Below are 64129 nucleotides of genomic sequence, written 5' to 3'. Positions count from 1 at the left end.
CCTAGGGGTGAGCATCTGGACCGGACTGAGCCGGACCAGACCGACTCTTTGATCGGACTGGTTTTAGAGAATATTATGAACCATGGACCGGATCGAATGAGACTTACTGGGTCCAGGTCTATGTCCGCGTTTTCCAGTTCTTGGACTCATTTGGACTGATACAATTTTACATGCATACAGTACAACTTGTTAAAACGCGTTTTTGTGTTTGATACAACTTACTAAACGAATATTTTGTTGGGTTTGATACATTACAACTCGTTAAAATGAATAATTGTTGGGATTGATATGGTACAACTCGTAAAAATGAATATGTTTCTGTTTGTTGTGCCATTTGGACCGGTCAAACTTTGATTGTTTATACTTTATACCATTTGTTTGAAGGATTGTAACTCATTGGATATAACACCAAAAATAACAAAATTATAACCTAAACTCATCTACAAACTCTAAATTACACGTTGAAAAAAACCACATGTCAATTCGACTTAAAGTAAACAAGATATGCTTGTTTAAAGAATTTCACAAATATACAAAAGTTTAAATTTGTTGCTGAAAAGCTGAAATATTTCAGCTTTGATATCTCATCTTTGAAGGATTGTAACTCATCAAATATAACACCAAAAACAACAAAATTATAGTCTAAAATCATGTACAAACTTTAAATTACACGTTGGAAAAAACCGCATGTCAATTCGACTTAAAACAAATGAGATATGTTTGTTTAAAGAATTTCACAAAACGGGGTTTTTCAAGGTCAGGGACCCCATTGTTAGTTGACGCTGGGTGGTGGATATCGAGAATGCCCAGCGTATGAGTTCTTGCCCGGATGCAGCAAAGGTGGGATTTGCTTCTTCCATGCTAAGAGATAGGGCCCGAAAATGGTAGGGCGAGATTACTAGCCAGGTGGGAGCATTTGGTGTGGCTGAGATGACATGGGTCGATTTCGTTCGATGATTTGACATAGTGTTTGCACCAACCATTGAGGTGCAACGGCTTATGAGAGAGTTTCATGACCTTCAGCAGACCACCGAGACTATGGCGGAGATCACCACCAAGTTTTGGGATCGAGCTTTTTTAATCCCACAGTACGCTACCGATAAGGACATGCGGAGGACGAGATATCATTCCATGCTTCAGGATGATATCCAGGAGTTTGTGAACTTTACAGGGTGCAAACCCTGAATGAGATGGTGGAGAAGTCCTAGGAACAAGAGATGGAGTTAGATTTCCACACCAAGCGAAAGCCGGAGCAGGCACATGAAATGGTGGGTTGGGCTAAGAAGCCTAAGACCTCAGACACTTCCAGCAGGAGCCAGCAGGGTCGGGGCCAGTGGTCCAGGTGCGGTAAATCGCACAGTAGGGCTTGTCGGAGAACAGGGATATCGGGATGTTACTCTTGTGGTCAGCAGGGCCATTTAAGCAGGGATTTCCCCAAGAAAGGCTTGATATGCTTCTACTGTAACCAGACTGGCCATAAAAAGGTCAACTGTCCGAGGTTGCAGAGAGGGGGAGGAGCAGTGGTAGTGCCTGCACCCGCCATATCGAGGATCACCGATGACCGCACTACATAGGCGGACGCCTCGGCGGTGAAGAGCCACGCATTTCAGCTGACTACCGAGGAGGCTCGGGCAGCGCCAAACATCGTCGCTGGGACCTTTTAGGTCAATGGTATGTCTGATCATGTTTTGTTTGATTCGGGTGCTACCAAATCGTTCGTGTCTCTTGCGCTTAGCAAGAAGTTCCAGGACGCGCCGGGAACTTTGGATTCCCCGCTCGAGGTAGATATTGCAGATGACCGCACTGTGAGTGTTGCGAGGGTGTATCGGGACTGTGTCATGAATGTGATTAGCGAGAGGTTCCGCGTTGATCTAGTCCTGATACCGTTGCGAGGGTTGAAGATGATTGTCGGGATGGACTGGTTGGGGACCAATGGGGCCATGATTGATTGCGAGCACCAATTGGTGAGGGTGCGAACCCCAAGTGGGCGAGAGCTGGTTATACATAGTGAGAGGGCCTCGCAGGTGCCTACTCTCTGTTAGGCTGCGAAGGCTAGGAGATTTCTGCAGAAGGGATGTACATGATTTCTGGCTTATATCTCAGATACGAGGGTTGAGACCGCGACGGATGTGGTCAGTGTGCCAGTTGTATAGGAATTTCGGGATGTCTTTCCCGAAGAGCTACCAGGGGTGCCTCCGGAGAGGCAGGTGGAGTTTCTCATAAATTTGGTGCCGAGTGCCGCTCCGATAGCGAAGGCACCATACCGGTTGGCACCGCTCGAGATGCAGGAGTTATCTACGCAGCTTCAGGAGCTGCTAGACCGAGGGTTCATCCGTCCGAGCAGTTCGCCGTAGGGAGCACTAATCATGTTCGTGAAAAAGAAGGATGGATCATACAGAATGTGCATTGATTACCGAGAGCTGAACAAACTAACGATGAAGAACCGTTATCCATTGTCGAGGATCGATGATTTGTTCGATCAGCTGCAGGGTGCGTCTTGGTTTTCCAAGATTAATCTTCGGTCGGGGTACCATCAGATGAGAATTCAGGATAAGGACATACCTACGACAACTTTCAGGACTCGGTATGTGCATTAAGAGTTTGTGGTGATACTGTTTGGGCTCACTAATGCCCCAGCAACGTTCATGGATCTCATGAACAGGGTGCGTAGACCGATGCTAGATCGGTCGGTGATCATTTTTATTGATGATATCCTGGTCTATTCTAAGACCAGGGAGCAGCATGAGTAGCATCTGAGGGAGGTATTGGAGACCCTGAGGGCACAGAGGCTATATGCCAAGTTCTCCAAGTGTGATTTTTGGCTGCGAGAGGTACAGTTTTTGGGGCACATCATCAACTAGGAGGGTATTTCGGTTGATCTAGCCAAGGTTGAGGCAGTGATGCGGTGAGAAGTACCGAAGAATGCATCTGAGGTTCGTAGTTTCTTAGGTTTAGCGGGCTATTATCAGAGATTTATCCAGGATTTCTCCAAGATTGTTGTGTCATTGACCCGCTTAACCAAGAATAATGTGACATTTCGGTGGGGCATGGATCAATAGTTGGCTTTTGAGACCCTGAGACGGAGGTTATGCGAGGCTTCGATTTTAGTACTACCCCAAGGGGTTACATGATTTGGTGGTATACTATGATGCGTCGATTTCATGGTTAGGTGTGCTACTAATGCAGAGGGGGCACGTGATAGCTTATGTCTTGAGGCAGTTGAAGCCTTATGAGGCAATTACCCCACTTACGACCTGGAACCGGGGGCAATGGTGTTTGTCCTCAAGATTCGGAGGCATTACTTGTATGGAGTGTGGTTCACCATCTATACTGATCACAAGAGTTTGAAGTATTTGATGGATCAACAGAACCTCAACATGCGACAGCGGAGGTGGTTAGATGTGTTGAAGGATTATGATTGTGAGATTCTATACCATCCAGAGAAGGCCAACGTAATGGCCAATGCTTTGAGCCGCAAGACGGTAGGGCCCCCGATTGGGAACATTTGTATGAGGATGACGATGATCTCTCCATTGTTGGATATGATCAAGGAGGCCCAGGTCGAGGGAGTAAAGAAAGATAATTGGAAGATAAAGTAGATTTGGGGACAATATCCTTTGTTTGTTAAGGATAGTCGTGGCCTTTTGACACAGTGTGGCCGAGTATGGGTACCGATGAATGGAGGAGCGAGACAGAGGATATTAGAGGAGGCACACAAGTTGTAACATCCCGAGTTTAGGAGTCCAAGTTCAGGGTTCAAAGTGTAAATGTAAAAGGGCAACTCGGCGAGTCCATGGGTGGACTCGGCGAGTAGGGTCGCGATTCTGGTCGCATGTTAAGTGGCCAACTCAGCGAGTCGGCGGCTGGACTCAACGAGTTGGTGTTGTGTGCAGAAAACCCTAATTTCGGGGGATGAGCCCTATATAAAGGACATTATACTCTCTCCCCAGCCTCTTTACCCCCTCTTGAAGTCCAGAAAACCCTAATGCGCGTTTGTGAGTGATTTGAGAGCATTTGAACCTTAGAGAAGAGATCTTGGAGAGTTAAGAGGCTTGGAGCAAGGGGCTTTGCAAGGATTTGGATTTCTCTTCTGTTGGAGCTTTCTTTTGAGGTATTATTTCGTTGCTTGGGCTATTATTCATCTAGATTCATCATTTTGGAGTTTTTGGAGAGCATAGCTTGTGATATTTTGAGTTTGGAGGTTAGATCTGAGGTTGCTACCTCAGATCTGGAATGGAGAAGGTCTAGAGTGCATTAAAGTCCCTATTCTTGAGTGTTTGGTGAAGCCATCTTGTCCCAAACCCTAACCCTAGAGTGTTATATGCCTAGATCTCTTTGGATTCACGTAAAGTTTGCCACTTTACGTGATGGATGGGTTGTAGAAGGGTAGTCTGGTCGTGAGGTACTAACCTTCTTCTGGTTGAGCTGTGAATCGGTGACTCAAGGGAGGACTCGGTGAGTTGAGTGTGAGGGGACTCAGAGCTGTGGGACTCGGCGAGTCTCGGGGTGACTCGGCAAGTTGAGTCGCAGATTAGGGAAGTTCTGAGCATGGGGACTCGACGAGTCATCGGGTTGACTCGGCGAGTAGAGTCAGTCAGGAGGTTGACTTTGACTTTTACTTTGACCAAGGGTTGACTAGTTGACTTCCTGGAGCATTTTGGTAATTATTGGCATTTGTTTTGAGTTCAGTGTGTTTGGTGTTGGCTAGTGGTGGAGATCGTGTCAGTGGTCGGAGCAGCTTGGTCTTATCTTTTCAGTTAGCAGTTGCAGGTGAGTTATCCTCACTATATCGACAGGGTCTACGGCACCAAGGCCGGCCCTTTATCGGATTGTGATCCGGGTATCGTTGTTATGTTATTGCTTTGCTATGTTTGCATCCTAATAGTTAGGATGGTATATGTTAGAGACCTAGTTAAGGTCGGTATCCTGGTATATAGGATGATGCTATGCTAGTGACCGGTTAGGTCGGTATCCTGGTTAGGATGATGTTATGCTATGTGATCTGCTAGATCGGTTTGATTGGATGTGAATTGTTATATGATTGAATGTTTATGTGCACATGGTTGTTGGGCTGGGGTTGGGTAGAGGCGGGTCCTGCTTTATGCTGTAGGCCAGCATTCCTAGGGCAGACTGGTTATCCCGAAGGCCCAGCGAGCGGTCCGGATAGGCTGTAGGCCCCATGAGAGCGGACCAGACGTGCCGCGGCTCGAAGAGTGGACCAGGCCGACTGAAGGCCCAGTGCGGGCGAACCAGTCATACTGTAGACTCAGAGAGTGGACCAGGTGGATTGAAGGCCCGGTGCGGGCGGACCAATCACACTGTAGACTCGATGTATATGGCTAGACTCGGAGGGTGGACCAGGTGGACTGAAGGCCCGGTACGGTGGACCAGTCACACAGTAGACCCGAAGTGCATGGTTGTTCCGTGTTCTGTTATGTTATGGCATGTTGTGCGTGTATGGTATATGTGGTTGGTATTTTGGGGGTATCTCACTAAGCTTTCAGGCTTACAGTTGTGGTTTAATGTTTTTCAGGTTCTTCAGGAGACCGTGGCAAGGCAAAGGCGTGATCGTACCGCTCCTCATGATTATGTTTTATGATGTGGTTCTGGGAAGACTCTGATAATAATTGTATTGAAAACCTTTTTGTAATAACTTAATGAAACTGGGTTGTTTTTGAAAAGTTTAAATTGGCTGAAATTTTTAGAGCGTTACAAGTTGGTATCAAAGCCTTGGTTTGAGTGAATTGGAGGAACATTCTTGTGAATCCAGTCTCAAATCAAGGAGAGTTTTCAAAAGAGAATTTAAAATGATTTTCAAAATGAGTACAGAAGGACGCGGAGGTACGATCAGCCGAAGCCAGTAAGTAACCCCAAAATACCATACATGATATTTGTTTTTGAGCTATGATAGAACATAATGCTAGTACTAGGCTAGGGATCTTCAGGGTTTCATGATAATGTTGCCTGATTTATGATGCCTGCTAGCCTAGGTTTTCTTCGGTGGGAGATTTCCAGTGTTCCTCTAGGAGTGAGGGTTGAGTGCTTGTTATGTATGTTCTTCACTAGGGTGTTGTAGTGATAATTGATATAAATATGGGTAGGTGTGGAAGGTAGTATGGGCCCGTACTACTGAAAGCATAGGATCCATACGTGTATCAAAGAAGCCACAACCTCTATGGTTGGGTTGGGGGTTAGTTCCCGGGATAGTGGGAAGTATCTGAGATTTTGCGATGTTTTTCAGTATGGTGGTTACGAGGCATGCTGGGAGTGGATCCGGGTCAGGATTGGGAGCAGGAGAGGACGGTCATGGTGGGTCAGTACCGCCCGAGGTTATTGGTCAGATGAGCACAGACAAGTTGGATGCTAGGATTCGTGAGATCTTGCATGAGGAGGTTGCTGCGTTGTTCCAGGCCGAGTTGTCGGAACTGTTTGGGTCGATCAAGACCACCATGGTTGAGTATTTTGATGAGCGTTATGCAGCTCTTACAGAGACGGCTGCCATGGCGGCTACAGCAGCTGTAGCAACGGCAGGGGGAGGAGCCAGTCGATGTTTTCAGTATCGAGACTTCGATAATACGAAGCCCCTACCTTCGATGGAGTTTAGGACCTGATTGTTGCTATGAGATGGTTGTCAGACATGGAGGGGTGTTTCTTCACGTGTTCATGCCCTGCTAATCAGAGGGTGAGGTGTGTTCTGAACCTGTTGAGGCTCGGGGCGAAGGATTGGTGGAGATTGACCACGGGGTCATATTCGGATACGCAGAGGGCTGCGGTTTCTTGGGATCAGTTCTGCGAGATGTTTAGCACTCGTTATGTTCCGAGGGTTGAGAGAGAGAGAGGTTGGCTCAGGAGTTCCTGGAGCTGAAGCAAGGTTCGGAGTCGGTGACGGAGATCACTAGGATGTTCACTGAGAGGGCGATGTTTTTCCCTGAGTTCGCTTCGGAGCAGGCTCAGATGTCCAATATCTGAGTATGCTCAAGAGGGATATCAGGTAGTTTGTGTCTACGCAGCGGTGCGAGACCTTGTTAGAGTTTCAGGAGGCCGCCATGCGGTGTGAGTTGGAGATTGAGTTGCAGTTGAGAGAGCAGAGGCAGGCCCCGACACAGCCGCAGTCGACGCCGAAACGGTCCAAGACCGTTGATTCTAGATTGGGAGGTCAGAGCAGCCGCACTTGTGGGAAGTGTGTGATGGTTTTTAGACATAAGAACAATCCTATGTGCTCATACAAACCCTAATGCTTGGATCTAGGTTTCTCTATTGTACATGTAATGTATCCAAGACTTACAATCTTAGATCTAACATATTATAAACTGAAATTAGGGTTTAAAGAATTACCTTTGATTGTTATGTAGCAATAACAATCTCAATTCCTCCTTGTAATGACTTTAGAAAGCTTAGAGTCACAATTGTCACTCCTCTAATGGCTCACAAACACCAAGAGCAAGATGATGAAGAATAAGGAGAGAGGAGGCTGCCCAAAACCGTCCATAACCCTAAGGATTTACTTCCACACGTTTTTGGTGCTCTAGGGATCTTTAAATAGTGAGGCTATTAGGGTTATCTAACAAGGAAACCCTAATTTGGATGCTTAGGCCCTAAGCAACCCATGGACTCCTTCCTTAAAGGCCTGGGACAATTTCTAATGGGTTTCCCCATAGAATTCGTCCACCCTTCTAATTTGGAGTCCATTAGCTCAATATTCAACTATCATACAATTGAAAGTTCTAGTCCCTTAAGTTTAATTAATGTCTTTTAGCCACAAAATTAATTCCTAATTAATTATTGACTAATATTAATTAAACAATATGATTTCTACTTTAATATATTATTCGCATAATATATTAATAAATCATAATTAATCCTTTCTCTCCATAATTCATCATATCAAGTTGCTTTGGTGAAGGCAACCCAAAAGGACCATGCACCATCGGGTCAAGTACATACCAAAATAGTTATGGACTTTGACACTAATCCAACAGTGTGGGAAGGGTCACACCGGAGTATGTAGGTCCGGTGGTGCATTCCGCAAGTGCGGAAAGGAATGGCATTATGCGAGGGATTGTCGGCAGACAGCCCCGGTTCAGGATTTGAGAATTTGTTATCACTGCCATCAGGTTGGACACTTGAGGGTCAACTGTCCACAACTTGTTGCAGGACCGGTGCAGGCTCCAGCACCGGCCACTTTGAGGATTATGGGTGGAGGTCAGGGTGGAGTGGAGCCCCCAAGGGCTCAGGGTCGTGCTTTTCAGCTTACAGCAGAGGAGGTCAGGGCAGTGCCGGATGCAGCTGCGGGTATGTTTCTTTCTTGATGTCTTGTTATCGTGAGATTATTATGGAGTATTGCTAGGCTCGTTGTGTGATATTTTTTTGGTATTGTATTCGTTGTTCCTTGAGGATTATGGTATGGTTATGGGTTTGGTGTTGGGAATTTCGTTGGTTATCATTCATGAGGATCATTAATGGGAAATCAAGCTTTTGGTCTGAACGTCGGGTAGCATCTGCAGTCTGAGGAGTGGTTAGCTGAAGGTCGGGTTTCTTTCGAGCCCGAGTTGATCAATGTTTTTATGTAATTTTGTGAAGGTTGCTCGTTCTAGTAGGAATCAGTTCGCGTGTAAGGGATTGTGTTGTGTAGGGTTGTTGAGGGAGGTCGGTGATGGCGACCGGTAGTTGATAGTCAGTGCTCTAAGTGGGGAGAATTGGAAAATTCTTTGGAAGATCGATAAGCATGAGACGTTGTTTAGCTGTTGGGAGTCAATAGTGGTTCTGTCAGTCGAGCGTAGGCTGGTATGAGCAAGTGTCAGGCAGACGGGACGGGATGCAGACCAAGGGTTTTGTGAGAAAGGGTTATTGATTGTGGAAGGCCTGGGATCGGGCCGGGATTGAGTATGTAGGATGGAGATAGAGTTCGAAACCCCTAGAGGGCTAGAACAGTATGCATGAGAGAGTTTTCCTGGGGGGATAACTCGGGATGATGAATATTGGTTGAGCGGTCCGGACAGACTGAAGGCCGATGGGCGTACCAGTCAGGCCGAAGGCTCGGAGGACGGTCTAAACAGGCTGAAGGCCCTGGAGGGTGGTCCAGACCTGTTGGAGGTTTTGAGAGTGGTCCAGATTGGTTGAAGGCCTGGTAAGGCGGTCCAGTCATGCTGAAGACTCTGCATGTGTTGATAGGTCTGTAGGAGGATTTGGAATGAGTATGTCACGATGTGATAGCATCAAAAGGTCTGGCCCCGGGTATTGATCATGATTAGTGGAAGGTAGTGCATGGACTCGAGAGTCCTTGCGAGCGGATTCAGAGCATGTGTGGTGCATGGGATAGCGGTTATGCTATAAGGAAATGGTGTAGTATTGGGTGAGCACCGTGGCACTTGTTGTAGTGACAAGGCGGCCAAGTAGATTTCCTTGGAGAAGGAAAGAGAAAGAAATACAGCTCCGAGAGGGAGTGTAAGTTCGCGGAAGTGAAATCAGTAGTGCGGAGTTATGATTGGGGTGTTCCAATTATGGTTATTGAGCAGTGTGTTGCGGAGGTGGTATGGAATCACATCCGGGTTGGATGTCTGCTGAGGTCACGAAAGGGATTCCGAGGGTGTAGAGCCAAGAGGCTCGAAAGGGATGCAGGGATGGAGTCTTGGTTTCCCAGTTTGATTTGGCCAAGGAATTATGTATGTAGTAGTAATTCATCCCGAGGTATGTTTGGAGGTGTCGTCAGTGTATCGGGTTTTCCCAACCCGAGGATGCTAGAGCCAGTTCAGCATGGGTATGAGATTGCGGTGGAGAACTCATGGGAGTTGCTCTGAGGCTGAAGGATGTGTCATCCTGTCAGCATGGAGTGGATAAAGTTGGACTCAGATCGGGATTCCTGTGGTTCAGGCTCGTATGAGTCAAATGATTGTTGTGATTTGGAGCGAGTGAAGTATCATGGAGTGGTACTCGGTTGATAAGTGTGGTTATCAGAGGATGAGGCTGGTGGCCGGCTTGAAGCGGTGGTTAGGACACCGCAAAGGGAAAGTTGGGTTTTGGGTTTCGGTGGTTGTATTTTGAGGGACCTGGTCTGGTTAATGCCAGGTGGTGCATTGCAATAGTAGTTCTGGAGTTGTGTTGCTGCAGGCTTCGAGGATGAAGCCTAATTTAAGTGGGGGAGAATTGTAACATCCCGAGTTCAGGACTGCAAGTTCAGGGTTCAAAGTGTAAATGTAAAAGGGCAACTCGGCGAGTCCATGGGTGGACTCGACGAGTAGGGTCGCGATTCTGGTCGCGTGTTAAGTGGCCAACTCGGCGAGTCGGCGGCTGGACTCGGCAAGTTGGTGCTATGTGGAGAAAACCCTAATTTCGGGGGATTAGCCCTATATAAAGGACATTATCCTCTCTCCCCAACCTCTTTACCCTCTCTTGAAGTCCAGAAAACCCTAATGCACGTTTGTGAGTGATTTGAGAGCATTTGAACCTTGGAGAAGAGATTTTGGAAGAGATCTTGGACAGTTAAGAGGCTTGGAGCAAGGGGATTTGCAAGGATTTGGATTTCTCTTCTGTTGGAGCTTTCTTTTGAGGTATTATTTCGTTGCTTGGGCTATTATTCATCTAGATTCATCATTTTGGAGTTTTTGGAGAGCATAGCTTGTGATATTTTGAGTTTGGACGTTAGATCTGAGGTTGCTACCTCAGATCTAGAATGGAGAAGGTCTAGAGTGCATTAAAGTCCCTGTTCTTGAGTGTTTGGTGAAACCATCTTGTCCCAAACCCTAACCCTAGAGTGTTATATGCCTAGATCTCTTTGGATTCACGTAAAGTTTGCCACTTTACGTGATGGATGGGTTGTAGAAGGGTAGATCTATGGTTTGGATCATCTACATGGCTTGGAAAGCTTCTGTATGGATTAAGATCAAGGGGTATTCGGTGAGTCACAAAGGTGTACTCGGCAAGTTGCTTGAAGATGGGCAGGAACTCGACGAGTTGGAAGAACAACTCGACGAGTTGGTTGAAGATAGCCTTGGACTCGGCGATTCTAGTCGTGAGGTCCTAACCTTCTTCTGGTTGAGCCGTGAATCGGTAAGTCAAGGGAGGACTCGGTGAGTTGAGTGCGAGGGGACTCATAGCTATGGGACTCGGCGAGTCTCGGGGTGACTCGGCGAGTTGAGTCGCAGATTTGGGAAGTTCTGAGCATGGGGACTCGACGAGTCATCGGGTTGACTCGGCGAGTAAAGTCAATCAGGAGGTTGACTTTGACTTTGACTTTGACCAAGGGTTGACCAGTTGACTTCCTAGGGCATTTTGGTAATTGTTGGCATTTGTTTTGAGTTCAGTGTTTTGGTGTTGGCTAGTGGTGGAGATCGTGTCAGTGGTCGGAGCAGCTTGGTCTTATCTTTTCAGTCAGCAGTTGTAGGTGAGTTATCCTCACTATAACGACAGGGTCTACGGCACCAAGGTCGGCCCTTTATCGGATTGTGATTCGGGTATCGTTGTTATGTTATTGCTTTGCTATGTTTGCATCCTAATAGTTAGGATGGTATATGTTAGAGACGTGGTTAAGGTCGATATCCTGGTATATAGGATGATGCTATGCTAGTGACCGGTTAGGTCGGTATCCTGGTTAGGATGATGTTATGCTATGTGATCTGCTAGATCGGTTTGATTGGATGTGAATTGTTATATGATTGAATGTTTATGCGCACATGGTTGTTGGGCTGGGGTTGGGTAGAGGCGGGTCCTGCTTTATGCTGTAGGCCAGCATTCCTAGGGCAGACTGGTTATCCCGAAGGCCCAGCGAGCGGTCCGGATAGGCTGTAGGCCCCATGAGAGCGGACCAGACGTGCCGCGGCTCGAAGAGTGGACCAGGCCGACTGAAGGCCCAGTGCGGGCGAACCAGTCATACTGTAGACTCAGAGAGTGGACCAGGTGGATTGAAGGCCCGGTGCGGGCGGACCAATCACACTGTAGACTCGATGTATATGGCTAGACTCGGAGGGTGGACCAGGTGGACTGAAGGCCCGGTACGGTGGACCAGTCACACAGTAGACCCGAAGTGCATGGTTGTTCCGTGTTCTGTTATGTTATGGCATGTTGTGCGTGTATGGTATATGTGGTTGGTATTTTGGGGGTATCTCACTAAGCTTTCAGGCTTACAGTTGTGGTTTAATGTTTTTCAGGTTCTTCAGGAGACCGTGGCAAGGCAAAGGCGTGATCGTATCGCTCCTCATGATTATGTTTTATGATGTGGTTCTAGGAAGACTCTGATAATAATCGTATTGAAAACCTTTTTGTAATAACTTAATGAAACTGGGTTGTTTTTGAAAAGTTTAAATTGGTTGAATTTTTTAGAGCGTTACACAAGTCAAGGTTCTCTATACATCCAAGGGCTACAAAAATGTATAGAGACTTGAGATTGAGTTATTGGTGGCCCTGCATGAAGCGGGAGATCGCCTGGTTTGTGAGCGGTGCTTGACCTGCACGAAGGTCAAGGCCGAGCATCAGTGACCTCATGGCAAGGTACAGCTGCTACCCATTCCCATGTGGAAATGGGAAAAGATCACTATTGACTTCATCACGAAGTTACCGAGTACGGCGAGGGGTGTGGACGCCATATGGGTGATCGTGGACAGACTAACGAAGAGTGTCCACTTCATTCCGATTTCTAAGAGTATATCTGCAGAGAAGTTGGCGGACATTTATGTACGAGAGCTGGTGGCTAGACACGGGGTGCCAATGTCGGTAGTCTCTGATAGAGATGTTCGGTTTACATCCAGGTTCTAGAAGAAGTTCCACGAGGAATTGGGCTCTCAACTACATTTTAGCACGGCGTACAACCCCCAGACTGATGGCTAAAGCGAGAGGATGATCCAGACACTGGACGACATGCTTTCGGCATGCAAGTTGGATTTTGGATGGAGTTGGGACACATACCTCCCACTGGCAGAGTTTTCGTACAATAATAGTTATCATGCTAGTATCGACCGAGCTCCGTTCGAGATGTTATATGGTCGGAGGTGCAGGACTCTAGTTTGTTGGGACGAGTTTGGGCACCGGGTCATGGGGAGCACTGAGGTAGTGCTCAAGACTACCGGGCTGATTCAGCAGGTGCACGACCGACTGCGGGTCGCGCAGAGTCGTTAGAAAAGTTATGCTGACCGGCGGCGATCAAATCTTGTGTTCCAGGTAGGGGATTTTGTGTTACTTAAGGTGTTGCCCTGGAAGGGGATCATCAGGTTTTAGAAGAGGGGCAAGCTGGGGCCTCGGTACATAGGCCCGTTCAGGATCATGGCCCGGGTGGACAAGGTGGCATATCGGTTGGATCTGCCGGAGGAGCTTAGCTAGATTCACAACACCTTCCACTTGTCTCAACTTCGGAAGTGTGTCACTGACGAGTCCGCAGTCATTTCACTGGACGATATTCAGGAAGATGGGAGCTTGAACTACATCGAGAGGCTGGTTGCCATCTTAGACAGGAAGACAAAGGGTCTTCAAAACAAGGAGGTGAAGCTTGTAAAGGTGCAATGGCAGCACCGTAGGGGCTCCGAATAGACATGGGAGCCGGAGGAGGAGATGGGGGATCATTATCCCGATTTATTCACAACTATGGACTTCGAGGACGAAATCTAGTTCAAGTGGGGGAGAGTCGTAACACTCCAAATCAGGTATTACCTTGAAGCCCTTGAAGAATTTTAAATATATCATAATAAGTCCCTTAAGTACGTTGGGTGTACTTATGGGTACGCTTAGCGTACTTTGCAAGGAGGATAGCGGAGGGGCAGCATGTACGTTGGGCATACCAGGAGTACGCTGGGCATACGTGACGAAAATCTAAAACCCTAATTTTCGGACTTGAGGCCTCTTTCAATGTCCTTAAGCCTCTTGGACCTAACCCTAGATAGCCTCCACAACCATATTTCGCCCTTCTACTCTATAGAGAGTTTGTGAGCCCATTTTTGAGCTTAGAGAGTGCATTTGGGGCCATTTTAGTGTCCATTCAAGAAGGAGAAATTGTCAAGCAAGCTTGGAGTGACATTGGGCTTCAAGAATCTGCACCTAGTTCACTTTGAGGATCTTTTGGAGGTATAAAGCTTTGATCTTTCCATCTTATTCATTAGATCTACTTAGGGTTTTCTAGTTTGGTCCCTTTTGTTGGTTTTGGATCTCCTCTTGTGAGTTGAGCAACTCCAGAGGTTGGAAATGTTAGATCTGAGGTCCTTTGGTCCATTTATAACATAAAAATGAAGTCTTGATGGGTGGTGTGACCTTATACATGGATTAGAAACCTTAAAAGGTCTTAATGGGGTTGTTGGGAACATATTAGACATGCAAAGGCATAAAGTTGCCAACTTTATGCCCTAGGTCATCTTAATAAGCTTAGATCTGACTATTGGACATGAGAAAATCGAGTATTAAGCACTTAATGGAGAAAGTGCTTAACATGCTGGTACGTTGGTCGTAACCTAGCGTACGCAACGCGTAAGGCCCAAGGACTCAGTATGCTGCACATACCAGGGTGGTACGCTAAGCGTACACACATCAGATGGGCTTGGATTTGTTTTGGGCCTCAATTAGTCATTAGGCCTAGTCCTGTTTTCGGGTTAGGGGCAGTTTATTTGTTTTGGACCATGTATGTTATGATTGGGCTTTATTGCGCCATGAGGCCCATTAATGACTTTGGATATGGACTTTGGGCCCATTAGCTAAGAAAGACCTTTTGGGCCTTTGTGAAAGGACTTAGGGATTTGGGTTCCCCACTTAGACGGTGTTTAATCCTAACATTGGGTAATATTATTATTGTTCTACACGAGTGTCTACGGATTGTTAGGAGAGCAGCCTTCAGATTCTACAAACAGAGGTGAGTCTTCTCACCATACCAATGGGTCCAAGGCACCAAGGCCGGCCCATTTTATGTTATGTGGTATACTAGCGTTTGTAGAGATATGTGGTATGCTAGTGAATGTATGTTAATGCATGAAAGATCCCGGGGGGATCCCGTGGCAATTGGATATAAGACTATGTGGGGTAGCCCATGACATTCCCAAGTAAAGACCATTGGGGTAGCCCATGACACGATGGTGTAAGACCCTAGGGGGGGGGGGGAGCCAACGGCATCCTTACAGGTTTATGTATACGTATGTAGTATGTTAGATGCTTCAGTGATATGATATTCTAGGTTGATTATGTATGTTATTGCATGAAAGACGCCGGGGGAAGCCCGTGGCAGTTGGATATAAGACCATGTGGGGTAGCCCATGGCATTCCCAAGTAAAGACCATGTGGGGTAGCCCATGACACGAAGGTATAAGACCCTGGAGGGAGCCCACGACATCCTTACAGGTTTATGTATGCATGACTTATGTGGTATGTGTAGCTTTATAGCTAATATGATATGTGTTATGTGGATTGTGTGCGCGATATGCTCTAAGGAACTCACTAAGCATTAACTTACAGGTTGTGGATTTGTTTCAGGTACACCGGATCCCAAGGGTAAGGGCAAGGCGTGATGGAACGACGTGCACTGTCACACAAGCATTTTGCGAGATACTCTGATGTTTTAAAATAAAGTTGTAATGAATGTGGATTTGAAAACAATTGTTTTGAGATTTCATGGTTTATTGAAATGTGTTTGATTAATAAAAAAAAATTGAAAATTTTCTTTTGAAAATTGAGTCGTTACACCTGTCCACTCGGGTAATAACCCTAAAAGGACTGATGTATCTGGGACCCCGCTTGCCCCGCTTCCTGAACCGGATGACACATTTCCAAGGTGACACCTTCAGGAGTACCATATCCCTAACCTGGAACTCCAAATCCGACCGACATCTATCAGCATAACTCTTATGTCGGATGTGTGTAGTCTGCAATCTCCTGCGCATATGTCGGATCAACTCGATGGTCTAGAGCACCACCTCCATGTTACCCATAACTTGTTGACCGACCTCATCGCAACAAAACGGGGTTCGACACTCCCTCCCGTAGAGCATCTCAAAAGGAGGTCGATCAATACTGGCATGATGGTTGTTGTTGTAAGAAAACTCAGCCAATGGGAAATACGAATCCCAGTTGTCGCCAAAATTCAATACACATGCCCACAACATATCCCCAAAGGTTTGGATAGTCCACTCACTCTATCCATCATATAGTTTCATTTTATTTACTTCTTTTCTTAGTTTATTTTAGCATATTTCATCTCATTTTAGTTAGACTTCATGCATTTTTTTTCTCTTTTTGTTATCTTTCATCTTTATCGGGTGCTTTCTAGTCTTTTGAGCATAATTGCAGGATTTTTCAAAGACTTTTGAATACATTGAAAAAAAAAACGTATGCCAATCCGATTTCAAACAATTAAGATATGCTTGTTTTAAATTTGTCACAAAAATCAGTTCGGGCCCTTAAACCGGCTCCGGTTCTTAAATCCGATTTACTCGGACCCAACGGACCTAAACCCTGATAAATTCTTTCTTTAAACTCGAAACCCTAACCAATTTTACATATTCCGATTTCGGTAAGGTTTTCTAGTTTTAAATCTCATCCCTAGGATGTGTTGTGGATTAGGAAATATGGAAGATAGAGGGGGAACAAAAGCCGATGTTAAAACTGATGCGAGATTAAGTTAAGAATGAACCATTCATACCTCTCTAATAGCATAATTTATCAAAACATGAACATGTATGGTGTTTCATAACTTTTTCTCTTTACTGGTTTTAGGGATGAGCATATGAACCGGGGAACCGGCCGGAACCGGTACCGGAACCGGAACCGGAACCGGAACCGGCACCGGAACCCGATGGAACCGGTCGGGCCGGGACCGAGACGTTATTTTTGTGGATTTTTGGAACCGGGAACCGGTAAGAACCGGAACCGATTTAACCGGAACCGGTAGAACCGGAAAAAACCGGTAGAACCGGCAAAAACCGGTACCTTATGATGCTATTTTTCAAGGAGCGGTTCCAACATTTGAAGATACGACAAGAACCGGTAGGAACCGGGAACCGGTAGAACCGCCGGGCCGGTTCGGTTCTTGATTTTGGCCGAAGCCGGTTCCCCGGTCCGGTCCGGTTCGGGCCGGTTCGGGCCGGTTCGGTCCTTTTGCTCATCCCTAACTGGTTTCATTTAACGTCATTGACTTTTGGGTTGTAAACTAGCTAAAAAAACGAGGACTTTTCTAAAAAAACTTTTTTCCTTTCTAGAGTTCCAAAAAAATATAAGTAATTATAAAAAATACATATTTTTCTATAAAACCTTTGATTTAATTATTAGTTAAAAAATGTAAATAATAATAATAACTAGATAGGAACCCCCGCTTTGCGGGGGTCGGATTTGCGGCTAATATCAAAGAAAACCGACTGAAGACACTTGATGATATATCAGATTTACAATACACCAAGGATGGAATCCCAAACTCCAACTTCATAGGTGTTAAACCATTGTTAAAATAAAATGGGCAATTAGAACTTGTTATCCTCCTCACCTAGAATTGTAACAATAAGGGTAAAATTGGAAAAGTAGTTATGAAGAAAACCATCTGAATACAGCTTGGGTTTTTTTTTTATGGGCAATGAGCTTTTATCTAGTCTTAGGAATATGTTGCTGTAGAATGGCATGTAAAGAAAGTATGACAAATAAAGCAGTTGATACTTTCTTCTTGCTCATACGTTGGTTGGTGTATTTGGGGAACTCATAAAACTATCACTGAATATTTGTCTGCTTTCACATGTCATTCACATGTCAGGAAAGAAATATAAATAAAAGTTGTAATTATATATATACCGTTAATAAAAAGAAATTTAATTATAAAATACAAAGGGTGAAGTTATTCAATTTTCATTATTGACCTTCATCTAAATTAAATGTCAACTAAACACAGTGGCAGATCATAATTCTTATAAATTCAACTTCTCTCATTCTTTTTTTTAACCGGATCAAAATACGGGGGTAGTATTTGTTCAACAGCTTTCTTTCTGCCATTCTTATTTTTTACTACTTAAACTCAAGAAGATAGGCGCACTACCTAATTCATTATATACAATTTGAAATGAAGATCAGAAGAAACAGACAACACAAAACAAAAAATAGAAGTTCAGATACGAAGAAGTAAAAAATCAAACCAATTCAAAATTAGTGGAATGTGAGATATCCAAAAACTAAAATGATAACCTGAGATTAAAAAAGAAACATAACTGTTTGACTTCAAATTGCTATAAACATGAATCAATCGTCTTCAAATCTCCCATTTCAAGAAACGAACCACCAACTTATGTTTGAAGAGAATTGCAAGAAAAGGTTATTAAAGAAACAAAGTAATGAGTTCAAAATAACAGGGGATTACCTCTGATTTGGAAATCTTAGCGAATGTTGCAACCATTTGTCGGTTGAAGTTTTTTTCTCAACTTCTCATGGTGGTGAGGAACCCAACAATCTATTTTAATATTGCAAAGAAACTATAAATCATCTAAACATTTTAAGCTAATTTTGGAAAGATGAAGAAGATGCAAACGAATTCTAGATTCAGTAAAAAGATTTAACCTGTGATTTTTTTTTATTTGTAGACTAATAGAACCACCCTAATGAAATGTTAGGGAAAAGGAAACAATGCCAGTCTTAAGTTTTACATTCCATCTGCTTCTAATAACCCCTTAGTTGGTGCACAAATCACTCATGGTCCTCATCCATCGAGGTTTTACAATCGACAACTTTGAAAACAGGTGACAACTAAAGTTGCAGTGAGATGAAAAAAAATAAGCCTACCGATAGCAGAAGCTTCATAAAGATGGTGGTGATGGCGGTGTTGAAGAAATGCTTAACTTCATCAACGACCGTTAGGAAGAAGATGGATGGAGTGGCCACCAAGTTTCTATCGATTGGGGTAAAAAGAACATCACAACAAATAACCCTCACTCCAACCATCATAAAAACAAAAACTAACACTAAATCAAAAAGACGACCCTGAATTTCAACCGGAGGAGGCTCAGGAAAAAGGGGTGAAACACCGGGATGGCTGCAAACACCGGTTGCAATATCCGACCGCAATGCCTTCCGAGTTGCCCCGCCAAAATACAAACCTCAATTTCACCCGATACTCGATAACACAAAATCTTTTCAAAAATAAAACTCATCATCGCCTCAATACTCCCCCTTGTGAAAGAAGTCCTCTATTTAGAGTCGGCACGACACTAAACAGAGAAAGATGCTTGATTGGTTGCAGCTCCTTTTCAGTCTATTTCCAGCCAACAAAAGCCATAACAAATTATGTTTCCCTTATTCCACCTCTCTATTTCTTTCTATTCCTAAAAAAACATTGTACAAAAATAAAGGTTTTGACAAGGTGTATGAAGTTTTGAACTTTTTAAATAAAAAAAATAACCTTATCAACTGCATACATTTGTAAAAGAATTGTGACCAGGATGGTTAATCAACTCAAGAAATTTATGCTTTATGTATGTAGCACTTCATATACTTATGAATTCCTAATTTTTTTTCTGTTATAGCAAGCATATGACACTTCCCAATTTTTTCTATTATAGCAGACATACGGCAAAGCCTTCGTACACCTAGTAAAACAATGCAAAGTCAAGAGTATAAGCCTTTTATAGCATCCTAGTTTCAAAAATAAACCAATTATACTGTTATATTTTGAAAAGCTACTTCCATATTCAGTACATTCACATTCACATGCGCATATTCAGTACATTCACATGAAATTACAACCTCTGAAACAAACAAAGAAAAAAAATATACTATTACCAGTTAAGTCGTCCATGTTTGCAGGCTTCATGTCTACAATATTAAAACTCTAACTGTTGATTTCAAAGTTCCAAAGGTTTATGCGTAAATCATCAGCTGAGATCAATGTTTCACCATTACTAAAAAATGCAAATAATTAATAATTAATTAGATAACATTTTGAATGTATATTAAATAAAGAAAAAGCATTGAAGCACACCTATTATTAGAAATGGAATTAATATGATAGTCATGAGCATGCGCATATGTTCTTCTACATCTACCTAAAAGGGTGGAGTCATGACTAGTTACCTGAACATAAAAAGTTGGAACCTGTAATGAAAATAAAAAATTAATTAACTATTAGAAATAATAAATAATTAGGTTGCATAGAGCTACGCAAAATACACACCTAAGGTCGAACCGATGAGCAGTCAACTGACAGTCTTCCGGTTGACCCAGGACCTAATTTGACTGGTTAAACCTTACATGTGCAAAACATTTACCGTCTTTACCCACATCTAAATTGAGAACCCTAGATGAAAGCCACACAACAATATCAGTCCCATATTCATGAGTTGAAAATAGATTTAAACAATCATCCCATAAGGAAAAAAGTATTACTTTAACAAATATCAGGCACTATAAATGTGCAATTACCATTCGTTTTTGGAGTTGTACCGGATAAAATTGTTGTTTATGAGATAGTTCACACATTACCTGCTGAAAGGCATGTGTAGAATCATTTAGGCTGGTCCTTCAAGTAATTCACCTGTTGACATAATTTGTCAAGTTTTTGTTGCATGCCGAAAAGGACCTAATCCTGAAAAATGTTTGAAACTACGATAACACACAAAGCTTTACTGAAAGTAAAATGTTGTAGCCAGAAAATAGGCAGGATATAAAAAAACAAAAAGAGATCAAAACAACACGATATCAAAGGAACAGTTTAATGGGAAGTAGGTTGAGTGGATAATGAAAATAGAACAAATTGTTGGTTTTTAGATGTTAACCAAAAATTTACAAAATCAACAGAATATGTACCCCTCATGAAGAATATGAATTGAAACTGAATCATTAACAGACTATTCAATCAAAATTATTGAATAAAAATAAAAAACAATAAGATGTAACTCACCTCGACATTATATCGAGCACCTGGCAGACCAGAATTGGCAGTGGGTTTTAGCAGTCTTCAATCTTTGTGTAGCGATGGTGTAGACAGGCATAGATGAGACCCAGATAAGTTCATAGGATGTGGTAGTTGGAGCGAACAGGAATGGAAGTCACCAGAAGACTTTGCACTTCATCATCTCCGACGACATGTACATTACAAAAACGAAAAAAATTGTGCCTAACAACGAAAAACAGGAATGCGAGGACATGTCTATTGTTGTTTACCTGAAGTCGCAAATTTGCATAACTGTAGAAGAAGCGCACAGGTAATGTTTGGGCACAATTTCAACTTTTTACACCCTGTATGAAACAAATATTAGTCAATTTCATATAACCAATTATCTAGGGTTTATAAAATTACCATTCAATTTCTGTTGGTGGAAGAAATTAAGAACTGATGGTTGTTTCCCATAAAAAGCCGAATTAATATTTCACCAGCGGTCTGCCGGATTAGCTCCGCCGCCGATTGCCTGAACTCAGTTGGCATCAGATGTTGAAAAAGAAGCGAAGCTGAAGAGTAAAGTACCTCAAGTAGCGCCATAGCCAGTAACAATGTTGAGGATGGTTGTTCGTTGACGATGGCTTGTAGGGTTAGATAGAAAGAGGACTGAGAGACGGAGGATGGAAACTGATTGGAAGAACCGGTTAACGGTGGGAACCATCAGAGGAAGATAACGCATCTGAAAAGAAAGTCGATTGAGGCTTTGAAGCTGTAGAAGATAGCAAGCACGTGAAGTTCTTGAACCTTCAGATCCTTACAGTAACCTTGTCGGTGATTTTTCTTCTGGTTTCAGGTAGAAGATTGACAGTGGACGGAGAAGTACCTTCGTCATGTACTGTGTGGAAGGAGGAAGAAGGAAGGAGCTGTTCGTCGTTTGAGAGGAGGCAAAAAAAGAAATCGACAAAGATAGTGAAAGATACCGGAGGCGGTGGGGAAGAGAAAGAGGCGGTGAGTAGGTGGCAGACAATGATATTCAAATCAAAACACGTAGTATGTGGCTCTTTTCTACGCAACACCACGTCGACAGCATAATATATATGATTACAAAACACCCCCCCTAAACAAATAAAAAAAGTGCACAAAAATTTGAAGGACCATATATGGATAGAATTTCAACAGTTTACTGTTGAAATTTTTCACAATCTTAATATATATATATTAATAATAATAATAATAATAAATACATATTTTTCTATAAAACCCTGATTTAATTATTAGTTTACCTGCTTGACAAGATTCCTTTATGTGCTCATTCTCGAAATTGTCTCGTATGGTCTTCCGGCGACACTTCCCGGGATAAATTCCTTTCAAACTTAACCGACTTTTTTTCGCCGGAAAAAGTATGAGGCCTCCCCTCGCGAAGCGGATCGATGTTAACGAAATGGCTCGTAAGAAGGAAGTCGACGATCGAATTCCTCTTCGTAACTATTACCGGATCGCTGATAATCTTCTCAAACAGGTCATCGCTTAATACTGATGATGCATCAGTTTGTTTAACTCTCATGTTTCTATTTGCTTCGAATACAAGTTTCAACTGCTACTCCACATGATTCAATTTTAAGCTGATCAATTTGATTTAATCGTTATGTTGCTTAGGGTTTAGAATCTTGAACTCTGTTTCCTACTTTAACACTTCAATTCGTTGATGATTTCTCAATTGTCGTGCTAAATAATTGAATTGATCTTTTAGTGTTCAGTGATATTGATGATAGTATAAAGCGGCTCACACAAAGGATTGTTCATATAGGATCTGTTTTTTTAGTTTCTTCTCTCTCGAAATCTAAAATTTGCAAAATGCGTAGACCTCTTTAACGTGCCTGATAATATTATGCAATTCTATCTATAGTGACACCTTTTTAGAACAATTCTCAAAAGAGGAGATGTAGGCATATAAGTTAACCTCTAGCCATGAGAATACCACCTGTGTGGAGCTTTCCCCCATCAATGAGTGCTTTTAAGGTTTGATACCTTACTCTATTTCCATTGGTATCCATGTTGTTTAAAATTTAGATAATTTGTCATACAATTTCTATCATTTCAAAGAATTTTGTGTGCTTATACTTGCAACTTTTGTAAAGTAAAGATTTTATGTTGTGGGATGAAGTGATTGGAACATTTTAGAACACCTTCACCAAACTCTCTTTACATGCAGGCACGAATCTATCGTGAGGAAAAGAATATAATTGATTTGTATGTCATACTTTTAAGATATTCAAGGTAAAGACAAAGTCAAAATTGGATTCTATATTTCCACATGATGCTTACAATTTCACATCTAACCATTTGCTTACTCTGTGGTTGAAACTTTGCAGTTTGGTCCTAGATACTATAAGATTTCATCGGGATTACCAAGTGTTATGTCTAAAAGAAAGAGCATATTGCAAGAAGGTGAATAACATGGTCCATTAACCTTCAAGAATAGTTCATCCTTCATACTGTATTTGACTATTTGCAAAGTTTAGTTTGAGTTATTGGTCATGCTTTTTGACTCTTTGTTTTCTGTCTTCTTTCAGCAAGTTTTAGGGGTGTTAGATGAATTAGAATCTTTAAAACCAGAAGTTGATCGTCAAGTGGGTGGATTGAACAAAGCTCATTCAAGAACAGAAGATTTTCAACAAAATGACATTGGAAAAAACCAAAATGGATCAAGGGGTTCTTTTCAATTGCCAGATTTGAACAACAATGTTCCTTTTAGATCAGATAGTAATCAGGTAATATCTGCAACTGTCATGTTTATCCAAATAGATATAATTTGGTGTTTGTTAATTTGTTTTATACCTCTCATGCTTCTATTTTATTGCAGTCATTAAAAAAGCCCATTCTGCCCTCCACTCATGAAAATTTACATTTACAATCAAGTCCTATTGATATGCAGTTTCAAAAGCTGTAAGTATTTAACTATTTATATAAAAAATGCAATTTTTCATTCTCTTAGTTGTTACACATGCTTAAATTTCCCATATCTACAGTTCTCTATTGCCACCTCCCAAGCAAGAAACACTATCAAGACATTCTCTTTTAGGTCCTAATGGTCTTCGTGGTCAATGGTCAACTCCTAACACAGAGATAAAGGTGTTAATGTGTAATTCAGTTTTCCTACATTTTTGCTTTAATTTTTAATCTATATTATCAACTAAATCATAACATGAAACACAGGTGCAATATCCAGCATATAGTGACTTAAATACCAATGAAAATTTAAGGTCAGTATTTATTTTATCCACTTTAAAATTTTATCCTATTCTTTAACCTGTATTTATACTGTATTCCATTGTGGTTGTAGCTTAATTCAGTCTGTGCAAAGTGACACTACAAGCAATAAAGATGCCAACTCAGGAATGGAAACAACATCAACTATGGAATCAGTGCTCTCATTGGACGATGGTAGCTGGACACGTCCACCTCAGCAGCCACGTGTACATTTTGACAGTAGTGATTTTTTCTCTGAAAATATTATCAGACAACCTTCTCCCCCTCCTGTTCTTGCTCGTGTGCAACCTCAGCAGACTCCAATTTCTCCAACAAGAGTTGCTGATCCAAGACCGGGACCCGCAAAATCTTTTCAAGATAATACACCCAGTGCTAATGGATACCAGCATTTGCATATTGTAAGCTCTTTTTATTTTAAATTAATTTTATTTTCTATTTTAGAAAGTAATGTTTTGGTTGACTTTTGTGTAGCCTTTGAAAATGATGCAAGATTTTCTCAGACTGGCTCAGGAAAATACTAGAAAGAACTTGGAAACGTGTGGTGTTCTTGCGGGTTTTTTGGTAAGGTTAATTTGGTTTTGAATAAAGGGGATTTTTTTTTGGACTGATTTTGTAATTATTGGTTTATTTTATTGAGAGTGTAGAAAAACAGGGTGTTTAATATCACTACACTTATAATACCAAAACAGGAGTCAACTTCTGATTCTGTAAGAACTTTTTTTTTATATCTTATGGAGTATATGATAATTGATAATTGTGTTTATTATAGTTTAAGCATTTTACTTTGATCTTCAGTGCCAAACATTGAATGAAGAAGATATCTTTGAGATTCAAGATAAACGTTCTCTTTTCCAACTTGGATGGATTCATGTAAGTGGATGTTTCTTTTATTTTGTTTTAGATCAAGTTACATTTTTGGTCCCTGAGTATAGCTGATTTTTTCATTTCTGGTCACAAAGTGTTTTCTCTTGCAATTTTAGTTCTTATTTGAGGTTTTTGTTACATTGTGGGTCCCTATTCCAAGTAAATGACTATTTTTGGGACAAAAGTCAGTTATACATAGGGGCCAAAAATAGTCGTTTTACTTAGAACAAGGACCAAAAATGTTACAAGAACTTTAAGTAAGGACCAAAAATTTAAAGAAAACCTTTTGGGACGAAAATTGCTATAAGCATATAAGAGTTAATTATATTTTTTGGTACCTCATTATAGTTGATGTTTCAATTTTGGTCCCAAAAACTTTTCTCTTGCAATTTTGGTCCTTATTTGAAGTTCTTGTAACAATTTTTGGTCCCTTTCATAAGTAAAATGACTATTTTTTGGACCAAATTTGCTTAAACCAACTATAGTAAGGGACCCAAAATAGTCATTTTACTTGGAATAGGGACAAAAAAACATTACAAGAACTTCAAATAAGGACCAAAACTGCAAAAGAAAACGTGTTGGGACCAAAATTGCAAAAACCAGCTATACTTAAGAACCAAAAATGTAATTTACTCTTTAATATTATACACAGCATAATGATAAAAATATTAATATTTTTTTCAGACTCACCCAACACAAAGCTGTTTCATGTCATCAGTAGACCTACACACTCATTACTCATATCAGGTAAAATACAACATTTTTTGTACTTCATTTACTAGCTCAACTTTCATTCAATTTAAAACTAATTTTTTTGACCTAATCTCAGATTATGCTTCCGGAAGCAATTGCAATTGTGATGGCTCCCACTGATGAATCCTGGTAAATTTTTTAATCACCTATACTATTGCTCCTTGAATTTGCTTTTCATATTAAAAGTTGAAACATTATTCTTGATACAAATTTAAAACTTATTAAATGTTGTAGCCCACATGGTATATTTCATCTTTCGGATCCTGGTGGAGTAAATTTAATCAGAAACTGTGATCAACGTGGGTTTCATCCACATGAGGAGCCTGATGATGGTAGCCCTATTTATGAGCACTGTTCTCATGTTTATATCAACGAGACTTTGAGATTTGATGTTTTAGATCTTCGTTGAAAATCATATTTTTGTTACGGGTATATAATGTTTTAAATGTAAAGTATTTTTTGACTGAAACTTGGTGTTGCAAAGATGAGATTTGATTATTCAGGCGTCCAACAAATTCTTTTGTATCTAAGCCTTTGGTTTGTATGGATTGAAGCAAGCACCAAGATAACTATACTTGAAGTTTTACAACTTCGTATAGAGGAATGGGTACTTGGTATATGAGGTGGATCATTGATTTTACATGAATAAGTTTGATTCCTCATACATTATCTTGTTATTATATGTTAATGACATGTTGATAGATATATCAAACATGAAGGAGATCAAGTGGGTAAAGACACAAACAATTGTCTCAAAAGATTAAGTTTAAGGTCTTGGGAGCAGTTAGACAAATACTTGGCATGAACATAGTAAGAAATAGAGCATGACGTACTATAAAACTTCGTTAGGTGAAGTATATCAGGAAAGCGTTGGTGAAGTCCAACAAGAAAGACGCTAAAGCCAGATTTACATTGGGAAGTCAAGTTAAGCTCTCAAACAATCTCCATAAGGCTTGAGGGAGTGGCTGTGGTTTTGCCACCTCAGCCGTGCATACCGCCCCCTGACTGTGGTCTCCTGCGGTTTAGGCCGCAGTGTGAATTTATAACCGTGCAATGTGATTGGTTGATGGGGAAAATGAAAATTTTTGAATACTTTCATTTTTCCTTTCTTTCCTATAAATTATACTACCTACTTCATTATTTTTCAAACAAAAAATCACCCTTCTCTCTTAAAATTAATAGAAAAAAATTCACTATTCTCTCTCAAAATGTCATCTTCTTGATCTTCTGAAGAATTTCAAGTTATTTTTGATGTCACTGTTGCGTGTACTCAAATGGCGGAACAAACATATGACGCTTTATGCAATAACGCAACTGAAAGTTTTCAACGGAGAACACGAATATATATTTTTAGAAATTGTGAAGAAGCCAACCAAAGTTTGGTACAAGACTATTTTCAAGAGAATGTCACTTATCAATGGTACTATTTTCGTAGGCGCTTCAAAATGTCCAACGTTTATACGAACATATAGTTGAAGATGTAACGAGGGAGTGCAATTTTTTTCAACAACGCTATGGCATTACGCACGGTTTCACTCCTTTACAAAAATGCGCGGTCGCACTTCGTCAATTAGCATATGTCATTACGCCTAATGTGTTAGACGAGAGTTTTAGGATGTCTGATAGGACCGCATGAGACAGTCTCCACTATTTCTACAAAACTGTGATTTAGTTTTATGGTCCAAAATATTTACATAAGCCTACACGTAATGACATCTTACAATTGTAAGCTCACCATGCTAGTGTGCATGGGTTTCCTGGAATGCTAAGAAGTTTAGATTGTCTCCATTGGGCATGAGAAAATTGTCCTACGTCATATCATGGGCAATTTACCCGAGGTGATCATGGTTACCCAATGGTCATACTTGAAGCAGTTGCATCATAGGATCATGGACTTGACATGCTTTTTTTGGTTTTCCTGGTTTGATTAACGACATCAACGTTCTTAATCGTTCACCTATATTTAAAAACATAGATGATCGATTTGCACCAGATTCTTCTTTTGAAGTGCGTGGAACACCATATAAGTTTGGTTATTATCTATTCGATGGAATCTATCTTGAGTATGTTGTGTTTGTTAAATCGTGTACGCGTCCACATGGTTCTAGACGAAAAAAATTCAAGTGAGCTCAAGAAAGAGCTATGAAGGATGTTGAGCGTGATTTTGGAGCTATGAAGAAATGTTGGTTCATATTGAAAAAACCAACAATTAATTTTGGCGAGGAAAAACTTCAAGAAATCATGTATACATGTCTCATATTGCATAACATGATTATTGAAAAAAAAAGGAAGAGCGATATGTGCGTTTGACGAGGAAGAAACCATACCAGAGACACAACCAATAGAAAATGGTGGTTTATAGTATATGAACAGGAGAGCAGAGATACGTTGCACTGAAGCATTTCACAATCTTCGCACGGACTTGGTGGAATATATTTACGAGATTCAACACATTAACCTTAATTTGGATCCACCGGATGACTCGGAAGACGAGTTCTCGGAGAACGACTTTATGTAGTATGCTTTAGTTATTTTATTTGTGTTTTTTTTTTAAGTTTCTAGGATTATTTTAATGTCATGTGTTTTTTTCGTAATGCAATGTAATGTTTTTTTTTTTTTTTTATTTTCAATGTAATGTTTTTTTAATTTTCAAGTAATGAAAAATTATATTTTTTTATTAAAAAATAAGTTTTATTAAATTAAAATAGTTTAAAAAAAATAAAAATAAAAATAAAAGTGTGGCACCACTCCCTTGTTGTGACAAGAAACCACACTTGTGTGGTAAAAAGTGATGTGGCACTTATGTGGCGGTGAGGGGAGTGCGGTTTCGGTGACACACCCCCTCCAGCCTAAATGGACAAAGGCAAAGAAGAAACAGCTAGAGATGGCTAAACTTGTTTATGTTGTTAGAAGTTGGAATTATTAAAAAATTCTAGTCATTTTGTGGATGCGAATGTGAATAGTGTTTTAGGTAATGAAAAGTTCAATGGGTAAGTATTAATCAATTAAGATCATAAATGAGATACCCGATTCCGATGATTACACCCGTAAACCCGATAGGTATTTACTGACTGGATACCAGATGTAACGAGAATGGATTTGAGATTTAATTTTATAATCGAGTATGGGATTGTGACCATTAATACTTGTCTCATTCCCCTCCCTACATAGAATCCAATGTTTCATGGTAGGACTAACCATATCCAGATGAGATACCACATTATCAGACAACTTATTAGTTATGGTAGGTAGTCATTGTAGAAGATCATTCGTATGAAAAATCTAATTGATTTATTAACCAAGATGGTGACTACAGAGAGAAGTTAAAACTATGATTAGCTTTAACCAACATTATAATTGATTGATGAGAACAAGGCAAACTAGAAGAGGAGATTACACAATGGTAGGTTTAGAGAGGTACACATCTTAGAAGGCACTTGATTTGTTTGTTAGCCTCCAAGTGAGAGATTGTTGAGTTGTTGAAACTGATTTCCTCTGGTGTGTGTCAATGGTGTCCTACATTGTAAATGGTGAAAATGAAGAATATAAATACCAAACTAGTGGTGATAGTATGCTAGTGTTCTGCATTGTCTAAGAACAGTTTCAATTATATGTACCTAGCGCTCTCTTTCTCTCTCTCTCTCTCTCTCTCTATATATATATATATATATATATATATATATATATATATATATATATATATATATATATATATATATGATCTTTTGCAAATCAATGTTTTCTTGCGAACCCGACGAACTCTTTCGTGTGATTTTTTTTAAAAGCGACTTAACGCATTAAGTAGGTCATATAGAAGTGCATTCGCAAAATAAGAATCTCGAAAAAATGTAAGCATATAAAGGTGCATATATGCACAAACGTCAGGAAATGCATACATGCACATATGCACCTTTCGTGTATGCACATTTTTTTATGAATGCACTTCTATATTGTAACATTCCCATTTTCACGGCTAGAAAAAACCGATTTTATTTATGCTTTGTTTGAAAATCAGAGTAACATTTTAAATAAAAGTGTTGCGGAATTTGTTCCCAATAAAACATGATAAATACGTTATCAAAACATTTCCGAAGAAATGTATTTTTATTCATTTTAAAACATTTGGGATGTCATCGTCAATACAGAAACATAAACATAAACGGAGCTTATAATCATTATCACTAGTGACTTATATCTCTTTAATCTCTCAGTGTAATGTAACTTCATATCAACACCTGTGATACAAATAAGCTTGAGTGGGTCAGGTTGGGAAACCTGGTGAGTACATAGGGTTTTCAACCCACAATAATATAATTATTATGTTTAAACATCAAACAATCAACTCAATTACCCATCCTCATTATCTTCTTTATTCCGCCCTAAGAATCAGCTATTCCTCGTTCATTCATTCCTAAGGGTTATCCTAAGGAATAGGCATGAAATCCATCGTTGCCACAGCTTACACAACAGACACTAAGTCTGCATAGTCGCCAGAGCTTAGGCATTAAGTTTGCGTAGTCGCCAGGGTTTAGGCACTAAGTCTGCATACTCGTTAGGGTTTAGGCACTAAGTCTGTATAGTCACCAGTGTTTAGGAACTAAGCCTGCATAGTCGTCAGGGTTTAGAGTACACCGGGTGAACACATCGTTCACAACACCTACAGGTTGCAAGTTTACTAGTGTTCCACTGGACTATCTAGAATAGTCCGTGGTTGTCATCCAAACTCTGCTAGATGACAGGGCCAACATTTGGGTAAAAAGATTCTCTCATTGTTCACCTCTCACCCTTATCTCATAGTCTATATCACCTCTTATCTCATCATCCAACTCATATTTCATCTACCCATGTTTTACCCAAAATACATATACAGTTTAAATCATTTAATACATTAATAAAATTGTTCATCCAGCATAAATAGCAAGTATACAGATAATATGCACACATAGCACATAATTTATATAAAATACTTCATATTTATGTGTAAGATGAAAATAATATGCACTCACATTAGTAGCGTGATTGGATAGAATCTAACTAGAAACGGTTAGCGGTTCGAGATCGTCGGGCTCGGAACGCGGAACGCCTTTAGCAAACGAGAGAGAGGAAAGAAGGCTTGGTGTAAGGAGAGAAAGGGTCGAGCTTGCTATTTATAGGCTGCCAAAAACATGTCCACGTCGTGGAGCATGGCTGAATCACTTCGTAGGCTTGACATCTGCGTTCTAGCATCGAAAGGTGTTCGGATGACATTTCCACGTCGTGGACCTTATTTCCACATCATGGAATCTTAACACATCACTCCCGTAGACTTAGCATGTATTTTTCGAGCCTCGATTAGTGTCCTTGACCAATTCCAAGTCGTGGAATTGAGGCTGATTAGGGTTTCTGCCACGTGTCATGCCCTTAGACTGCTACATCTTTGGAAGGTCCTAACTTTTGCATACGAACTCCGTTTTTGACGTTCTTTATATCCACGCGTATATGGAGACATACTCTACAAATTTTATTTAGACCCCTAAGGCTAAAAAGTACTTTATCATAAACTCACTTTTTACGATTCCCGGTTTTGTCGCGAAACTTCGACATGTCATAACTTCTTTGTTATAACTCGGATTTCAACGTTCTTTATATGTACGGAAACCTAGTGACATATTCTAAAACTTAGTTAAGATTATTTATTCTAAATAATCCTCTATCATAAAGTCATTTTTGATGCTCATCGTCTCTAAATTGACTAGCCCGAATCTGTGGGCGCTGCATATATAACTGAAATGACCCAAAAATCACGACTAAAGATTTCTTTTAAAACATTACTAAAACCAGATTTATAAAAACGTATCTTAAGTCATAACATAATTTTTAGAATATTAATTCAAAACATAATCTCATTATCACAGTCAAACATCCCCAGGCTAACTGACTATGGTTTGTGCACTGCAATCTTCCCGAGCTCCTCATTTGAAAACCGAGTACCTGAAACCAAAACTGAAAACGGTAAGCACGAAGCTTAGTGAGCTCCTCCAATCTACCACATACCATGCAATAACATATAAAGCACATACTGGGGCCTTGCCCCCTCCATCGGACCGAAGTCCGAAGCTAACTGACTAGGACCTTGTCCCCTCCATCGGACCGAAGTCCGAAGCTATCTGATTGGGACCTTGTCCCCTCCATCGGACCGAAGTCCGAAGCTAACTGACTGGGACCTTGTCCCCTCCATCGGACCGAAGTCCGAAGCTAACTGATTGGGACCTTGTCCCCTCCATCGGACCTAAGTCCGAAGCTAACTGACTGAACACAGCATAGTATAACATAACAACTAGCATCCTCACATATACTGCATACTACATCGGGCTGTTGCCCGGAACACATAACACATAAATCCCGTCTGAGCCACGAAGGCATCAAACATACTACTACTGCATCGAACCGAAGTCCGAAGCTGACTGGGACCTACGTCCCCTACATCGGACCGAAGTCCGAAGCTAACTGACTGAACATAGCATAATCATATCAACTGGCATAAACGCAATAATCTCGTCTGAATCACGGAGGCATCAAACATACTAACTACTACATCGGATCGAGGTCCGAAGCTGACTGAAAGCTAGACGGGCCGGCATTGTGGCCTTAGACCCGTTCCTACTGGAAGGAAACTCACCTCACACTGCTGAAGTCCCGAAGACACAATCCCAAACTGCTGAAGTCCCGCAATTTCCACCCCAGCTGCTGGCTGACAGATTCCCGAACTGTCAACACCAAACAACACCCAATTAATAATTGGGTTCTAACACATAACTAAAAATACATGCTTTGGATAATTACTACATTACCCCTAGCTTGGCTTACCCAAGCCCAAGGCCCAAACCATAGGCCCAAAGTCAACTAGGGATCAAAGCCCAACATATGGCCCAATTTTCCAAATTGGGCCCAATCCTTCATATGGGCCTTACCCTAAAGCCCAACTAATTACCCTAGTCCATTTGATTATTCTCGGATGGCCCAACACAAAGCCCAAGTGAAACTAGGGTTTCACATCAAATGATAACTAGGGTTAAGTGTTTCTCACTTAACCCATTAAGGGCTTAACACACTAGGGACTTAATCCATTAAGGACTTAATCCATTAAGTCCATTATTGCTTAGATTAATTTCTGCCAATGGTCCGGAGACTAAAACTTTCCTTGGTGGCTCACGGTGGTGGCAACAACACTAAAAAGCAACAGCAGCGGCGGTTGTGACGCTAGCCACCACCCAATGGTGATGGCGGTGGTCTTTCTTGTCCCTTATCCGAGCAAACGAACAGCAATCACACGCAACCATGGTCCGGAGACTAAAACTTTCCCAACTCAGCCACCATGGGTGGCAAACGATGGTCGGAACCCAGAAACGACGGTTCTCCGGTAGCAACATCGCAATGGCGACCTTCTTCGACAGTCTGGCGGTCGGCGGTGTTCATTGGCTGACTGAGTAATAGAAGAAGGAGAAAGAAACACGGAGAGGCGGTTCAGCGGCTGTGTGGAACGATCCCAGCAGCGGAGGTGGTCGGAACGGAACCAGCGACAACAACTCTCCATACTCGACCTTCGACGGTCCTACCTTGGCTGTTTGTGACCTCACCGGCAGCAGGTTATGGCGGTGCTCAGCACACCAGGTGGCTCGTGATCGGAGAAACAAGGGAAGGCCGGCGATGACGGCTGGAGCAAGGAAGATGGGGGGGGGGGGGGGTGACGGCTGCCTCTCTCTATCCTTAGGGTTAGGGTTTCACAAGGGTTTTATACCCGCCTCCAATATAACAACTTTCCCATAATTGCAGTTTTGGTCCCTCCCCATGGAATCTTTTCAACTTACATCCAGAACATACCAAACAAACCCTGCCCCCATAAATCTTTACAAACTGAATCCAAAACTTTCTTTTTAAACCCCGATCCCATAAATCTTTACAAAATAGATCCCTAAATTACCAATAAAATCTTAAGCCTTCAAATCTTTTCCATTTAAGTCCATTAATTACCAAACGCACCCTGACTTCTATAATTATGACTTTTAACTCCTCGAAACTTACGTCTCGCTCAAATATTATTCTTTTTAGGGCTTCTATACATTTATTTATTTATTTTATAAACGGGGTGTTACAACTCTCCCCCACTTAAATTAGATTTCGTCCTCGAAATCATTCCTTTCAGTTCAAACCACTCTAGTAACCTGGTCACCATCCTGGGCACACCTTAGCTTCTCAGGGTAGCTATGACCAATCATCACAAAGCCCTAATATCTGTAGGTGAACTAATCCCTCGCAACAAGCTCTCATGTACTCTGTCTGTCGTTTGCTATCTCTTGATGATATGAATCCCTAACATACCACTCATGCTGAATCATTATAGCGGAACCCCGCAGTGGGTGACTGAGAATTACTCAGCAATCTCTTACACTTATCATACATGAGATCCTCAATTACCATCACTGATGGAGACCCAAAACTGTATGAATCCCTGATCTGCCTGAAAACACTGAACTGCCTGAAACTCTAACAGCCTGAACACTGAACTGCCTGAACACTGAACTGCCTGAAACACTGAACTGCCTGAAACTATATGCTACCACATGGCTGCTTCCCAACATCTACCGAGACCTACTTGGTCTCAATTTTCTGCCAATCATCTTAAATACCGGGTTCCAGCCCGGCTGCGGAGCCAAAGGACCCCCTACTTAGCCGCCTCGCACGACTTCTGAACGAAATCCTTTTATGGATCTAGTTGCTACTAGTTCTCTCGTCACTGTGGCCCTAACGGCCTTCTGCTCTAACTGATTGGTTCCATGCGTCAAATCCTGACGTCACCAAAACCCAAAGCTAAACGCGATTGCTACATAATCATTGGTAGCCTTATGTCATAATTGACCTCAAGCAGTCCACTGCTTCTCTGCTCTCTTCTCTGTAGTGGCGCTTCCACAGTCTTATCACGGGCTTAACCAGGTCTAATCCGTCTGGGAAATTCCGAAATCCAATCCATGGATTTCCATATCCTTACTGCTATACCTGAAATGGTGAGTACTACTGATCTTTCTGCGTCCTAACAACGCACTCACGCTATCTACCAACCTAGTGAAGGCTGTGGCTACACCCACAGACTCACATCACTCTAGTACTATCTGCTAATCTTGTGAATGCTACGGCTACACCCGCAAACTTACAACACTCTAATACTATTTGACTACTAGTGAATGCTACGGCTACACCCGCAGACTTACAACACTCTGATGCTATCTGACTACTAGTGAATGCTACGGCTACACCCGCAGGCTTACAACACTCTGATGCTGGATCGAACACGCGCTTGCCCCGCACTCAACTGAACTCATGTCCTGAATGGAATCCCAAACCTGATTCCCTAAGGCTTACTAGTAACATCACGAGAACGCGATCTCCTTATTGGCACGCTTTTCCGAACTTCCATCTCACACTATCCTCAAACCATACAACCACTTGGGCTATCTTCCTTCCCAATAAGGATGCGAAACTTATCCTAGCCTCAAAACTGCCTCGTTTCTGAATCCTTGGGTGATTCTCCCCCACTTTGATTCAGCTAATGCCCTACAGCACACAAAACTGGAAGAATTCCCAATCCTTCTCACCACCCATGACCAATCTGTTAGAAACCACCCTTACCATTGCTAGTGTTTCAACACTAGCTAATCCAAAAGATCACACAACTCTAAAATTTCGAATAAATCTCCGGTAATAACCCGCTAAACCCAGGAAGCTCCGAATCTCAGTTGGAGACCATCGGAATATCCCACTGCATCACGACCTCTATTTTGGCCGGATCAACTGGAATATCCTTCTGATTGACAAGATGCCCAAGAAATTGTGCCCTGTGCAACCAGAACTCACAATTAGAGAACCTTGCGAAAATTCTCTCCCTCCTCAAAGTCTCTAGCACCTCCCTCAGGTGCTTCTCGTGCTACTCCTCAGTCTTGGAATAAACCAAGATGACGCTGTACCCCCTACTCCCGCAAGTGCTACACCGAATCTGGTCCTACTGGTCTCTCGGAAGCTAATCCGAAATCTTGGGTCTCCTCTCGAGACCCTTCAATATGAGTAACTAATCTGGTTCCCTCTTACCAATGTGCTCCAAGTCCATATCCCGCTCTCGAGCTATGGAAGTCATATCATTTAGAGTCTTGCACCCCGAGATACTCACAATCTCCCTACTATAATTCTACAGTATGTTCTGATAACTTACCTTCTTCATTTCCTCATCTGCTGCATACTATGGTACCATATAAGCTCTTTCCCGAGACTTGGCGGTGATCTCTGCCACAGTCTTAGTCTTCTGGTGGAGATCTAACAACTCTTGCGCCAACTGTTGCGCCTCAATCGCCTGGGCACACTCTGCCCATAATCTGGTCTGGAAGTCATCCCATGAACTAGCATCAACCGCATCACACAACTCACTACCGACCTCTTCTTATCAATCTCGCGCTCTATCCCTCAGGAAATAGGAAGTAAGTCAGATCTTGTCTCCTTTCGAGACAACGTCTGGTACGAAAAGTGTTGGCAACATCTGCCAACCATTTACTGCTAACAATGGGGCCCCTAACCCCCATGACAATCTGGAGCCTCACAAACTATGAATTCCCGAAACATCAACGTACGGGCCTCTATCATGACTGCTATCTCAGTGCAGAATGCACTCGGCCTCTCATCACAAATCTCCATAATGCCCTCCTTGATCACATTGAGGATCACAGGAGTCTGATCAGTGATACTGCGCAAAATTCTCAAATGAAATGAACTCTCTCATCTGATCGTCAATCTGCCCGGCTCCAGAGTCCGAGCCTGATCCCCTGTCGACACCAGAACTACCATCTGGTCTACCACGTAGCGTCACTATACTCGGCAACATGCCATCACTAACATCACAATACTCACCCAGTCTCGAGGGATCTCACACACTACAAGTTCCTTGGATTCATCTCAGCCTTCCTTGATTCGAGTACGGATCCTCTCCTTTTAGTAGTACGGGCCCATACTACCTTCCACATCTATCCGTACTTTCCTCAAGAACTGCCTTGAATCCACCAAGTCACTTCTACTACTGATCTCTGCTACTCTCATCCTAGGCTTGCCCTAGGGAAATCTCTAACTCCACTCAACCAGTCCTCAGCTGCTGAAGGCCTCCTTGTAATGCTAATTAGCCATCACCTGAATACCATCACATGTGATGAGGCTCAGATAATCCTTCGAGTAAAAGGCTCGTCCCTACAACGGTTGGACTCAAACAAGAGCTGCGCAATAGGGCCAAATCCAACACTATGAGATTATTCAACCCTGATCACATGTGACGTGACGTATTCACCTAATGGCTAACTCCCATCCCTCGGAGTCCCACAAAGCACAAAGCAAGCAGCATTCGGACACAAGAAACTACTCAAGTAATTCTATCCTCATAACGAGAAAACTGTACTAGCATACAATGCTAAACTCATACTATCAGGCATAACCTAAACAGGCTATCCTACTGCTGTCTACTCAATACTAGCATGCAATTCTCAATAAGCTGAAACACATATATCAGGCACATAAGGCATCCTCCTAGACCCTTAGTCCTATACTAGCATGCTGTTCTACTGAAACTGAAACTGAAACTGGAAGTAAAACTGAAACTGAAACTTGTATGGGTAATTTGGGAGTACTTACTTGAGCTCAGCTGATTGCATGCACCACACCCTATTTCTCTTTTCAAAGTTCTTTTCTTTCTAAAAATTCTTTTTGCTTTTCTAAAACTCTTTCCTTTTAAAAACTTTTTACCACTTCCTTAGTTTGAGTTCAGACACACTCGGGAGTGCGCCTGAATCCCTCAAACCAAGGCTCTGATACCAACTTGAAACGACCCAAAAATCACGACTAAAAATTTCTTTTAAAACATTACTAAAACCAGATTTATAAAAACGTATCTTAAGTCATAACATAATTTTTAGAATATTAATTCAAAACATAATCTCATTATCACAGTCAAACATCCCCAGGCTAACTGACTATGGTGTGTGCACTGCAATCTTCCCGAGCTCCTCATTTGAAAACCGAGTACCTGAAACCAAAACTGAAAACCGTAAGCACGAAGCTTAGTGAGCTCCCCCAATCTACCACATACCATGCAATAACATATAAAGCACATACTGGGGCCTTGCCCCCTCCATCGGACCGAAGTCCGAAGCTAACTGACTGGGACCTTGTCCCCTCCATCGGACCGAAGTCCGAAGCTAACTGACTGAGACCTTGTCCCCTCCATCAGACCGAAGTCCGAAGCTAACTGACTGGGACCTTGTCCCCTCCATCGGACCGAAGTCCGAAGCTAACTGATTGGGACCTTGTCCCCTCCATCGGACCTAAGTCCGAAGCTAACTGACTGAACACAGCATAGTATAACATAACAACTAGCATCCTCACATATACTGCATACTACATCGGGCTGTTGCCCGGAACACATAACACATAAATCCCGTCTGAGCCACGAAGGCATCAAACATACTACTACTGCATCGAACCGAAGTCCGAAGCTGACTGGGACCTACGTCCCCTACATCGGACCGAAGTCCGAAGCTAACTGACTGAACATAGCATAATCATATCAACTGGCATAAATGCAATAATCTCGTCTGAATCACGGAGGCATCAAACATACTAACTACTACATCGGATCGAGGTCCGAAGCTGACTGAAAGCTAGACGGGCCGGCATTGTGGCCTTAGACCCGTTCCTACTGGAAGGAAACTCACCTCACACTGCTGAAGTCCCGAAGACACAATCCCAAACTGCTGAAGTCCCGCAATTTCCACCCCAGCTGCTGGCTGACAGATTCCCGAACTGTCAACACCAAACAACACCCAATTAATAATTGGGTTCTAACACATAACTAAAAATACATGCTTTGGATAATTACTACATTACCCCTAGCTTGGCTTACCCAAGCCCAAGGCCCAAACCATAGGCCCAAAGTCAACTAGGGATCAAAGCCCAACATATGGCCCAATTTTCCAAATTGGGCCCAATCCTTCATATGGGCCTTACCCTAAAGCCCAACTAATTACCCTAGTCCATTTGCTTATTCTCGGATGGCCCAACATAAAGCCCAAGTGAAACTAGGGTTTCACATCAAATGATAACTAGGGTTAAGTGTTTCTCACTTAACCCATTAAGGGATTAACACACTAGGGACTTAATCCATTAAGTCCATTATTGCTTAGATTAATTTCTGCCAATGATTATTATTTAATATTCACTTATTAAATAATTCTCATGTGTGTGCTGATAATCTCTCAAATATTAGTATTTTCTCTATTAGCTCATTAAGGACTTAGTCCATTAAGTTCTTTACTCTACTAGATAAATTAGATGGAGTGATTGGGCTTAATACATAATCTCATCTCAATGGCCCAAAAGTGGGCCCAATAAGTCTAAGGCCCAATTACTCACAATTAGGGTTTTCACTCAAACATGGCCCAATAGGCCCAAAACCAATCTCTAAGCCCATTAGGGTTTGCTAGCGGGGCACCACCCACTACCACCTCGGGTAGTGGTGGTCGATGGCGGCTCACGGCGGCGGCCACCACCTTACGGTGGTGGTTTTTATTATTTTTATTATTAACCAAATTAATTACAGTTACAATGTTTGATCAAAACATAACCACACACACTAACACACTAACTAACACACACACTGCCACACCATGGTGGCTGGCGGTGGCGCTGGGCGGCAGCCACCACCTCACGGTGGTGGTAGTGGCTTCCTTGCTATTTCCGGCTAGACTAAACACCCAAACACCACTAAACTGCAATTAAACACACACACACATACGATTTCTGTTGCACAAAGGTCCAGCCACCCTCCCTTGGTGGCTCACGGTGGCGGCAGCAACACTAAAAAGCAACAGCAGCGGCGGTTGTGACGCTAGCCACCACCCAATGGTGATGGCGGTGGTCTTTCTTGTCCCTTATCCGAGCAAACGAACAGCAATCACACGCAACCATGGTCCGGAGACTAAAACTTTCCCAACTCAGCCACCATGGGTGGCAAACGATGGTCGGAACCCAGAAACGACGGTTCTCCGGTAGCAACATCGCAATGGCGACCTTCTTCGACAGTCTGGCGGTCGGCGGTGTTCATTGGCTGACTGAGTAATAGAAGAAGGAGAAAGAAACACGGAGAGGCGGTTCAGCGGCTGTGTGGAACGATCCCAGCAGCGGAGGTGGTCGGAACGGAACCAGCGACAACAACTCTCCATACTCGACCTTCGACGGTCCTACCTTGGCTGTTCGTGACCTCACCGGCAGCAGGTTATGGCGGTGCTCAGCACACCAGGTGGCTCGTGATCGGAGAAACAAGGGAAGGCCGGCGATGACGGCTGGAGCAAGGAAGATGGGGGGGGGGGGGTGACGGCTGCCTCTCTCTATCCTTAGGGTTAGGGTTTCACAAGGGTTTTATACCCGCCTCCAATATAACAACTTTCCCATAATTGCAGTTTTGGTCCCTCCCCATGGAATCTTTTCAACTTACATCCAGAACATACCAAACAAACCCTGCCCCCATAAATCTTTACAAACTGAATCCAAAACTTTCTTTTTAAACCCCGATCCCATAAATCTTTACAAAATAGATCCCTAAATTACCAATAAAATCTTAAGCCTTCAAATCTTTTCCATATAAGTCCATTAATTACCAAACGCACCCTGACTTCTATAATTATGACTTTTAACTCCTCGAAACTTACGTCTCGCTCAAATATTATTCTTTTTAGGGCTTCTATACATTTATTTATTTATTTTATAAACGGGGTGTGACAATAACTGACTTAATGCTTTAAGTTACATTTAGGAAAAATCACACAATAAAAAGTCTACATGATTCACGAGAAAATATTGGTTCGCAAAATATCCTGAGTGTGTGTGTGTATATATATATATATATATATATATATATATATATATATATATATATATATATATATATATATATATATATATATATATATATATATAGGGTTAGATTCGTATGAGACGGTCTAGTTTTGTGAGACCGTGAGATGTATTTTTTTATTTTTTTTATTTTTTTATTTTTTTAGTTAATTCAAGTTCCGAAAATAATATTTAAAAAAAGAATTTTTGGATTTTTCCATTTATTTTGCACTTTAAAATTATTTTTTGGAATATGTACAGTGTAATATTCTATTAGAATATTTCACGTATTTTTCAAAAAAAAAAACGGAATTTTTTTTTATTATTTTTAGTTAATTCAAGTTCCGAAAATAATATTTAAAAAAAGAATTTTTAGATTTTTCCATTTACTATGCATTTTAAAATTATTTTTTAGAATATATGTACAATGTAATATTCTATTAGAATATTTCACGTATTTTTTTCAAAAAAAAACGGATTTTTTTTATATTTTTTTTAGTTAATTCAAGTTCCGGAAATAATATTTTAAAAAAGAATTTTTGGATTTTTCCATTTATTTTGCATTTTAAAATTATTTTTAGATTTGGTCTCACAATCTCACCAAATTAGAATGGTCTCAAATGAACCTGAACCTATATATATATACACACACACACACACACACACACACACACACACACACACAGAGAGAGACATATAAACATCTTACCGATATAACTGATTAATTTTTCTAGTTCGCACATTGATGTAGCACGATTATCTTAATCGTGCGAACCACATAATTTTTTGGTTTTGTTTTTCTTTTATTTGCATCTTTTAGTTGTATGATTGTGGTTGAATCTAACATAATAAATAAGAATAATTTTGCCACATGTCATTCTCTCATTTAATTGACCACGTGTCATTTTGTCATAATTTTGAGATATATATCTTATTTTCCACTTGTAATTTACTTCATTTTTCATTCCCAATATATCATTAATTTAGTTTCAATAAATTAAACCTACCATAATGACTATTAATTTTAAATTTTAAATTTTAAATTTCAATTTCAATTTCAAATAAATTTACACTTTAAACCTTTATGTTTAACATTTTGTTATCATTAACTCATTTAATACACGAGTTTGATAACTAAACACAAAATTTTAATTTATTTATTTTTTGCATGTTTTTTTTTTCATAATTTTCAAATTCAAATAAACTTCCCATTTAATTGTTCCTATTTAATATTTTGTTTTAATCAACCCGTATAATATACGGGTCTTACACCTAGTACCTAATAGATGTAACTTTGATAGTCAAATTGTTAAACTCTAGTTCAAGGGCGGCGACATGTGCCCTTTTATTGATATGGAACAAGTGTTTAAGTTGAGTCAATGCCTCAAATGTTGTAGATTCAAGTTTGAGGACCCGAACAAGAACACCATCGAAAACTAAAGAGTGTCATAATTCCACCGGAATCAAAGTGATGGATCGACAATTCAGGCGTAGCGTATCATCCTAGTGGTGAAGAACTTTGTGTCCCATGCATGTAACTTGAACAACTTACCATAATGAGTACGCATGTGACCTTTATGTCATCGAGAACATGATCCTTGTGGTTGATCTTGGATATCATACATAGGGTGGAGTGTGGCGTGGATCAACTCCATTTATTGTTCAAGGTTGAACGGAAATGATTGGTGACCAGTCGTGGGGTGGGGCGTTGTGGCTTCCAACGACGATGGGTTTAGGGAAAATTTAGAATAAACTTTCATATCATAAGATATCGATCTTACTTTGTCTCCATGACAATAGTCATAAATACTATATATATATATATATATATATATATATATATATATATATATATATATATATATATATATATATATATATATATATATATAGGGTTAAGTTATTTTGTTTTCACTATCTATTGTGTGCATATATGACTGATTCTGGACCAATCATTTTAGTTATTTTAAGAAAGTAATTAATGCATATTACATGTTGAAGATATAATAGGTAATAATTACATCTTCAGCATTTAATAAGCATTAATTACTTTCTTAAAATAACTAAAATGATTGGTCCAGAATCAATCATACAGGCACACAATAGATAGTGAAAACATTTGAACCTAACTCTCTCTCTCTCTCTCTCTCTCTATATATATATATATATATATATATATATATATATATATATATATATATATATATATATATATATATCAAATCTACATAATCATATCTATAAACCATCATGTGGCGGAGCCAGGGTCAACGTAAAGAGGTATCCCGAACCAATGAGTTCGGTTTCTCGGTTTTTCAGTTTTGCAAACTCAGTTTCGGGTTTAAACCCAAACTCATTCAAATGTTTAACTTGTTGAGAATTGAGAATCTTATCTTGCTTATATAACAGATGTATATGGGCTATGTTTCATTTTATGGCTGATGTGGGACAATTTTAGAATTATAAGAAATAAGGAAGAAGTTGAAGGGATATAGGATAGAAACTGATAAACAAAAAAAATTAACATATATCAAGCCCAAGATTCGAACTTACAACCTCCAGAAAAATACCATATTGTCATAACCAACTGAACTAACTAGAGCTTTTATTATTTTTTCGCAAAACACATTTAGATTAAGGAACACAAAATACACAAAATTTTTCGGAAAAATTTATACCACTAAATTTTTTTTGAGGGGCATCCCGGGATACCCCGGGATCCAATGTAGATCCGCCAGTGCTGAAGGTAGCATAGTAGCAATCATTTGGAAGCAATGCTAGTTTGTTGATTTTTAAGGCCGTGAAATGGATCCCTAAAATTTCGGAAGCGACGCAGTCACAGATTAGTGATGGATTAGTAACGACAATTAATGACGTATTAACGACGTATTAGTGGCGGAACCGTAACGGATTAAAATTTCGGTCTCGACGACAGGGTCCTATGCAATTGCAACCCATGCCGCATGTGCTTAGGGACGGACTGCTTGGAAATTAAAAACTCAAAAAATAATTGCCACAAGTAAAAAAATAAAAATATGGTCATATGTGTAAATAACTGAACGAGTCAATAATTTCCATCACATATACTTTATAATTCGTTAACATTTAATATATATGTACACTAGTTGTCAGACCCGTATATTATACGGGTTGATTAAAACAAAATGTTAACTACGAACGATTAAATAGAAATTTTATTTGAATTTGAAATTAAAATAAATGAAAATTACGAGAAAAAACATGCAAAAAATAAAGAAATAAAAATTATGTATTTATTGTGTAGTACACGGATTAATTATAACAAAATGTTAAACATAAAAGTTTAAACCGTAAATTTATTTGAAATTTAAAATTTAAAATTAATGGTAAGTGTAATTTATGTAAACCAAATTAGTGATATATTGAAAATGAAAATTAAAGTAATGACAAGTGGAAAATAAATATATCTCAAATTATGACAAAATGACATGTGACAAATAAATTATGAGAAAATGACATGTGGCAAAGTCATTTTCATTTATTAGGGTAGATTAAATAGTATCTAGTTTCCAAAATCAAGAATGTCAAATTGACGGAAATAGAGGCGTGATTTATTTTAGTTTTAAAGAATAAACGGATGAGTAAACAACGTTTAGGGGTTTTAAAAGCTGAAGGGTAAATTATGTATTTTACTTTGAAATTTTGATAGATGGAGAAGATGCCACTTAAGATAAATGGTTTGTTTTATTAGAGTAGAGGATTTGGCTCGTGATCAAAAGTACGACTGACCTTTTTATATGCAAGAAGTGATGATGGTAGCATCAGGTTAATGTCTTCTTACCGTAGTTCCGAAAGATTCAAATTATTCTAGTACACCTACTCAACATAGTTATCGGATCCTCACTTTATACATGAAAATTTATTCAGCTTTGCATGTGGCTTAATTTAATGCGAACTAAAGTATATGCTTTCCTATAATAGGCTAAAAGTTATATAGCTGAAGTATCATTACTAAAAGTATGACAATCGTTGGCAACATGAGAAAGGGACTAGCAGGTGCCATTTTTTAACTTTGAATTTTTATAATTAATAAAAATGTTTTATAATTTAGTGTTGAAAGTCAAATCCAATAGACACCCAATGAAACTAACAAATAATATTAAAAATTATATGTCAACTAGTTGCGAATAATAAATCCAATTTTTGTTAATATGATTAACAAGTTTCGTCTAGAAACAATATCGATCATTCACGATGAGATCTGATTATATGAAAGAGATAAAAACAAACTGTCTTGTTATCGGACAAAATTAAAAGACAAAATAGTAAAGTAAAACCAACTTCGTAGTCGTTGATGCTGATTTGTGAATGACCGCATGGAGATGGAAAAGCTTCTGTCCTTAAAGGTTTTTATGTCGTTCTAAGGTTGTAAGCTTCAACGTTAAAACCAAGGATTTGATTCAATTAATTCTTCATTCCATCAATTATGGAAAAAGGAATAAACACAAAGTGATTACTCGGAAGAGCGAAAAAAATTGAATTTTGAAGAAGCAAAATTATGGAGAGGGAGAGAGAGCAGAGAAGATCATATGATCTAGGGTGTACTATATGGTTCCTAGGGAGTTGTATTTATAATTGCAGAAACCCTAGAAGGCAGAAAAAAAAACCCACATAGGTCGGCCCCAAGAAACCCTAGGGTGACGCCTTACTCTCCAAGAAAGACGTTTTTGGGCCTTCCAGAAGATTTTGGCGTTAATCGCGACGTGAGCCCACCGTCGCAACGCGAATTCCATGAACCTGGTTGATCCAACCGACCGATCCTGAACCCTGCTAAAAATGAAAGCTCCTCAGCTCCCAGCGACCGATGTGTTGTGCCAAGTGCGTCTAAATCGTGCTATTTCGCACATTCGCAACATTGGCTAAGTTATGTGCACATGTGGGATTGGTCCATCTCTTGATCCAGTTAAAGCCTTTGAAGGCCTATTAAGACAACAAGGGCTAGTTTTGGGCTTGCAGCAGTTTGGGTGTAACACCATGTTTCGAGTCGTTTCATAATTCGGGACGTAACCCGAAGATCAAGTATCATAAGGCTTTAGGCTTTAGGGAAAGAAAGTTTTAGAACCATTTGAATATGGGTAATGTAGACTATGTGATCCAAGAGTTCGGTGTGTGCTTTGGGGCCTAAGGGTATATTGGTAAAAAGGCGATGGTCTGGGTCTTTCATGCACTTTGGATTTAATTTTGGAAGGTTTTAAGGCAAATAAGAGTTTATAAGATTGTAGAGCTTCTAAGTACCTTTCCATGGATATATGGATCATCGAAATCGTAGTTAGCATACAAAATTTATGGCCATTAGAAGATAGACTAGTAAGGGGCTTGCCGAGTATGTTGGGTGTACAAGGATGTACTCTAGGCGTACTTGGCTGGAGTAATAACAAAGGCTCCTTCGCATACACTGGGCGTACGCGACTCGGTCTCAAATCCTAATTTAGGGTCTTGGACCCTATTTAAAGGCCTTAACTTATTGTCAAACCCTCTTATCTTCAGCCTCCATCCCATTAACCCTAAGTTCGAAACCCTAGCCTCTCTTGTGTGAATTTCAAGCCTTGGTGTGATTTTTGGTGGGCTTTGGAGAAGAAGGAAATCTTGTAAGAAGCATTGCTTGGCTTGAAGCTTGTGGATCCAATCTCTAATCATCTTCATCAACTTCTAGGTGGTATAAAGCTTCTAACTTGTGACTCTATGTGTTAGATATAGTCTAGGGCTTGTTTTGGGTTTATTATGGTCCCTAGAGTCATCCTTGTGAGTATGAGCAACTCCATGAGCTTAGTTAGCTAGATCTTAGCATTTTAAGGTTATTGGTGCATAAAAATGTCATCTTGATGGGTTTTGATGAATCGTGCTAAAGTTGGTGTTCGTATTATGGGTTTAAATGGATAAAAACGGGTTTTGGGTCCCATTAAGACATGCAAAGGAGTAAGGTTGGCAAGTTTATGGATTAAGACCTTACTTAGAGGTTAGATCTTAGTTTGGACGTTTTGGTCTTAAACATTAAGTGCTCAATGAAAGTTTTGGTCACCGGGTGAGTACGTTGGGCATACGTATGTGTACGCTCAGCGTAATGCATGGAGTCCCCGTTCTCAGGCTTAGACGAGTTGTACCTTATGCAACAACAGGCAATATGCGGGCGTACCAACTTGGTATGCAGAGCATACGCCAAAGATCTTCTTTAGGGCCTTGGGTCTTTTTAGTTTGGTCCATGAGATGTTGGGTCAGATGTGGGAAGGGTAAAATGGTCTTTTACCCATTTGGAAGGATAGAATATAGATTGGACCTTTGATTTTAGGAAAATAACCTTATTATTGATTAGGGATATTTTGGTTCTGTTCAGTGTGAGGATTCCGGTAACAGTAGTGCGTGTGTTTCAGTTATCTTTGTAACACCTCAAATTTTAGACCAATTTTTTTTTCATTTTTAAAACTTCCAAAAACATAGTTTCACAACCAGATCAATTACAAGTCATCCCAAAACACAAAAATGTCATGGTTATCAGAGTACATAAAAATCATGTCCCAATAGTAAATTCTCAGTGCGTGTGTACAATCAGACCTTCGCCTTTATGCGGTCCTACGAAGTACCTGCCACTTACAAATCAACAACTATAATCACAAAACTTAGTGAGCTCCCTAAGATACTACATATAACACATCATAAGTAAGCAGCTAAGGGTTATCTGCAACCCTAGGACTATCAGCAGTCCCGGTGAGCTAACAGCACGCTCGTGAGGTTATTCGCAACCTCCAGTTTGGTATCAGCACCCCCAATCATAGAGAAATATCATTTCAGCACATAACATAACATAACAACTAGACCCAACTGATCATAATATTACATCCATTCTACATATAGGTAAGATTAAGTGAGGAGACTCACCTGATACTGATGACACAAAAACCTAGAACCCAAACTGCCAGATCTAGACTCCGCCTAGTTAACAAAATAATTAAAACTAATTAATAATTAAGGCCCACTACTACCTCATGATTCCAAGTCCACAATTAAACCCACTAAGGGAAAAGGACCATTTTGCCCCTTCAAAGGTCTAAAACCTAAATTTTGACCAAAAAGTCAAAATCAACAAAAACTCAACAGAAAGTCAATCCGAGTCAACACCCAGCGAGTATGTTGGGGTACAACTCCCAACGTTGGGCGTACCGCTGGCTATGGATGCAACGGGAAATCGCCGGCCTACGTTGCATGTAGCTGGGAGTACGCACAGCATACTCCTCGGATTCATATTTCCTCACTTTTTGGTCTTAATCCGTTAAGACAACCACTCTAACTATAGATCTAAGTAATTCAAAGCCTCTTAATCCATAAATTCATGGGCTTTGAGCCTTTTCATGGCTAGGTGAGGCTAAAATTTCCTTCCATCCACAAAAAGGTGCTTTACGCATGCATGGGGTCAAGGGAAGGGTCAAGCAACCATTTTTATTGATCTAAAAGCCCAAAAATGCATAAAACGACATCATAAACTCTCTGAAGAGTCTTAACTCGAAAAGGTCCAAGATTTGGGGACTTAAGCTCATAAATCTTATACTAAAGAGATCTTGAAAAGCAATAGCCAAGGTATAAGCTTTATACCTTAGATCTCTATGCTGGATGGCACCTTCTTCTTCTTCTCTAACTTTCTTCTTCAATTACAAGATCCAAGAATCACTTAAAACTTGCAAAATCACACTCACAGGCCATACACTTGAGATTTAGGTTTTAGAGAGGGTTGGAGGCAGATAAGGGTGGCTAGAAATGAGACCGTCATGTTCTTTATATAGGTACATTAGAAATATTACGGTTTGCAATCTGAGCCTAGTATGCTCAACGTACTAGGTGGCCTTCGTGATCATGCATGGTGCATGAGTACGTTGCGTATACCCATATGTACGCCTCGTGTACTGATTTGCTATTTTTTCATATAAAAGGCTATTTATGACATATTAAGGGAAGATTCAAGGATGCCAAAATGTACCTTATTCTGGGATGTTATAATATTGGTTTGAGGTGAGTCTCCTCACTGTACCCGTGGGTCGAAGGCACCAATGTTGGCCCACCAGGATTTGTTATGCTAGTTGTCTTTGTGACTCTTGCATGGTATGTTAGGCTAGGCCCATTGTATCACGGGATAAGCCCGTTTGTAAGCTGGGTTGGTCCCATAGACTAGGTAGGGCTAGGCCCAATGTATGTTAGGTAGGATTCTAGCTTTCTCTATGACTCTTGCATGGTTTGTCAGGTTGGCCCATTGTATGAGGGATAGGCCCATTATGGTGGGTTCGGCCTAATGTGAGCGCTAGGCCCAATGGTATGTGGTATTTTGAGGAACTCACAAATCTTTGTGCTTACAGTTTTATGGTTATGGTTTTAGGTACTTTCGGTTCGAAAAGGAAGGGCCGACTTGATCGCAGCGCATCTACCCATGGTTTTGCATTTCGTGATTTTGGGATTGTACTTTGATAACTATTTTTTTACTTTGACATGCTTTTGAAAGATTGAAAAGGATAAATGGTATTTATGGTTGAATTAAAAATGAAATTTTTACCTTATAATTTTTGGTCGTTATAAGTTGGTATCAAAGTCTTGCTTTGAGGGATTCGGACAAACTCTTCGGCGTGACTGAACTCAAACTGAGGAGTTGACAATCTTTTAAAAGAAAATAAATTTCTAAAAATACTTTTATTAAAAAAAGGGGGTGTGGTGCGTTCAATTAGCCGAGCTCAAGTAAGTGATTCCCAAAATACCCATACATGTTGATATGTTTTATGATATGAATGCTTTAATGCTAGGATTAGACTAGGGAGACTTTCAGGAATTGCATCATAGATTGGCCTGATTTGTGATTCCATGTAGCCTAGGAAGCATTGGATGCTATGCTAGATTGGGAATATGTATTGGTATTAGGAATTTCTAAGTGTATGCTTTAAAAAATGTATATGGTTAGTATCATATAGCCCTAGAATGACTGGTTTGGCCTTCTTTCCTGTTCTTTGTCTAGTTGTGGTCCTAGAGTAGAGTCTTTCTGTCAAAATTCTATTTGATCCTATGTTGTGTATAGTTTGCATGCATAAGGAAACTGACAGTAAGAGTAGAAGCTCCTAACATGGGTTGTAGTCACTAGTCAGTGAGCTTGGGATGTACTTTGTTGTTCTATAGTTTAGAGTGTTACTGTACGAATGTTGATTGCTTTGTGCTTTATGGAACTCTTTGTGATGTGAGTTAACTATTAAGTGAATATGTTAGTCACATGTTGCAAAGGTTGAATAATCTCAAAGTGATGGATTTGACTCTATTACACAACTCTAGTGTGAGTCTAACCGTTCTAAGGTTGAGTCTTTTACTCGAAGGATTATCTAAGATTTATGGCATGTGATTGTATTCATGAAGTAGTTAGCTGACATTAATGGGAGTTCTTCAGCAGCTGATGGCAGGGTGAGGTCGGAACCTAGGGGAGCTTAGGAAGTGTTTTAGTGGGTTTGATTATGTTGTTTAGCAAGTACATGGAGTACCAATTTGACAAGGTGACTTAGAGGACTCGGGAAAACTCTTGAGGAAAGTATGGATAGGTGTGGAAGGTAGTATTGGGGCCGTACTCCTGAAAGCACATGATCTATACTTGAATCGAGGGAAGTTGTGGAGAATATAGGAAGCCTATGGATGAGGATTTTTGGGTACTTTTTGATTATTGTATGGTTGTTTTTTAGTATAGTGAGGAGCACTTGGGGTGGAGGATCTAGTTCGGGCTCAGGTGATGTCACTGATCCGATTGATGAGCGGATGTGAGAGTTCATCTCGTCAAAGATCACAACTATAATTTAGAGCGGAAACCTGTGATTTTCGGTTCGGTCAAAGATGGGATCATGGAGATTTTGGATGGGCGATTGGGCACGTTCCACACTGAGATTATGGTTATTATGCGTGTTCAAACTCTTTCCTTCCGTGAGTTTCATGCTTATGGAACTCTCGAGTTCTTTGGATAGAAGGACCGCTAGTAGGAGATGGTTAAGGGATATGGTGAACGCTTTCCAGACAAGTTTTTACCCCGAGGGTTCAAAGGTCAGATTTGTTTCCTGTCTTCTGAAAGGCAGAGATAGAGATTGGTGGGAGGACATAGTTTCGCTTTGGGAGGCGAAGCCATTAAGACGATGAATTGGGATGAGTTTGTTACCCAGTTTAGGGCGGAGTTTCCACAAGCTATTGAGGAGCAGTAGTTGTCGAGGGAATTTTAGGACCTTCTCCAGATGACTGAGATTGTGGCGGAGATCACCGCCAAGTTTAGGGAGAGGGATCTTTTGGTTCTGCAGTATGTTTTAGATGAGGAGATAAAGAAGACAAGGTGCCATGATATGATGCAAGACGATATCCAGGAATTTATTAGATTTTTAGCTTGTCGAATTTTGGAGGACATGATAGCTAGATCCCGAGAACGAGAGATTGATTTGGAGCACCTCGGGAAGAGGAAGCTAGAACAAATTCAAATTGCAGTAGGCCAGGATAAGAGGCCCAAGACTCAGGATTCGTTTTTGGGAGACCATCAGGGCCGAGGTCGTTGTGCCAAGTCTGGGAGGACCCATAAAGGAGGTTGTCGAGAGACAGGAAGGGGGTAGGGAATTCCCCCGTGGATCAGTTCCGATGTGTTTTCACTACAACCAGGTGGGCCACAAGAAGGCCTACTGTCTGAGGTTGATGGGTGGAACAATGGGTGAACCTGATCCAGTTACTTTGAGGATCACTAACGGTCGTGAGGGTAGGCTGGAAGCCCCAGCAACGAGGATCCAAGCATTACAGATTCTATCTGGAGAGGCTAGAGTTTCATCAGATGCTATCATGGGTATGTCATCTTTGTTTTCTTCATGCCTTATTATCCGTGTGTGTGTGTGTATGTGTGTATATATATATATATATATATATATATATATATATATATATATGTGTGTGTGTGTGTGTGTGTGTGTGCGCGCGCACGCGCTTTTGAATCATGTGCTTGTGTGTGTGAGGCATATCTTTGGTCTAGTTATCTGTTATTACTTGGTTGATATTATCAAAGATTGGTATGTCATTTTTGCATACTGAGAGTTATGAGTGGGGAACATCTTGTTGAGTTGGATTCAGATGGCCAGGTAGATTGTTGCGGGCCATTGATGGAAACAAATCATGGGTATCGCTTGGAAGATCAATAGTCAGATTGATTGGTTCAGCAACGAAGTCAGAGTTCAGAAGTGTTGCATCTCTCATTAGGGATGGTGATCGTTTACGGAAGGACTTTTGGTTCTGATCACTACCATTGCTAGGGAATGAGAGGTAGCAAGTGGATGATGATATCAGCCACGTAGGCTTGTTCATACATTGGAAGTGTCAAGAAATTTTGAAATTTTATTGGTTAATGATGGTTAGGATGCATAGACCCTTACGTAAGTGGGATGTTGGGTTGGTGATCAGTCAATTCCGGAAAAAAAAAATTCATTATTCGTTGTTTTTAGTAAGGTTGGCACGGTTTAGTTATATCCAAATGAGGGAGAACCATTTGGATTTTTGGGGATTGAATCAGGTGAAGAACTAGAGAAAGTTCCACATCTTAGTAAAAAAGGAAGCCAGTTCAAGTGGCAGCCTGGATAGACATCGCGCAAGGTTTGAGGTTTAGAAAATTTCAACGATAGGTTGGCGTATTCATAGTAACGCATGGAAGATGTGTGATTGGATCCAGATTGAGGGTTGTGTTAGAGCCTCTCTTCCTGTTCTTGTATGATGAAGGTTTTGGGGTTCGAAGAATGACCCGAACACCTGATTGGGGTATAGTCGTATGCGGGTTCAACTCATGATTATTATGGTTGGCGTGGTAGCTAGAAAGTAAGACCATGGGATGGGACATGGTAGTATGGAAGTGTTATAAGACTACGGGGTAGCCATAACATTCACAAGGATAGTAGGTTGCTCGGGAAGTGTTGTAAGTCTGTGATGTAGTCGTAGCATTCACCATTATGGGGTAGGCCATGGTAGGAGTAGTTGTTGGGCTGATTGAGGATAAGCACATGCCTGGGTCGAGGCGGTCAGATTTTTCAAAGGACTACTCTTTGTTTGGTATGAGGATCGTTGGATCAGATGCTAGTCCTGTAAAAACTAGATTGGGTGAGACTTGTAGGCAAGGCTCGTTTGATTGTGTAGATTGGGTGAGACCTGTGGGCGAGGCCCGCATGGTAATGATAATAGTAGGTGAGACCCGATGGAAATTGTTTGGAGCAAGGTATTGGATCACGTTTAGAGTGTGATGACTCTATAGTCAGTGGTTTGTATCCATGTGGTGGTTAGGCTAGGGTAGCCCTTATTAGTTAGACTCTTAATAGGAGCCTGGTGGTGAGATTAGGTGTGAGATCGTTAGTCTCCATGGTGGATTGGGAATTTTATATCTTAGTTTAGTTAAAGGTCACATTGGAATCGGAAGATTTCGGATAGAATGCAAGTGTAAATCATTGGATTTTGGGATGTGAGTTATCTTTCGGGTTGGCAAATGTATGATACTCGCGTTGGGAGTTGCCTTTATTTATATGAAAGGAATTTTCATCGACAAGGTATGGTCAAGGATTTTTCCTGCCAAGGGTATCAGTTGGATAATTCAAGACCGAAAGAATGTCTTTTAGTACAAATTGCAGAGAGAGGTCCTAGTGCTTGAGTTCGGAATGGTCCTACTGGTGTGGAGGTCAGGTAAATTTTTGGGGTTTCATACTTATAGCAGTGAAGTACTGGTTTTCCGTATTATAAAATTTTATAGATCAATAATTTGATCCCCATTAGGGCGTATGGGTCCTGCTATGATTGCGTTTCAATGGTAACATTGGAAGGTCGGTGTATGCATGCATCAATCTTTTCGATGGAGTGAAGTTTGAGAAAAATTGGTCGGATCGTCCGATTGTCTGGAAGGTAGCAAAGAGTGATTTCAAGGACGAAATCTAATTTAAGTGGGGGAGAGTTGTAACACACTGTTTTGAGTCGTTTCATAATTCAGGGCGGTGACCCGAAGATCAAGTATCATAAGGCTTCAGGCTTTGGGTAAAGAGAGATTTAGACCCATTTGGATATGGGTAATGTAGATTATGTGATCCAAGAGTTCGTTTTGGGCTTTGGAGCCTAATGGGTATATTGGTAAAAAGGCGATGGTCTTAGTTTTTCATGAATTATGGATTTACGTTTGTAAGGTTTAAAGGCAAAGGATAGTTGATAGAATTTTAGAGCTTCTCATTACATTTCCGTGGATATAAGGATCATCAAAATCGGAGTTAGGACGCAAAAGTTATGGCCATCGGAAGACAGACTAGTAAGGGGCTTTTCGAGTACGTTGGGTGTACAAGGATGTATGATGGGCGTACTTGGATGGAGTAATCACAAAGGCTCCTTAGCATACGCTGGGCGTACCAGATGTACGTTGGGCATACGCGACTCAATCTCAAACCTTAATTTAGGGTCTTGGACACTATTTAAAAGCCTTAATTCATTCTCAAACCTTCTTATCTTCAGCCTCTATCCCATTTAACTCTAAGTACGAAACCCTAGCCTCTGTTGTATGAATTTCAAGCCTTGGTGTGATTTTTTATGAGCTTTGGAGAAGAAGATCTTGTAAGAAGCATTACTTGGCTTGAAGCTTGTGGATCCAAGCTCTAATCATCTTCATCAACTTCCAGGAGGTATAAAACTTCTAACTTGAGGATTCTATATGTTAGATATAGTATGGGGCTTGTTTTGGGTTTATTATGGTCCCTAGAGTCATCCTTATGAGTATGAGCCACTTCATGAGCTTATAATGCTAGATTTTAGCATTTCTAAGGTTGTTGGTGTATAAAAATGTCATCATGATGGGTTTGATGAATCATGCTAAATTTGGTGTTCATGTTATGGGTTTAGATGGATAAAAACGGGTTTTGGGTCCCATTAAGACATGAAAAGGAGTAAAGTTGAACTTTATGGATTAAGACCTTATTTAGAGGTTAAATCTGAGTTTCGACGTTTTGATCTTAAGCATTAAGTTCTTAATGAAACTTTTGGTCACCTGGTGAGTATAATGGGCGTACGTATGCGTACACTCAACGTAATGCATGGAGTCCCCACTCTCAAGTTTAGACAAGTTGTAAATTATGCAGCAGCAGGCAGTACATGGGGCGCTCCTGTTGGATAAGGTGTCTAAGTCCATAACTAATTCTGGTATGTACTTGACCCGACCCGGCATGGTCCATTTGAGTTGCATGTCACCATGCAATTGGATAGACTAAATGAGAGAAATAACACTTGTGGATTATTAATATATTATAAGTTCTAATATATTAATAATATTATTTAATTAGTTTGATCAAGAATTAATTTAGAATTAATTAAGTGATCAAAAGATAACTAATTAAGTATATGGGTTGATTATTTAAATCATCCATAACTTGTATAGTGGGCTAAGAGGCTCCATGGATTATCAAGTTGGGTTCCACCCATAGGATGCTCCATGGATGCTCCATGGGAGTTACAAACCCATGGGTCATGGAAATGAAGAGTCATGACACATTAGGGTTTACATGGTGTAACCCTAAATGTGTCAACACTATATAAAGAACATATTCTCCACCAAAATCGGCTACACATAAGAAACAAGAGGGCTAGGCCGATTGTAGAAGTGTGTATTCTCTCTAAAGTCATTCCAAAAGCATTTGGTGTTGTGTGAAACATTTGAGGCATCACACTTAGGGTGCTAGGCTCACAAGGTTTCAAGGATCATAAGCAACAACAAGGTATGTTATTCTATCTTCCATTCAAGTTACAAATTGTTCCCCATGTATGCTAGATAGGTATATAACCTTGGAATTCAACTTTGCATGATTATTAGACAAACATAGATCCAAGGTTATTAGGGTTGCATGTACACTTAGGAAGTGTTAGAATGCTCAAAACCCATCAGCTCCAACCTGGTACGAGGGGCGTACGCCAGAGATATTCTTTAGGACCTTTTGGGCCTTGGGTCTTTTGAAGTTTGGGCCATGAGATGTTGGGTCAGATGTGGGAAGAGTAAAATGGTCTTTACCCATTTGGAAGGATATAATACAGATTGGACCTTGTATTTTGGGAAAATAATGTTAATTATTTATTAGGGATATTTTGGTTGTGTTTAGTGTAAGGATTTTGTTAGCAGTAATGCGTGTGTTTCGGTTATCTTGGATTGAGGTGAGTCTCCTCACTATACTCGTGAGTGAAAGGCTCCAATGTCTGCCCACTAGGATTTGTTATGCTAGTTGTCTTTGTGACTCTTGCATGGTATGTTGGGCTAGGCCTATTATATGAAGGGTTAGGACCATTTGTATGTTGGGTTGGTCCCATGGACCAGGAAGGGCTAGGCCTAATGTATGTTTTGTAGGATGCTAGTTGTCTCTGTGATTCTTGCATGATATGTCATGATCGGTCCATTGTGTGAGGGCTAGGCCCATTATGGTGGGTTGGGCTCAATGTGAGGGGTATGTCCAATGGTATGTATGGTATGTAGTATTTTTAGGAACTGGATAAGCTTTGTGTTTACAATTTTACAGTTATGGTTTCAGGTACTTCTGGTTCGAAAGAGAAGGGCCCGACTTAATTGCAGCACATCCACCCATGTTTCCGTATATCATGATTTTGGGATTGTACTCTGATAAGTTTTCTTTATTTTTATTTTTTTCTAACTTTGACATGCTTTTGAATGATTGAAAAGGATAAATGGTATTTATGTTTGAATTAAAAATGAAAATTTTCCTTATAATTTTTGTGTCGTTACATTGGGTTAAGCTAAATTGGGCTTTGCTTGATCATACTTTTTCTCGGAGCATCACATAAGGTGTCACAATGCGATTCTATCACGGAGTGACACATAAGGTGTCACGACGTGAATCTCGTTGTGTGGGCTTAGTCCTTAGGCCTCAGGATGTGGGCCTATTTAAGGGTATTAAACGTAGGGTTACGATATTTGGATCCTCCACCACATCCTTGAGCACCTCTAATGAAACTCTAGCCTCTATTGAAGCATTGAAGCTCATCTTCTCTCCTAAACTCATTTTTGGTGCTTGTTTAAGGATTCTTGGGTGAAGGATTCAAGAAATATTGTGCAAGGAAGCAAGAAGCTTAAGCATTTCAACCTTGTCTAAACTTTTGGACCTTTGTAAGTGTTAAAGATCCAAGCTTTTTCATGATTCATCCATAGGTTTATGTGTATTGTTGATTTTGATCACTTTAGCTTACTTTTGGTCCCTTTTGAGGAACTCCAAAACTTATTAATGATATTTCTTTAGATATAGACCTTTTATATAGGAGAAAGATATCATACATGTGGCCATGCACTTGGTTTTGACATTTCTTATGGAGTTTTGGACTTTAGATTTAAGATTGTGAATTTTTAAGCCTTTCTTATGGATAAAGTTGGAAACTTTATCCATTAAGACCATTATCTGAATCAGATCTAAGATTTGGGGATCTAGACTTAAGGGATTAAGTCCTTAATAAGGAAGGTTGTTATGCCGGTTTTCACGGCGTGATGGGATTAAGGGTCACGCTGCGACCTTTGAGCTTTTCCCGATTATTTTTTCTTCTTTTGGTCACAACATGATGATCGTTGACAGTTGACTTTTGTTGAACGTTGACCAGTTTGACTTTTGGTTAAACTGAGGATTTGGAGTTTTAGAGTATGATTAGTTTAAGAAGTTCATGTAGCTGATTCATTAGGACTTCGAGTAGTTGGATTTAGCTCTTCGATTCAGGTGAGTCTTTTCACTATACTATATAGGATATAGGTGTCGTGATATGCTTGATTTTCGTTATGACTCTTACTCGTATATGTGTATGCTTAGTTGGGTTGAAACGGACCCGTTGGCTGAAATACGCTGTTGTGTTGAAATACACCCTTAAGTTGAAACCGATAGTTGGTTGAAATAGGTCGTTGGGTTGAAACACGCCCCTTAGGTTAAAATAGGTTGTTATTCTATCTTGTATGTGTTACTTGGAGAAATCAATAATCTTTATTCTTGCGGTTTTAACTTTAAAATGTTTCAGGTTGTTCCTGTAGCAAAGGAAGGGCACGAATTGATTGGATTGCATCCATTGGGGACTTCCACACTTTATGATTTTATGATCTCAAAACTCTGATATTTGGCTTTTGGTATTATCAAATTAATCTAATGAATTACTAATCTATTTTTGGAATAAGATTAGTATGGTTTCCTATGTATTTAAAATGAAATTTTTGATTAGAAATTTGCGACGTTTCAATAAATCTAACCACTTGTGGATTTTGAATCACTGGTCTGATCAACCCAGCTAGTATCAGAATAACCTTCTAGTATTCCAGAAGACATCAACTCAAGATTACTTGTCCTTTTCAGGTATTCTAGTACTCTACCTACTACCTTCCAGTGCTCTATCCCAAGATTGACAGTATATTGGCTCAATTTTCTTACAATAAATGTGATGTCAGGTCAAGTGCAGTATGTGGCATACATCATGCTCCTAAATGAACTTGCTTATTCTAGTTAAGCCACTTCTTAGCCAAATTTCACTTCTAGTTTGGCACTTTAATCAAAAGGAGTGTTCAATTCCTTAATATTCAAATGTTGAAACTTTGTCATAATTTTCTCTATATAATGAGATTTACTTAGAGAAATCTAACTGCCTGTCCTTTTCACCATGATACCAAGAATTGTATAAGCTTCTCCAAGAGCTTTCATCTTAAAGTTCAAGGATAAGTATTTCTTCATCTCAAGAATACCTTCTAGGTAAGTGCCAATGTAACACCCGATTCAAGGTACTTTTCATTTTTACCCCTGGTGTGTAAATCTTTTGCAGATTTGGTCCCTAGGGGGTAGTTTTGCTAATTCTAGAAAAGTTGGAGTACGCTGGATGTACTCCTCGTATGTTGGGCGTACACACTCAGAGGTTAAACCCTAAATTTTAGGGTTTGAACCCTATTTAAACAACATTTTGACCCATGATCCTCTCATTTCTCAGCCTCCCTTTTCCTTTTGATCCTATTTCAAAACCCTAGCCCTTCTTGAAGAGATTTGACCTTCTTGTGTGTGTTCCTAGTGTGTGTTGGTGGGATTTGAAAAAGAAGAGATTGGAAGAAGTAGCCTTGTCCAAAGGAGAGTTGTAGATTCATATTTCTCTCATCATTTCCAGCTTCATTGAGGTATAAAGCTTAGAACTTGCTCCTTGTATGCTTAGATCTAGTCTTTATGAAGTTTTGGTCCCTTTTTGGTCATAGGATGAGATCTAGTGGATTTTGTGACAACCCGATATTTCGAGACAATATGATGGATCACAAGTCAAATTTACGTCAAAATTTAACTTTCCTAAAATCTTATTTGGGTTAATAAAGTAGTAGGAATCGTATCAAGGTTTTCGTACATATAAAGAACCCTAGAATCCGAGTTATAACGAAGAAGTTATGACCAACCGAAGATTCTCGGCAAAACCGACAACACTGATAGACGTAAAATGCAAAATTTCAATACAATAATTTTTAGCCGTAGGTATCTAAATGAAAGTTTTAGATATCATTAAACCGTAAACGTACATGAAAAGAACGTCCAAATCTGACTTCGTATGAAGAAGTTATGATTTTTCTAAGTTACGGGTATAGCAGTAGACAACTAAAAACTCGAAATACAGATCGAGAGACTTTTAGCTGACACAAACTAAATGAGAATCGAAGGTCTCAACAATAGAAGCGCAACGGTAAAAAGTATGACGGAAACGGACATCGGATGAAGAAGTTATGGAACTTTAACGGACTTTTCCTGTCCCGACCTATTAAAATATAATATTAAAAATAAAGTCAAGATTTGCCGACGGAGTCTAAACGAAAGTTGTAGATCGTTGTCTCACCTTCGCGTGGATATAAAGAACGTCGAAAACGGAGTTCGTATGAAAAAGATATGAATTTTTGAAGTTTACTAAATAATTAAAATATTAATTATATTCAAAACCCGGTATTATCCGAAGGAGGAGTCATCGGACCAATCCAGGTTACGCCCAGCGTACTCGGATGCTAGGCTCCAGCTCGTCCACGTCGCTACGATTCTTTAACCGAGGATGCGGTCATGCCTGACGTTGCGTATGCCCAGCGTACCCTCGTAAGTACGCCCCGCGTACGCGAGGCTTTCAGCCCCTATAAAAAGGATGCGAGGATGTCGGCCATTTTTGCTGAATTCTTCCCTTTCTCGCGCCGAAGCTCTGCGTTTCAACCCTCGGAGTCATCCCAAAGGCCCGGTTTTCATATCCAAGTTGGGAAGGAAGTTTTACGCTCCCAAGACTCTCGAGATTCCCGAGAATCCCGAGAAATCCACTTGCTTGAGTAGAAGTTCTGCTCTGTTTTCGTCCCGCTTTCTTCAATCTATCAAGTGAGTTCATACCCCGATAATCCACAATTTTAAATGTTTTATATATGTTTTTATAAGCTTTTAAAGGGGGGAATACAAGTAAAACACACGATTATTATCGTGTGTTATATAAAGTTTCATTATACATTTTTTTATGAACGGAATCATATGTGATTTATAACTATTATAAGGAAACTTTCTTATACAAAATGTATCACGATAACATCATATCTTTTGAAATGAAAAATGTTGTTATATATGTATAAATCAAACTCCCTGCTTATACAGTATGCATATGTGTCTATCTTAGGCACTACAAAGATTATACTTTTCATAACAAGTGAGTATTTTACTAGAGGTTACTATACAAACGAGACTCGCTTTTAGAAAACTATAATAGGTATAGTTTTATGAGAACATCATGAACTTTTACATACTAGAAATATTATTTTCAAGGAGATGCATTCATATACAAGAATAAACGAACATATTCATATGTACTTCAAATAGTTTTCTCAAACGTTTTTACATGTTGAATTACTTTTAGAAACTGTCTTACAAACTGTAGGTTTCCTTTTTGAATCTCTTATAGTTGTGCTTCAAACAAAGGTTTTCTCACACTTAAACTGTGTTGTCAAACGGTTTTCAATTCGATTTATAAACTGACATCAAGTCATAAATTCTTATCTACTAAACTTTTCAAAGGTTTTACAAAACTTCTTTTATGCTTTTATATTATAAATTGCATGCCTCTATATGTATAGTTATATAAGAAATGTTTAAAAGACTTAGGAAGGCTATCCACCCTGTTTCCTTTTCCTCGATTTGGATGTGGTCTGATGGGATATTGGGTACTCGTCCGAAAGTCGTTTAAATATTAGTTATATATATCATATGTACATATATAGTCTTAAATGTTCCATCAGTCAGTTCAATTCCGACACTCTTGGGTAGCAAGAGCGTATAAACCTACTTGGACACTCATCAATTACATTCTAGTAAACTATTATAGGAATAGTTTAGGGGATACAAAACATTATTCTTATTACAAGAAATTACACCAGAGTCAGTTCATTCATGAGTCTTTACTACATGCTATATGAAGGGATACTCTTACAGAGATTCCTCTTACATGGACACACTTATATGGATACTCTTACAGAGATTCCGCTTACATGAATACGTTTACATAGATACGCTTACATGAATACGTTTACATAAATACGTTTACATGAATACGTTTGCATAGATACGCTTAGATGAGTACGTTTACGTAGATAATATATGATGAGTTACTATTACATATTATATGTATAGGTACGGTTATATAGTTCTCTTTCTTATCTTTACCTTGTGATTCAATCACATCATCGACGAGATAGATTCGACTTTATATCCTAGTACTAAAGGATACTTTGTGGGACTAACCATTCCTGTAGCCACTGTTAGCTATAGAGGATAATGAACATCTACGGATGCCTACGGTTGATACCATTATAGGTATACTTAAGGGACTAACTATTCCTAAACTCGGCTGTTAGCAATAGAGGTAAATGCACATCTACGGATGTCTACGGTTGTACTGTTCAGCGAGTTTCCACGCCGTGAATATCCTACTGCAAAAGGATACATCTTTAGTTATTATATGATTACTTTGATAGTTTTATAATAATAGTTAGACAGGGAAAAACTGTCACATTTTCAAGTGATGCGTACTTTCAAAACATTCAGGTCTTGGTAGAAGACTACTTTTTATACTAGTAGAAAACATGGGATTTTCTAGGAGTTTTCAAAACATATACAAACAATTCCATTGAACGATTTCAAATGTTATCATCAAACTTATACGAACAATGACATTAAATACATATGAACTCACCAGCTTAAATGCTGACCTACACTTTCAAAATAACTTGTATTCTCAGGTCACCAGTAGACAGGTACGATGACCAGGTTTTGCGAAGACGGAGCGGTCAAGACTCGTCTTTTATTTTGATTACTTGTTATAATGTCTTATTTCTATGAAAGAACACACATGTATTAAACTATTACTATTAATGCAATGGATGATGTTGTTGCTTGTTTACTACTTTACATTGTTGTGATACATACATGACGTCCTCCGCCCCAGAACGTTTCCACCATTCTCGGTTTTGGGGTGTGACAGATTCCTTCCACTCCAGAAGTTAGGAGTTGCTTCTTTGATGTTTCTAGGGTCCTTAGTTCATAATTTTAGAATCTTGATGGTTGTGGATCAACCATGCATGTGTTTAGGACATTTTGGTGAAAGTAGAATGCTAAAAGGAAGGTTTGGGTCCTTTTGAGCCATGGAAAGGCTCCAAGTTCATGACTTTATGAATTAAGATGTTTAATAAGACTTGGATATAAATTTTGGGCTTTTGGTTGCAAGTATTAATCATTAAATGAGAAAAGTGCTTAATGGGCACGTACGTTGGGGGTACGCTACCCAGTCCTCGATCATGCACGGTTAGTAGAACATTGGGCGTACCCAGTTCGTATGCAGTGTATACTAGTGATTTTGGAGTATGCATTGCGTAAGTCTGAGTAATTTTGTTGACTTCTGTTCACTTTCACGGTTTTGGGCCACATTTGGACTAGAGGAGTTTTGGTCCTTATTGGGCCATTAGCTTTTTGACTTTGGGCTATTGCTAGGCTTTGGGCCTTCTTGGATTTAGGACCATGATGGGTTTTGGGGCCATTTAGGAAGTTGGCTATATTGGGCTTTTTAGTGCTATTGGATTGGACCTCGGATTTTTGGCCAAGTGAGGTAAGGGTATAATGGACTTTTAACCTGGGTGTTGGAAAATCAGACTAGGATTCTAGCTATACATTGTGCACCAATTAGTAATTGGGTATTAATTAATGATCTTAGTGTGGGGATTTTCCGGATGTGCAATCTGAGCTTTTATCTGACATATTCAGCAGTTTGAGGTGAGTTCCCTCACTGTGCTTGGTGGGTTGAAGGCACCAATGCCGACCCATGATTTATTACGATTAGAATGCTGGTTTTCTGCATGACTCTTGCATGTATGTTAGGTGATATGTATACCGGGCAGGGTCTGATGCCAGGCGGGGCCTGATGAGTGTATTGTATCTTATTTATCTTTCTAATTCTTGCATGTGTTTATGTGTCTGTATGAATGTTGGGTGGGGCCCGATGCCAAGTGGATCCTGATGAATTTGATGAGGTGGGGCCCATCTCATGCTACTGACAGATCTGTTTTGAGCGGGGCTCGATACCGGGCAGGGCCCGATGCTAGCAAGGCCTGATGTCGGGCGGGGCCCGATGGGTGTAGGTCATGGCCCATTGTATGTTTGATATGTATGGTATGTGGTGTTTTGGGGAACTCACTTAAGCTTCGTGCTTACGGTTTTCAGTTTATGTTTCAGGTATTTTTGGATCAAAGGGGAAGAGCTCGGGATGATCGCGTCGCATACACACTATGATTTCTGCTTTATATAACTCTGATGTATTGGATTGGTTGATTGGCATACTCTGATTTTCTTGTATGATTTTAAAAACATGTTTGGGTTGATGGTTTTTATTATAATTAAAATGAAATTTTTGGTCTTAATTTTTGGGACGTTACAACTAATGATCAACATATCATCGACATAAAGGCATATAACAACTGTGTATATAGATGTGCATTTGGAATAAATAAACCTGGAAACACTATTGTGTTGAAATCCTAAAGCAGTAACAATGGTGTCAAATCTCTCATGCCATTATTTGGGATCTTGTTTCAGAACATATAAGGATTTAATAAGTCTACACACTTTATTTTTCTATCCACGTATCACGAAACCTTCAGGTTGCTCCAAGTAAATCTCCTATTTAAGATAACCATTTAAAAGGTTTCCTTCACACCCATTTTATGAATATACATTCCTTTCAAAATTGATATTTCTATGAGAGTTCTAATGGAAGTAATCCTAGCAACTGGGGCATATGTATCGAAGTAATCAATCATTTTTCGATGCATGTAGCCTTTAGCAACTAATCTTGCTTTATAGGCATATATGGATCCATCTGGATGATATTTTCTCTTAAATATCCATTTTGATC

General features: G+C 40.2%; 1 protein-coding gene and 1 long non-coding RNA gene across 11 annotated transcripts; one reads left to right on the top strand and one right to left on the bottom strand.

The window, feature by feature from the left end:
* Positions 1 to 17356: 17356 nt before the first annotated feature.
* On the bottom strand, positions 17357 to 21875 carry LOC111915369 (uncharacterized). Of its 10 annotated transcripts, none has more exons than XR_002858134.3 (11): positions 21392 to 21875; positions 21227 to 21335; positions 20828 to 21165; positions 20410 to 20512; positions 20102 to 20224; positions 19910 to 20022; positions 19711 to 19829; positions 19347 to 19517; positions 18493 to 19253; positions 18296 to 18385; positions 17357 to 18220 (listed from the first exon to the last, which is right to left on the bottom strand). It is a non-coding gene; the product is annotated as an uncharacterized LOC111915369 (long non-coding RNA). The 10 variants fall into 10 exon arrangements; XR_002858144.3 differs by having other exon boundaries at positions 18715 to 19253; positions 21392 to 21874; XR_002858132.3 differs by having other exon boundaries at positions 17357 to 18385; positions 20350 to 20512.
* Positions 21876 to 22086: 211 nt separating this feature from the next.
* LOC111915368 (AMSH-like ubiquitin thioesterase 3) lies at positions 22087 to 26191 on the top strand. Its single transcript, XM_023911029.3, has 14 exons — positions 22087 to 22325; positions 23019 to 23083; positions 23179 to 23254; positions 23380 to 23577; positions 23670 to 23752; positions 23836 to 23938; positions 24023 to 24069; positions 24150 to 24474; positions 24548 to 24637; positions 24721 to 24783; positions 24872 to 24946; positions 25625 to 25687; positions 25770 to 25822; positions 25928 to 26191. The coding sequence occupies exons 1-14, from the start codon at positions 22209 to 22211 to the stop codon at positions 26100 to 26102; spliced, it is 1533 nt and encodes a 510-aa protein (XP_023766797.1). The 5' UTR covers positions 22087 to 22208; the 3' UTR covers positions 26103 to 26191.
* The last annotated feature ends 37938 nt before the right edge of the window (positions 26192 to 64129 follow it).

Source organism: Lactuca sativa, chromosome 1 (assembly GCF_002870075.4).
Source record: "Lactuca sativa cultivar Salinas chromosome 1, Lsat_Salinas_v11, whole genome shotgun sequence".
NCBI lineage: Eukaryota > Viridiplantae > Streptophyta > Magnoliopsida > Asterales > Asteraceae > Lactuca > Lactuca sativa.
Note: the sequence above shows the minus strand (reverse complement) of the source record. Positions and strands in the feature narration are given on the sequence as shown.

What these genes read in the sequence shown, in the direction of transcription:
- LOC111915368 (XM_023911029.3), top strand. Translation starts at nt 22,209, where the DNA reads ATGAGGCCTCCCCTCGCGAAGCGGATCGATGTTAACGAAATGGCTCGT. An exon ending in ATACTTTTAAGATATTCAAG is followed by an intron (nt 23,084 to 23,178) that starts GTAAAGACAAAG and finishes GAAACTTTGCAG; the next exon opens with TTTGGTCCTAGATACTATAA. An exon ending in GATACCAGCATTTGCATATT is followed by an intron (nt 24,475 to 24,547) that starts GTAAGCTCTTTT and finishes ACTTTTGTGTAG; the next exon opens with CCTTTGAAAATGATGCAAGA.